Source organism: Pelmatolapia mariae, linkage group LG22 (assembly GCF_036321145.2).
Source record: "Pelmatolapia mariae isolate MD_Pm_ZW linkage group LG22, Pm_UMD_F_2, whole genome shotgun sequence".
In the NCBI taxonomy this organism is placed as follows: Eukaryota; Metazoa; Chordata; class Actinopteri; order Cichliformes; family Cichlidae; genus Pelmatolapia; species Pelmatolapia mariae.
The window spans coordinates 714,444-773,486 of NC_086245.2; the positions used below are offsets into that span (position 1 = coordinate 714,444).

The window sequence follows — 59,043 nt, forward strand, 5'->3', positions numbered from 1 at the left end:
ATGTGAGGGTGGTTGCTTGGATCATAATGATTTGGTCCCCGGGCAGATCTGGCCCCTAAAATGATTATTTATAACAGATCATTTTCATTTATTTATTTATTTTAAGTAATGTATTCACTCATTTTCAGGAACGTGAGCACATCTGAAGGATTAAGAATTTCTTGCAACCCCTGCTGTTCAGCTCTGATCTGACCTGATTTTCCCCATTTAGATCTGAGGCACATTTGGACACGAAAATGCCCCATCCTGTGACTTTTGACTTAAGTCACAAGAATAATTCAGTCACACCTGTTCTCTCAGCCTAAAGCCTCTATACCAGTTTCACAGAGGACACCGGAAACTAACAGCTCTGTAAAACCTCAACAAACGTTTGAAACTCCAATATGTGACAAAATGTTCCTTCACTGATTAAATCCACAAAAAAACCCCCCCAAAAAACCCATCAGCATCATTATCAAAGCTGCATTCACTACAAACACTAGTGTGTATAAAAAACAGCCAGTCCTCGCATCCTCCTTCTTTCCAACCCATCACTCTCTCTCTCTCTCTCTCTCTCTCGCTCTCTCCAATCACGGGCTTCGTCACAACCTGCACGAGCACCGCTGCAAAAAGTTGTTTTTCCAGAGGTAAGACTATAATTAATACACGTTATTATTCAAACGACAGTCTGTATACTATATGTATTACCTTGATTATATGACAACGCGTCAATCCGATCGGTGTGCGCATGCTTAGACCGTAGAAGAGCGCACCACATGCAAGCATTGTACTCTGGATAAAATCGTGCAGCCGCGATCGCACATCGTTCTGTACGCGTGTTTACAAGGAAACGTTTAAAAGAGCTTTTGCAGAATAAAGTGTCACGTTAAAGGTAAAAGTAACTAAAGGAGGGCCGAGGAACAGGACGTTTTCAAGGTAAGACAGCCACGATGAAAGCGAGGGAAGAGAAAATAGTGAATAGTGTGGAAACAAGATCAAGGATGAGATACAGCAAACTTATAGGTATGTAGAGGGAAAGGACTAAATGGTCGACTCAGTCCTTTATAAACAGTCTCTGGGTGTAAGGGTTTTATTTTCAGCAGCAGAAAATTTCACTTTTATTTAAAATAGACGCATCACAGCTTGACTGATATGTTTCTGCTGTGCTTTGTTAGAGAACAATGTGTTTTATGGCATGTGTAGGATCCGCTGTGCAGGGGGATGTACAGAGTGTGGGCTCTCTGGGCAGGAGTCTGGATTTAGATTTCTCTGTCTGAGTATCGAATATTATTCAAGGACGCCAAGTGATCGGGCTCCCCGCATACTGAGTTTCACTTTGCTCCAGCTGGACTTTTTGGTCAATATTAGAATTTGTTTATCATTTTTTATTTCTAAAAGTAAGTTGAACATCATAGTACATAACTCTCTCAAAGCATCAATTTTACTGTAACACTCCTTTAAACCAATGCCAGACTTTATGTTTATAAAATAGGAAAATTGGGAGTTTGTGTGATTGCATAAGGAATTAAGGGCAGGCAGAAAATTATGTCTACAAAGGTAAAATAGTGGCAAAGCCAGTATATCTGTTATTTGCTTGTAATAATGTGGTGGTGTGTTGTGTGAAATACAAACAAAAACAAATAAAAACAGACAAGGAGCAAGATTGGAAGAACGAATACTAATTTCTGCAAAGTGCGTCTATTAAATAAGCATTAGGCTGTAAAGACATACGTGTGTGTACAGTATAATAATAATGTAATATATACACAGTAATTGTATGCTTCTGAATTTTCCCCGAACTTGAACTTGATGGTTTGTGATGGTTGCTCCCCTCTGTTGCTGTCATAATAATGACCATTGCTCCAGCGAGCTGCTACAGTTTGTCCACGTTCTTCTTCTGTTCTGTATTCATAGCAGGATTCCCACCATTGCTTGTGTTCCTGATGCAGAGCGTGGCTGATGTGTCCTTGAACTTTCCTCCTCTGTGTTTGTGCTGCCGCCGGCGAGCCCTTTCAACATGTGTTTATCCATGTTGTGCTGCTGCTGGAGGAGGCTGCCTCCTAATGCACGCTGTCAGTCTGGAAAAAGCAGGTTTATATTCAGGGTTCTGAGTACAAAATAACAATGTCTGATGTTCCTGATGTTTGTGTTTTGATTGTTGTTACTGATTGCAGGCCTCCCAGGGGTCCTGCAGGGCTTTCAAAGGGGGTTAAAAAAAGAAGCAATCAAGATGAATGCTGAGTGCAGTGCACTTCTTCTAATGACCACTAGATGGGCTGTTCATAAACTCACATTGTATTACAGTTTTGATAATACTCTGTAATTGTAATTTGAAAAGAACAACAGGTTCTGTGGTCTATATACCAAATGTGTTTTTGCAGATGAATTTGATATTGACTAAAAAGGTGGCCTGCAATTTCTATCATGCTGCAATAATTCTGCAATTTACCATTAAATCAGCATGTTTACCTGATGCAGACCTAGATGCAGCTTTCTTATTTTATATGCATTAAAAAACAGGAATAATAATCACTAGTATTTTTTTTTATTTCACAGACATCCCTAATACTCCGTTGTAGGATTTAAATAGCTTTTAAAAAGCAAGGGAAAATCAAGGGCTTCGTGTACATTAGCTATGTTTCTGGTTATAGATGTTTACATTTCTTGCAATAAAAAAGCTAAACTCATACAAATATTTTCCAAGAACCTTATAATTTACAGTTTTTGCAATTATTCAAACCGTTCATCTGATTATGTCCCAAAGATCAATATTCATGCTTTTAGTGTTTGCAACAGTGACAAGAACTTATCTTCACAAAATGTTACTTCTAGCTAGATGCTTGAAAGATAAGGTGTACAGAGAGGTGCTATTTGGGAGCCTCGCATATCAGCTTGTGCTCATCTGTGAGCATGAAAGCACGATTCATGGTTCAGGTGTTCTCTTTGGGAATCCAAGAATGAGAGCATAGCATGTAGGTGCTTTTTCTTGTTCTAGGCAGAAGAGATGTTTAAACGCTGCATGATCAACATTCACACCTTGGTGTTTTTCACGAGGACTTTGACTGCGAGTTTAAAGGGTTTCGTGAGCCAAAAATTGTGAGAAGCGATACTAAATTTTTCCTTGTCATTCCCTGGTGGGGGCGGAGGTGTTGAAGAGTTTCGGCCAGCTTTAGAGTGTTCTGTATGGGCTCTTTGCGTACTTGCTGCCACAAAAAAGCTTTGATTTCTGCCGATAATCTTGACTCACTACTTTATGTTAACTTAGAAGAGCCCCTGTAAGCAGCAAAGCCCATGTAGTTTCTTTTGGCAGAGGAAGGAGATTCTTGATACCCTCAGTTTGTCATTTAGAATCTTAAATTGGCCACATTTAAATAATGAATTTATATTTTTAAAAAATCATACTTAAATGTAGTAAATGGTTGTAGTTCATCTTAAGTGTTCTGTAAAACAAAGTAAATCTCATTTAGAGGAAATAATGGTTTAATGTAATACTTTATCATTGGAGAGAGAGCTGCAACCACAGGAAATGTGTGCTGCTTAAATAGTCTCTTCATTCTTAATATCAGTCTGTGGTCTGTATAGAAATGTGTCTAATACAAAAAAAATGGTTAAATTATTCTCAAATCTCTTTTAGGAAGGTTGTGATGTAATCGGGTTGGACTCAGATTTTAGTGCATATTCATGTGGTGTCAAATCACCTGAGAAAATTATTTCTGAGTGTGAAAATTCACATGAACTTAAGTCTAAGGCCTAAGTCAGAAAAGTTGGAGCAAATTCTGGTGCTTGAGTTGCCACTTTGTTAATGTTATAAATCAAAATATGATTGAAGATTGCTTATAAGAAATTTTTGATTCATGCCGATCAACCCATCCATACATAAATCTGCATATAGATTTCATTTATGTCACTTATCCAGTTCAAGGTTGTGGGGCTGCTGCAGCCCGTCCCAGCTGACAGGGTGAGATACACCTTTGATAGGTTGCCAGTCTGTCACAGGGTTAACACATAGAGACATTCACACCTACATTTACACCTACAGCCAGTTTTGAATTACCAGTTAACCTGAAAGGCATGTCTTTATGCATTTCTTAATAAAATCTTAAATGTAAATGTAAGGTAATAGATTGTGCGAAGATTCATAGACATAGTGAAGAAGGATATGCAGAGGGTTGGTGTGACAGGGTAAAAATTCCAGGGGGTGAGATCGAGGCAGGGAAAAGCCAAAAAAAGAAGAATGTATTAGGTTGTACTACACCGGCAATGTCAATGATTAACCTTTTACCAAAACTGAATTTGTGCTTGTGTGTTTGTGTATTTTGTGTGTTTGTGTGTCAACATACTGTAGTATCTATATCCAACTATTTCTTTATTCCAGCCGGTCTAACCGCTGTTAACTAGCCTGTACTGTCTAGACCATCTTTGAGGTCAGTAGATGCAGCGACACCATCATATTGTTTGTTCCAAAGTAGCAAGCACATGCACCACATTTTTTGATGATTTTAGCACCTTAGTCACTGCAGTCAGACCAGTGGATGCAGCTTTGTACTGGTAACGTGTGTTCCCATAACAATGCCAGACAAAGTCATCTGTTTAAAAGACAGACATAGTCTTTTAATTAGCGTGTTCACCAACACGATCTTGGTGTTTTCAAAACAGATGTGACGAGCGAGAGATGGATCTGTCTATGCTGGCTAATGACTTGTTCTTAACCAATGAGCATGCCCTGGATAATCTTCTGACTTAAAGTGACCAAAATGGACTTAATGTTTTATTCACTGCGACCCAAAATGAGTGACTGAGATCGTGAACTCGTTAGGAAAGTGTTTACAGATGTCAAGTGCCTCCTCCACCCCAGTGGCCATTAAAAGAAATATAGTTACAAGACATTTCACCAGCGGAGAGACCCAGGAGCTACGTCTTTCTCTTATACTGTCTTTTGGGCAGACCTCTGACAGCACAATGTTTTCTTATATTGCAATGTTTAAGTCCCATTTATCCATGTTCTTCCGCTTAACCTTATCAGGGTTACAGGGGGGCTGGAGCCTATCCCAGCTACCATGCGGGGTACACCCTGGACAGGTTGCCAGTCTGACGCAGGGCTAACACAGATAGACAGACAACCATTCACACTCACAGTCACACCTATGAACATGTGAACCTAACCTCACTAACTGCATGCCTTTGGACTGTGAGTGGACTGGAGTACCTGGAGAAAACCCACACAAACATGCAAACTCCACACAGAAAGGCCCCAGACAGGTGGTGGAGTCGACCTCAGGACCTTCTTGATTGATTGATTGATTGATCGATTGATCATACTTTATTCATCCCGAGGGAAATTGGGTTAAGGCTGCCAGCCGTGCCAGCGCCATGCTGTGTGCAGTGCTAACTGTCACACCATCGTCCTGCCCGTGTTCTTTAAGTCAAATTTAAAAAATATCAGGAACAGAGGACAGGTTTTGGAGTTACAAATCAAATACTTTGATACTAGACTTACTAGCTTCATAAGATCATATTGTATATCACCTTTCTAGTATATGTAGATATGCGTGAGGAATGCCAGTGCTGTGTTAGAAGTTGTTTTCAGGTAAATGTTAACAACTGTTGTATCTGAACAGAGGACCAGTGTTGTCATTTTCTTGGGAGTGTTCAAATGGGGATTTTTTTTTTTGGTCAGATGTGCCTCAAGATGTGCTGTTGACTTGAAACAACTCAGCATCCCCTGCTGTGCTGCTGCAGATGTCTCTCATGTGGATTTTGGGTGCCCTGCAGTTTTTGGCAACAGCTTGCATTAAAAAAGCAAAAAAAAAGGAAGCAAAACCTGACCCAGTGTCAGTGCCGATGGGGATTTTCACTTCAGGAAGACTCTGCTTGTTGAAATCTAAGGATGTCAGTTCAAGCAGGAAAGCAGCTGCTCTGCCGAAGCGCCCTCGGGCAAGGCATCGCATCTTTCCTCGCTCAGGATCTTTCGGCTTTGAAAGATCCGCTGTATTGTGCATTTCAAAACATGACACAGTGTTAAGCGCGCGTGATTAAGCCATCGCACCAACGGGAAGAAAGTTGGATGGATGAAACATGCCGAGACACTGTGACCACTGCGCTAATGACTCACACGTCTGTCATCTCTCTTGTGAATGTTCATTCCTCTTGTACTGTATGCAGTCATGTATGACCACCGCGTACCTACACGTGTGCGTTGCGTTCGATGGTGTGTGACATCCCAGCTCCTCTGCACACCAGTGGAATTCAGGGACTTCTTTTTCTTTTTTTTTATCTCAGCAAAATCCTCTCAGCTGTTACATCCAGTCCTCTACTCCACCAACACACACATAAAACACACGCATACACACACGCACACTCGCCAGCTCCACCGTAGACTTTGGAATTCACTGTTGCCATGGCAATGGAATAGAGCACGCTCTCTCGCATTGCCTGTTCTTTTCTATTGCTTTATCTCCCCTCTCTCTCTTCCTCTCTCTCTCTATGTGGAGGCAAACCAGCTTCTCTTGTTTGACATGGGGCTTGTTTTTTGCCGCCGGCATCAGGTTTTGAATGTTTGTTTGTTTATTTGTTTGTTTGTTTTTCAATGACACATGATGCTCATATAGAAAATATGTTTGTGCGGAAGATGTTTCTGTACAGGAGCATCCCCTGCTCTCAAGACTCATGTCACGTTCGTTAATCAAATCCCCCATCTTCCCCACCCCACCTCTCATCTTCTCATCTTCTTCTTCTCTCCTTTCTCTCCCGCATCTTCTCCTGTCCTTTTACTTCCATCCTTCTCTTTCAGTCTTTTCTCTCACTCTCTCTCTCTCTCATCTGCTCTTTACCCCCCCTCCCCTCCCCTCCACCTCTTTCTTGCTTCTCTCAGTAGCTAAGATGACTGCCATGACAATTCAATGAGAAGAGAGGACGCAAAGTGAAGTATCCCCTACTTGCTGAAAAGGAGCGACAGAGCGCTCAAGGTAAAAGGAGAAGACGGGGGAAACGCACGAGAAGAAAAGGCAGAAGATTTAAAAAGAAACTATTAGAAAGAAAAGAACTGGCAGAAGAAGAGCCAGGAAAGAGGAAGGGGCGAGAAAGCGGATAAACGGTGGATGGAGGCGGCTCGGACCGGGGCTACGGAGAGCTCTTCACTGACGAAGAAGAAGAACAGCAGCAGCAGCAGGGGGGAGAGGAGATGGAGGCGAAAGGGAGAAACATGCCCTCAGGTAACACACACACACAAGAACAGGCAGATGTGCGTGTGTTCATACACACACAAACAACCATATGCACATGTGGATTCTGATGTGCGTGAACATGACACCCATGTACATGCACATTCAAGGAGTAAGACACACAAACAAGCCTGGATCAGTACAGTCATTCAGGAAACCACCCTCACACACACACACACACACACACACACACACAAGTACAGATGTGTGCAGATGTCTGGATTCAAAAGGCGAGTGGCTTCGATTAATCTGTGCTGGCATTTGTGTAACCAAGCTAAATGTTTGTTCATATTAGGATCAGCGATGACTGAGGGGATTGCTGACATATGAGAAGCTGAGAAAATCCATGCTGCTAAACACAAATTTCATGAATGAACTACACAGCATTTGAAATATTGAAATGATCCATCTGACATTTGACAGTAATTTTAATTTAACAAAGTAACCTTGCTTTGGTCTAATGCCAGAGCCAGTCAGGGTCAAGCAAAGCAAGAATACACAGGCTTGCGTCACTGGATGCACTTTTTTTTAAGTGACAAAGTTACCTGAACTGCCTTTAGCTCTGCAATCTAAATAATGTCTTTTTTATTCTTTTTATTTTTTACTACTAAAGTATTTGTAGTGAAAACTGCACGGACATAAAGCTAGAGTTTGACAAACATGTTTGATCATCCAGGTAGAAACAGTTCATTCAGTGCAACAAATGTTCCAAGCCAAACTGGTTATAATGTGAAAAAGACGTATTTATAGATCTTTATTTAATCGGAAGCTTTCAGATGTCCAGGAAAAAAATGTGTAAATGACAAGTGTGAATATAGAGGAAACCTCTTCCTGCCAGGTTGCTATGTCAGTGTGCTGCTCTCGCAATCTTTCATTGATTTTAGCATCAATCGTCTTATTTAACACAAACAAAAAGTTTAATTTTGAAAGCCAAAACATTTTCATATAAACCACAGAGGGTATCTTCTTATATATTAAAGGACTGAATGCAAGTTATAGAGACCCAAGATTGTTTTTTGATATTGATACCAAGTTTCAAAATTCAGTAAGTTTTTTTTAGGATTTTTTTTTTTTATTTAATTGATACCAATGCCTAAACTGATAATTGGTAATTGTCTTTTTTTTTTTGTTTGTTTTTTTGAATAATGATTTTAAAATGTAAATTCATTGTAAATATAAACTGTATTAAAAAGCTACTTAATTATTAGTAAATATTATCAATATTGGCTACTAATTGTTAATATTTTTTTTAATTACATGGTTATCACATTGTGTAATATGTCGTAATATCTTTTTAATGTATTTTATCTGACTCAGTAATAGACTGTAAAAATGTCATTTTGAAGACACTTGTATACAAAACATTTCATACAACATCATGAGGTAATCAATGCCAAGCTGAGAGAACGAGGACATGGACCACAGTCTCCAGGTACCTCCCACCCCACTCTCAAAAACAATTATTATATATCCATAAAATTTCAACTTTATTGTAACCATTTAAATGATGTTTACATATGAATCAGACTTTATTCTTTAGGCATTTATAAATTAGGTGTAACTTTTCAGTAACCATCCAGACAGTTCTGATGTAGCAAGACAGCCAAAGTTGATGACCAAGTGCACAAAACAGCCAAGCAATGACAAAGTCAAGAACAACTTTTTCAAATGTTTATCTTAAATACCCTTTGTGTATTTAACGTTGCGCATCACTTTCAGGGTCAAAGTAGTTTATTGAACAGCTTGATGCACAAACTACCAAAAACGATTGCACTCATTTACACCAGGTTATCATCCAGCAAACGCCTCGTCTATGAGGGGAAAACCCCCACTCAGGACAGCCACGCATGCCCGGGGCTGTGACCTGGCCAGTCACCCAGTGAAATTTGCCCCTTTAGTGATGCTGGCAATTGATCCATCTCTAGCCGTGTGGATTGTGACTAAGCAGATTTCTTGTAAATCTAGTGGAGTTTTTCTCAGAAGTTTAATGATGTACAAAGGTGCTACAAGCAAGTATATAATTGTAGTAATTCAAAGAGCAGACATAGTTTGACATCTTCAGGTAATTCAATTCAAGTCAATATTGTTTTTATACAGTACCAAATCACAACAGTTGCCTCAGGTTGCTTTATATCATAAGGTAAAGACTCTACAGTAATATAATATCTTGATCTAGAAGTTAAAATATTTTAGAAAATATGAAAAAGTAATGACAATTTTGAACATTAGCCTTGTTTTTACATACTGCTTCACAATTTCTTACAAACTAATTACTAAATAATATTTTATTGTTTAAGAGTAAAGTTTTATTAATTGTTTGTAATTTCTTGTTTGTTTATTTGTTCCAAAGAAACATTGAAATCCTCCCTTTAGCCGATTCACTTAACTCTTTACTCTCTATTACACTATCTTTGAAAATGTAAATAAAATGTTTTCAGTTTATGACTATCATTCAGCAAAGGCAATATGGGCAGATAACAATATTGGGCCTGTTTATAAATACACGTGTACTGAATAATTATTCTGATTTTTACTGATTTCTTTAAGTAAAATGAAACAGGAAACACTGCGATGCTGGATATTAGCATCACGTAAGTTTATAATGTATTTTTGAACAATTCCTTTCAACTAATCATTAAAAACATGTGACACAATTTAAAAATCAGTGTTAGGCTTTAAACTTATAATGCAAATAAAAAATAAAACAATGCCTAATGAGTGTGGCATCCAGTGAATAAAAATTTGACAATTTAGTGCAAATTAAAAATTTGTTGGTTTTTGTTGGATTGTTATTGCCGCCCCAGTGCCGTGATGTCTTTATGACACTTACCTTATGCATATTCAAGCGGACGGGTCACTTTCAGGGTCAAAATATCAGCGATCTCTGTTATTTTTGGGACGTTTGTTGCCATGGAAACCCCCCCGCAGGACAGCTGAATTAGTCAACTAGTTCAAAAGCCCTCAGCGGATTTCGTATTCTCCGTGTGATCGATTGTTTACATTAACCTCTTGTTTGAGATGAATAGAAGCCAAACCTGAAGCGTTGCAGAATCCCAGCACTTTCTCCGTTTCAGCTGAAATGGTTAAAATCTGACAGGGGAGTCCCACAGAGGCAGGAACCCTGCTCCCATCCACTTTCATTTATGTTTCCTGAAGCACAACAGATGTGTTGTATCTCAATTTTCCTCTTGTCATCCCTCTCACTGTCCACCTCTCAGCTCAGATTTGTGTCTCTTCTCTCCTCTCCACTTGTCTACTTCTCATCTCCTCAGCCACTCTTGTTGTCGCTTATTATAAAAAAAAGTGCACAAAGACTTCTATCTTGCTCTTCGTCTGCATTTGCCCTTTTGTTCTGCACATATTTTCCTCAGATGATCTTCTCATTAACCTAAAAAGACAATTCCTTTCCTCAGGCCTCCTCCAAACCTTGCTCATATTAATACCTTTTATTGTGATTCTCTCTGGAAGTGGTTTGTAGAAAAAGGTCAGAATTTAAATATGACTAGCTCCTGAGATCCCCCGCAGATGTATGAAATGAAGCACTGTCAAACATTATTTTAATTTCTTATCCCATGTATTTGGGTCAATTTTACCTTTCTGTGTTCAGTTTTGGAACAATATTTGTACTTTTGTATTTCCGTTGATTCAGTGAAGTTGGCATTTTGTTCTTAGCTGGTTGCCTGCTGCCAACATTTTTTAACTGCTTCAGGCTGCGTGCGTGTGTGTTGTTTTTTGATTAAAAATTGCTCCAGTGTGCTCAAACAGAATCCAACAGAAAGAGTAAACCCCGTCAGCAGCTCCCACCGGTCCCGTACAGTGGCCCATGAGGGACAGTATTTCTATTAATACATAAATATATTTGACAGTTCAGTATATAAATTATGAATTACCTGTTTTAGCTTCTCGTTTTAATTTTCATAGGCATTGAGGGTATATTTGAACCACTGAATTGTGATGGAATTAAATGGCTCATACAAGACTGCAGCCATTTGAACATTTAAACACTTAACAGTCTGAAAAAAATGCGATTGAACTTTGTATTTTTGGTATAATTTTGTAATGTTTTTTATGATGACTTTCGAACATACGCTTAGCTGTTTCTTAGTTGTTTCTCTCTCAAATAAGAATAAAAACAAAATCCAAAAACAAATACAATAAGAAATAGTCATTGCAGCCTAAGACCTTACATCATAAAAGTTATGGATATTAAAAGTCATCAGTTTGAATGTCTAAATCAGCTACAGTAAGGTGAAAGATCAGGAAGTCATTAAAACAGAGAACTGTATAAAAGGTAGAGACTGTATATAAACAATGACTGTAACCACCATGACATCACCCACTGGTTTGGATTGTATTTTTAACTCGAGTATTTTAACTGTTGCCATGTTGGTTTTAGAGCCAGGAGTTACCATATTTGGACAAGAGCATATATGCTATCAGGTAACACTAGTAAATTTATTAGAAACTTGTATCCATAAGCTGTATGGGTGAACAGAGATACACTTATCTGCTAATTAGAACATACTGAAGTATCAGACTACTAAATCACTAAATCACCAAAACTGAAACATACTGAACGTCTACACTGCACAATAGGCCACATTATTAAACAGATAATTCCACATAAAAATACTCCAAAAGGCACCAACAACACAAACAAGAGGGAAGGGTTCAGTTCAGTGACACTTAGCAGAGGTGAGGCCAGCAGACTCCAATCATTTGTATCCGTCTTTGTCGGCCTCTGACTCCAGTGAGTGAAAATTATCCATAGGAGCCAGGCTTTTTTGTCTCAGGCTGTAAACGTGCTGATTTCTGTTGGGAGTCATTGGTTTCATTTTTCAGCCCCAGAGGACAACTCCGGATAGAAATGCTAGAAGTATTGGACAAATGCATGGCGTTAGAGTAGTAGTATTACTAAATTTATAGTTGCAATCCTTTATTTTAGTACTGTTGGGTAACTTATCCTACAAGCAAGGCATTTACATTAACAGGAAAATATTCATGGCTCCGTCAGCATCCCAATAATGTCATTGTTTAAACTTGATTAGTATTATGTGTCAGCCCTACCTTCTCCAGACGGCTGATTTTATTTTCTGTGTTCTTGTCAGACATCAGTTTCCTTCCCCGCCCAGCCATGGTGTGGTGTGAGCGAGGGATCCAGGTGCTGTTGACCACCATGGGAGCTTTTGCAGCTTTTGCACTGATGACAGTGGCTATTGGAACTGACTACTGGCTGTACGCCCGGGCCTTCATCTGCAACAGCACAGCCAACTCATCACAGGAGGACTCCAACAATAAGGACAAGAAGGATCCTGGGGCGCTCACCCACTCCGGCCTCTGGAGGATTTGCTGCCTGGAAGGTACAGTTGGTTGTGTGTCTGTGTGCATATTTGAGACCGTGCGATGCTTTCAGTGCGCTGTGGGATGAATTTTGGTGTGTTTCTCATGTGTTTGTCACCAGAGAGCCTTGGCGAGGTCAGTGTGCTCATGAGACATAAATAGGTGTCTTGTTCACTAACCCAGCCATATCCACACACAGTGCACACACACACTTTTCTCTATTTTATTCATCAGTACATTAGCGTTTTGTAATTTGTATCAAGCCAGCCATAGTAGCATATGACTGGTAAGGTGCAAGGTGCAAGAATTCGAAGTTGGTGCCACATGATGGTGGCTTCACTTTTCCAGCCTGCTTGGCTTGATTATAATGACATTTATACTATAAATAATATAGCCACATTTTATTGCATTACATCTTTTGAACAAATTACATCTATAGACCCTAACTGCAGTTTGGTTTCTGCTCGAGTGAATAAAGCTCCACAGTTTGGTACTGGATCACAGGCAAAACAATTTGGTCCGGGGTGTGCAGGCCGTGTAGGACATGCTATTAACCTGCTTCAGCCACACATGTTGTACACCTCCACCCCACCTCTTCCTTTATGCTCTGTCTGACTCGATCAATATATCTGTTTTACTGGTGCTGTTCTACTCTCTTCTGAATGGGCTCTCACTGCTGCTCTAACTGTCTTCAGCTTTTCATATAGGCTCATGGAAGTGCAACAAAGTCCCAGAACAAAACTGCCAAATATAATCGCCTTCTGATGGAAATAGCAATCTTCTATTGACTAAAGTATTAAATTTGTAATTAATAAAAAAACGATTAGGATTAAATTTTTTGTTTTGATTTAGGCATAAAAAGCACCCTCGTCACAGTTCAGGGAAGACTGTTGTTTTGATAATAAACTCTGCATTTTAAGTCAAAGCTGGCTATTCCCATATTAAAGCAGAGCATGACGCCAGTGCCTGAACATAATTATAACAACATTTTAAATATAGTAATCTAGATTGTGTGTTAAACTGCAGTTGCAAGGCTATAAAGTTCTCACTCATTTACATTGTGTGAATAGAGTGGATGTAGAAGCTATTACTGTATGCTACAGGATGCTCATGAATGTAACCAGAGACCACAGTGCATCCTGTTGTCACCTGTTCACAGTGCAGAACACCGATATCACCAATGTCAGATTATCTGAGATGTTAAGAGATGTGCAGCTGTTGCTGTACCTACAATGGAAAATATTTTATTTAAATATGATAGCAATGAAAATAAAAAGTATTTGTGTTTTTCACATGTTTCAGATTCCACACATCCTAAACCTTCAATATAAAAGTCATTACATTATCAAGTCAGTAAATGTCTTCTTTCATTTTCAGGTTTAAGTGTAATGTTCAAAAAGCAACAGACAACAATTAAAAGGCCAAACCGTCTCAGAGCATCTTTGTAGCAGGAACTCACATCTGACGTGGAAGTTTAGGAGCTGTTTTAACTATTTTGTCTTGTCAGATGCGTCAGAGGAACTGCTTTTGTTGCTGCCTCGCATATTCTTTTTCTTTTTTCTTTGAAGATAGCGAGCAGATTTCTACCAGTGTATTGACAGCTGGGTTCATTTGTGTATTTTCTTCTCTTTTTAACCAAGTTCCTGATACTTTGCATGTTAATAATTTAATATGGTCTGTCCTGAAAAGGTATAAATTTGCTTCAGGCTTTTTATGACTTCTTTCTGTTTTTGTGTGTTTGAAATGAGCTTTTTACTGCTTTTACCCTCCAGGATACACAGGTATCTCTTTTTCTCTCCTGATGTTAATTTTGTCCATGCAATGCACAAATAGCTGTCAAGGTAAACAAACGTTGTGTGTCAAGAAGAAACACAAGCTTATAAAACAGTTTGTACACCAGGAGGGGTGCTGTCTTTAGTAATAACATGGAGGAATATTTTTAGCATCTTAGCCTGGCACAGAATTAACACCAAGGCCCCAGAACAATGTGCCGTATAGGGAGGAGGAGAAAGATACATAGTGCTCGTGTTTCAGAGAAAATTACAGCTTACAACTGTTGATTTTCTTTTTTTCTTGGTTGAACCCAGACAATAAATCATATAAATGCAAATAGCTGCCCCACCCCCGATCATTATTATTTTCTGGCCAGTAACGGGTGATATGTTAAAATTACCCAACCAGCCAATGTCAATCCAAAAACAGCAACTGTGCTGCCCAAACTTTTTGCTGTTATTTTGGCTTCTGTCAGCCTGCATTCAGGTTAACTACCAATAGCTTTTTAGCGCTGACATTTTGTCAGACACCCAACTGAGGACTTTATCCATACAAAGCCAGGTCTCCACTGATCAGACAATAGCAGAACCTGCTCCTGTGTGGCTGTTCGGTTTTGAGCTTTGTAAGTTAATTATTTATTGAGCTAGAAATTATTTAGAAAGAAGACGACAGAATTAGCAAACAAAATGAGAAATTTTTCAATAATGTAGACAGCTAAATTCTAAAAGACAAAGAAATTTCATCTGAAAAACTGAATCCAAATCAAATATGTTTGTGAAATCGAGTAGTAGAGTCTAATAAAACCACCAGCTTGATACTATTCATCAGGTCTGACAAACTCAGCAGTTATCCTTGGAACTTTTTTTTTTTTCCTTTGTTTGTTGTTTTTTTTGTTTCAAACATTTAGGGCATAAGTCTTTTGCTGTGTCATTTGGCCATTTGTCTTAATATCTCTCACCTTACTGGCCTTTGTGATCTTCTTGATTTTCATCGCGTATATATGTATATATATATATATATATATATATATATATACATATATATATATATATATATATATATATATATACATATATATATATATATATATATATATATATGTATATATATATATATATATATATATATATATACATATATATATATATATGTACACCTCTTTCTCCGTGGTTTGTCCCCATTTTTTAAAATTTCTTCTTTCTTCTTCTTTTTTGTTCCCATGTCTGTCTTCCCCTTTTCTGGCTTTTACCTTTGTTATTTACTGTTTTGGTGCATTCTGTCTTTTATCTATCTTTGTGTCTTTGTGGGATTTCTTCTTTGACCTTCATCATCTTCTCCCCCTCTTCTTCTTCTCTGTCTTATTTCAGGTTTGAAGAGGGGTGTGTGTTCCCAGATCAATCATTTCCCAGACGACGCAGACTATGACCAAGATGCTGCAGAGTATCTGCTGCGTGAGTGACACACACACACACACACACACACACACACACACACACACACACACACACACACACACACACACATATACACACACTCTTTTACAAATACACAATGCACACAAACATGAAGAGAGACATTAGATAACCATACACTGGCAAACAGAACTGCACACACTACAGTCTCCATCACATGCGGATAGAAAGGACAGAAGGGGATGGTGGGCGGATATCAATGTACGGATGTCAGATTCAAGCAAAGCGTTCCTGAAGGTGTGTGTAAGTGTCTGTACAGAGTGTGCATGTGTGTATAAATGCCCAGGTGCATGGGGTTGGGAGTCTGGGGGTGTGCAGAAAGCTGCTGTTTTTTTCACAGAGGAATTGAAAGAACAGCCTTCACTAATGGATTATTTTCAGCTCAGGATTCTGGTTTCACATCCTGCCTCCATTGTGATAGCAGATTCTGCTTCTTACAGCCCTGAACCTTTTTGGTTTACAACGTATATGTTCCAGCTTTATACGTTATGTAAAGACATCTATTTCTGTGACAGGTGCAGTGATACTATCTTAAATTCTCCTGTCTGCTTTCGTGCACATTATAGAATGAACCAGAATGCTTCTACCTCCCCAAACATTTCAGTCCTTTTGATTTGTTTTTTAATAATTGAAACTATTTTGAATTTAGGGTGAATGACAGTCCTGAGAGATATTAGATGGGTTTGTTTTGTTTACTTTCATTTAAGTTTCAATAACAACCCTATTTAATGAGAAAGGCCTGAGATGCTGCCCTGCCACAGGCTGGCGACCTATCCAGGGTGTACACTGCCTCTCGCCCTGTGGTAGCTGGCATAGAGATTGATGGATAGCCATTTGAGTGCAGTGAAGTCATTGTCATGTTGAAGATGATTGAGCTTTGTGACCTTGTGCATTATTGTGCTGGAAGCAGCAGTCAGAAGATGGGTACAGTGTGGTCCTAAAGGAGTGGACATGGTTAGCAATCATCCTCAGATAGATGGTGGTGCTGAAATTAGGCTTAGTTGGTACTAAGGAGCCCAAAGTGTCCATTTCCTGTTTGTAGCTGACAGCAGTGGCACCCAGTGTGGCCTTCTGCTGCTGTTCCAAGGTTGTGTGTCAGAGATGCTCTGCTGCATACCTGGGTTTTAACGAGTGGTTATTTGAATTACTCAGCTCACCTTTTCATCCAGAGATCTGCTGCTCACTGCTCATTTTATTTAAATCTTTGAGATTGACGTGTGGGAAAATCCCAAATGACCAGCAGTTTCTCAAAAGTTCAAACCAGCCCATCTGGAGCCAATAATTATGAAATATTCTTGTGGTATGTGTGTGACTGATTAGGTTTTTTGTATTAACAAGCAGCTGAAACACAAAGTGGTCAGTGAGTTTCATTTATTTTACCCAGAAAACACAGCTGAACCAGTGAAATTGTGTCTGTGGCCAAAAAAAGAGGTTATATCATGCTTATGTAGCAGATGGTGAGCTGATGGTGTTGTTTCCTTACAAAATATCAGTCTACACAGATTCTCTTAGAAATATTGGACTTATTATTGCAATGAAACCATCAACCACCAAATGTGGCTATACTGGCTCCTAAGAAATGATCTCGTTTTAAAAACATATGTCTGGAGTTGAAGGTTTAAGGGATTTAACTGTGTAATGTTGTGGTATGGCGATTTCAGTTTTGCAGTTGTTTCACATCTGTTACTCACTGATTCTATTTCTTTTTACTGGCTTTTTAGTTTCATTCGCTGATTTGGAACAATTACTTATTAGGTTTAGGAAAAGAGTGTGATTGGAATTAAATGGGTTAAGCACCAACTCTTTAATGAGCTGAAAAAACCAAAGCCATATATCTGTTTGTTTGTTTTTAGACAATATTTGATTGGTTGTGTGTTTAGTTTTGAAATGGTTGTAATCAGAGAGCCACACATTAACTCCATGCACGCAGACAACCACCAGTGTTTTCAAAGTAAAACACAATTTATATTCTTACTTGCGTTTCTCTTTTCATATCATCCTAGTGTATCTGTTGTTTCCCTGTCTCCACCTGTCTTTGTCTTTCTTTATCCCCTTTTATTTAGTTTTGCCTGTTTTTGTTTCCTTTTGTTGAGTCCTCTCACCACCATTACTGCAGGTACATTTTTGTCTTGTCTCATTGTGTGTTGCATGATGATTTTATTTATTTATTTATTTATTTATTTATTTATTTTATTTTAGCCTCTTGAATGTCACGACGAACAACAATCATCCCTTTGCCCTTTTAATGTCAGCCATTTCAGCATGGAAAGTATTCACTGTTAGTTTTTAGAATCGTTAGAGATTCAGTTTACAGTTATCCTGTAAGTATCATTAACACTAATTTTCATGCGAAAGAAAATATCTATAGTTTACATTCATTTCTAACAAATAGAACTATATGCATGAGCTGTTATGCAATTGCAGGTTTGCAAAAATTGCACCAACAATTTATCACATAATCCATGGTTTTTTTCCCAAAGAGGTGAACGTTACTCACATGTGCATTTAACTTGTTAAAAAAAATTAGACATGTGAAATTTAACCTGCATGTCTGACAGAAGCTTCTGTGAATGAATGGTTATCACAGCATTTTTCTTTTACCTTCAGCTTCAGAGGCAAAGCTTTAGAAGTCACCTTGAAAATCTGAAAGCTCTGCTTTTCCACATATTCCTGCCTGAGATGGAGCTTTTCATCTTCTATAACGTCTCTCTGTTATCACTTCTGTTTATAGCTATGAAGCATCTGCAGAAGGATATACTGAAAAGGATTTTTATATAATTCAGCCTTTTCCAGCAAAATGGCGATTGTGCACTCTTGCTGAGGAGCTGTGGCTCTGTATTTGTAACAAGGAATTATTCATTTAGTTTCATTTTACAGTGTAAAAATCATCATATTCCCCATAATCTTTATTATCTCACATTTTGAAAAGAAAAAAATTGCTTTCTTCTCTAGTTTTAAGAAGACATGCCATCTAACTATTTGTATTTAGTCTTGAAAAAACTCGGGGACTCGAAAGACATTATGTGCCATATAAAATATAATGTAGGGAACATATAAAAAGACATCTGCTGTTCCACAGCCAATTTGTAGTGTCAGCTGTGCCAAGCCTTGGTAACACTTTTATTCCTCAGAAGTGTCACAAGGCTGTTAACTTTGCACCTTCAAATGGTGTTGAATCACAAGAAGAAAATGCATTAATGAACCACTATTAGAAAAGTACAGACTCAGTCGTATATCAGATTCAGGGTGCACAGACTGTAAACAACAGCACTGCAGCTAAAACGATGATGCTCTCATCTGCTGTCTCCTGCAGGTGTGGTGAGAGCTTCCAGCATCTTCCCCATCCTCAGTGCCATATTGCTTCTTCTGGGTGGAGTGTGTGTTGCTTCCAGCGGATTCTATAAAAGCAAAAGGAACATTATTCTCGGTGGAGGGATTCTCTTTGTAGCTGCAGGTAAGACTGCAGCTTTACTGTGGTTTGGGAAAAGAAATCTATATTTCCAGTCAGAGTTTGAAAAGAAGATTTTGTTTGAAGGTATGTTTGGTACATTTTTTATTAACACTAAAATGGGCAGTTTGTATTTTACCCCGGCTGACTTTGCAATCCCTAACAGATACCCGTGTCCTTAAAATCTCCGTATTCTGTTACTAAAAAGAATTTCTGAACATTTAGATGCTTCTTTTTTTATTATATTCATGTAGCATGAGCCATGAAACACGACCTAGCATATATATTATACAGCTTAAGATAATCTGCAGTGCCCATACCAGGATGAACCTATAGCTATCAGTCGTATAGTTAGATTAATCTCCTTATGTATGATATGCAAATTGACTGTCATACTGTGCTTGCCTCCTCTCAGTGTAATTGAAAGGAAGCACTTCCAGAAAGCCTGCCTGCAAAACAATTTAATGAACCAGCAGGTTAATTTGACTCAGAGGAGCACTTAGAAGTCTTGTATCTTTCTTTAGGCCTCAGCAACATCATTGGAGTGATCGTGTACATCTCAGCAGCACTGAGCGACATCTCCCCCAAGAAGGATGAGGATAAGAAGTGGCATTATTCCTACGGCTGGTCATTCTACTTCGGCGGTCTGTCCTTCATCCTGGCCGAGATGGTCGGCGTGCTCGCTGTCAATATCTACATCGAGAAGAACAAGGAGCTCCGTTGCCGCTCTCGCACTGACCTCTTCAAGAGCACAACGCACGCCATGCTTCGTCTGCCCAGCTACCGTTTCAGACGGCGCTCGCGCTCCAGCTCACGCTCCACTGACCCGCCACGTTCGCAGGAGACCTCGCCCGTTGGAGCTTCCAAGACCTTCAGCTTGCCACCATCTGCACCGCCATTCTCTGTGGCCACTCTGCCCAACCCCCACCACACCAGCAGCAGTGGGAGTGGAGGAGGTGGTGACATCTCCATGTACACCCTCTCAAGGGACTCCAAGCTAGGCAGCCTTGGAGGAGGTGCCCCACCTCTCTACGGCACGGTGGACCGCGCCACGCTCTACCAGCTCCACAACTACTTCCCAAAAGATTCCAGCGGCAGTGGCAGTGGTGGAGGAGGAGCGGGAGGAGGAGGAGGAGGAGGAGGAGCAGTGATAAGCAGCAGTACGCTCCCTTCCCACTCAAAGTCCAACTTGGCAGCGGCGGCAGCTGTAGCCCAGAACGCAGCACCGCTGAATACCTCCACATCAGCTGCTCCGACCACCCAGCCAGCCCCGATATCTACAGCCACCATGGAGCGGGATAGGGGCAACGTGGGAACCCTGGACCGACTGACAGCCAAAAGGGACCGGGATAGCAACTCAGATACACTAAACAGGAAAACGACACCAGTTTAAACTCAGAGAGAGAGGAGAGGAGAAATAGAGATGGAATTTAGAGAGGAAGAGTAGGGCTGTAAATGTGTGGGTGGCACGTCAACAATAAGGTTTCTGTCCTTGAGCCTGAGGTATCTAGCTGCCATAAATATTACTAATGTTATAAACAGTCATCAAACATCTGATGCTAAGAGCAAATTCATGACAGCCGCCTTAAAAATTGTCATGACTTTGAAACCTGTTTTGTTAATTGCACAGCAGGGGTACAGTGGAGGATTCAGGAAATGTTTCTTTTCTCTGTTTTTGATTTCTGAATTACTCACTAAATCATAGAGATATAAAACTCCCAGATGTGTAATAAAACAGCCTCCCAATGCAGCAGTTAGGTGCCTTGCCGAGGAGGCAGGGGAACTCTTTCGTTATTTATTTCCCTTAACTCAGTTTTGTCAGTTTCTGCAAGGACATCTTTTTAAATCCTGAAAGAAACAGTACAGGAAGCTTTGATGATAATAAACCCCGCTTACAAATCACTAATTTGTACACATCTTAGGTCGGATTGGCCTGCTTAAATCTGCATTTTCAAGCCTCTTTTCACAAAGCAAGACACAGAGTCCTTGCTTTTTGGTATTCTAAACTTTGCAACACTTTTTAACATAATAATTAAATTATAAAGTGGCCAGATGGTACAAGTCACAATTCTTTCTTCCATTTCTGTTTTAAAAGGACGAGAGCGTCACAGACGGGTACATTCTGCCAAGTAACAAGCTGCTCAGTGACAAGTTGACTGCCAATTGAAGGTCAACAGTAGCTCCTTAACCTCTGGACCCGAGAGAGAGCGACCTCAGCCATATCTAACGTAGATCAGAGGAGGCTGCCGCACTGTGAGCCTGATTATTTTTCACTGTGTGTCAAAGGTATTTACAGTGACAGATGGGCATTCACCACAGTTCTAAGGAAAGGAACAGCCATGGACTTAAAGCTTTAGTCTTAACGCCTCCATTACTCCACTGCCAGTTGTCGCAGTAAGATACGGCAACATGACCGTTTGAGCAAGTAACTTATTTTGACATCAAATCTTTCTAGTTTTTGTTTAAACAGAAAGATTTGCGTTTCCCACAGTGTTGCCCACAATTCTTAAACCATTGGAAAACTTTATAAAATGTAAATAAAAAACAGGAAGGAGACAAGGCAAATCTCATAAATAGATATTTTACTCACACATATTAAATGTTTAAACTGAGAAAAATAAGTCATTTTGAAATTGATGGAAGCAGCATGTCTCAAAAAAGCTGGGTCATTCCCATGTCTGTGTGCATCATCCTCTCTTACAATATTAGATGTAGGAATGCTGTTCTACATCTAATGTAGGATCCAAATGACTCAACAGTCCTGGGTCTCTTTTGTTGTGATGTCATGATGCGTCAGTTTTTTGTTTTGTTTTCCAGTTGGGGAAAAGCCAGTTCAAGACATGAACTCCTCTGTGGTTTAGCATCTGGTTGGAAGCTTATGTTGCTCTAAAATCTGCATTAGTGCCAGTCTTTTTGCACTCCCTTTTTAACTGAACACTAACAGCAAGCCAGATGGTTACTTTCCCCTTTAGTCTGGAGGATGCCATGTCCTTGTTTTCCAAAAAGAAATTTTACACTTCAATTTATCTGACCGCTCAGTTTTCCACTTGGTCCCTTTTAAATGAGCATTGGCCAAGAGAAGTTGACATGATCTAAGCTTGCTTGACAGAGATTTAACCTGTGTTTGTGGACGGCACAGTGATCTGTGTTTGCGCACAATGATTCCTAGATGTGTTCCTGAGCACATCCAAGGATTTTCATGACAAATTCATGCTTGTTTTTAAAACAGTGCTCTCCGAGGGCCCAGAGATCACAGGCGCCCACTATTGATTTTTTGCCTTGTTGTGCACAGATTTCCCAAGAGTATCTGAAAGTTTTGATGATATTATGTACCGCAGACGATGAGTCATCAAAGTCTTTGCAGTTTTGTGCTGAGGAACATTAGTCGGATATTGTAACCCTACATGTCTAAGCTTTTTATTTTCACTCAGGTTACTGACCTGATGTGAATTAACCTAATTAGTTTCTCCACCTGTTTCTTTTTAATAATGCTCACTTTCCCAGGTATTTGTTGCTCCCATCCCAGTTTTTTTGAGACATGTTGTTGCCACTAAATTCCAAATCTATTTTCCAGGAAATAGTAAAATGTCACTTTTTAACAGTTGATATATTTCCTGTGTTCTATTATGAATAAGATATAGTTTTATGAGATTTGAGTATTACTATATTCTATTTTTACTTACACAATGCATATTTGGCACATCTTTTTTTAAACTTAAAAAAAAAATGTGTCCAATTTACTATTTTGAAAGTTAATTTGCACAGACAGCGCTTCCCTTCTCATGCTTCCCCAACAGCAGACTCAGTATATCTTTCAGCGGCCTCTCCAGAGAACTTCTCATTGTTACATTGTTACAATCTTAGATTGACATTAGTCTGCTCTGGAGACCAACAGAGAAAATGCTGGAGAGACACCATAATACAATGGACTTTAATTTATTTGCCATAATTGCCAGTTAATAAGGGAACAGCCAAAAATAACTTTACTTTTAAAAATAAGGCAACAATAAGAAAGTGATAACCATGGTTAAAGTTGGAACATAATCTCCATCACTCACTCACTTACATCTTCCTGCTCATGATTCATGGTCATTTTGTCATCTGGCAGTGGAAACATTGTTGGATGCCATTTGAAATTTGAAAGCGCTCGTACAGCTGGACGTTTATGCACTTTATGTGTGTTTTTAATTGAGTAAAACTGATTCCAGGGTTTGTATGACTGCTTATGATAACGATTTGATACCGAAGGCTCCAAGGCAGTATCTGTTGAATGTCCCGCAAAGGGCTGCAAAAACCAAGGACATGGTGGGGTTCAGTTCAGTTTACACTCAGGGGATGGAGATTTAGTTAGAATCAGAAGCTACAAATTACTCTAATGTAAGAGATCAGCCATTTTACTCAATATTTAAAAGTGAGCAAAGCAAAAAACAAAAACGTTCTAACCATTCAATCAGATTTGAAGTAAAAGTCTATTTTTGAGGGGGTTTATAAAATGTTGCCTGAGATTTCTAAGAAGAAAATTCTACAGCGAGACATGTACAGCATAACATGTGCTCTAAATCTGATTACTGGACTGATATGTAAAAGTCAGATTGCACTTCTGAATCAGCTGCGTTTGAAAATTCAACCCAACCCTGGGTGACAGAAAGTCGGAGGAAGAGGGAAAGAGAAACGAGCGCGCACTCCAGCTTCCGTTCCTCTTCCCTCGGTCTCTTTATTAGCTATAACTATATACTATTTCTGAAACTAGAATAATAAATGTATTATTGAGTATATTATCAACCCATTCACTAAAACAAAAGCACATAATGTCTGTAAATGGTAATCTTTGGGTTGTCTTTTCATTCTGAGTGATTATCATCTCTAGGTTACATGAGATTGTAACTCCTTGAATATTATTATCATGTTGCTGGTGTTTCTATGATCGTAATGGTTATTGCAGGGTATACATTTTTTTGTAATATTTTTATATTCGTTTCAATGACTTTTTATTTTTCTTTCTCTTGCTTATGTACACTAACAGTCAGTGGTGTCACGTGGAAAGCATGTGAACAAAAGTGAGAGGGTGTGTAAATTCATTTATATATCATCTTATTCATTTTATCAGCTTTGATTTGTTCGGGGAAAGTTGACTGAGCATGCATGCTGTGTTTCAGCAACACCCTGCTTCACCCTCACATCGCTGGAACTGGAAGCTGGCCGATAAAAGCCTCCATGTTGGGTCAGTTTAGGAGTGGCTCCCCTGGGACAATTGGGTGTTATGTGCCTTGCTCAGGGGCACGTCAGTATTTGAAAGAAAGTAATTTTTTCTTTTCTAACCATTCTACATATAACTAGAAAACTTTCTGGACCACAGTTTGTTTGTTATTTTTGCTGTTGTTGTTGTTTTTTACCCAGTTGTCACTTTGAATGTGCATAATCTTTTTAGTGTAAATGTTTTTTTCTATTCTGTTTTTATTCTGTTTACATGTAATTAATTCTTCCGTTGTCTTTTAGAGAAATATTTTTGAAACGTTTGTGTTATTTGCGAATAAGGTTGGGCAACTGGATCAATAGGCCCATATAACCTGTCAGCTGTTTATTATTTATGTCATTTTGTTTTTCTAATTTAGTGGTCTGCCTCTATGAAAATTCAGTTTGGCAAGACATCGAGGTGTAAATCACAGTTACAATTAGCAGCGTTAGGATGTTCGCCTTTATTTTCTTGAGAGTGAGTTGTCATGGAGATCTGACATTATATGGTACTGATGGTGCTGCAGAATGTCGAGTTCCTGTGAAAGTCTTTATTGTCCGACAACTTTCCAAGCTAACAAGTGATTCCAGAGCTATGCTATGTAAGCTAGCTGCATGTTGCACATCAGTACATTATAGTTTTCTGCACCTGATCACTTAAAAACCCTTTCAGAATCTGAAAGGTATCCTTCTACTAACTGCTTCATTTGGGTCTAACAGCTTGCAAATTTAGTCCAGTTTAAAATAATTCTCATAACTATTTTGTTTGGGTTTTTTTGGCAGTGAACAAGAGTGTGTGCAGCTAGGGGGAGAAGTGGCTGCTGCATACACAGCCTGTATAATATAAAGGCAACTGCTGATTGTTGGACTGACAATGGCCAGCTGGCAGATTTTACCACATCGCCCGGCCCTGTTTCCTAATGTTAGATTTTTCTTTGGTGTTTTCTCTTTCTCTAAACTATTTTACTCTCCTTCCATTTTATTCTTCTATAACCCTGATCCTCATTTCTCTCCGTCATCATTTTGTCTTCATTTCGTTGTAGGAAATGAATTGATGTTTTACTTTCTAAACATTACCAACGTAGCCTAATAATCAGTGTTTTTAATGTTCTGACTAGTGTATAACTGTAAGCGATAGACTTTATATTAATCTATTTATTTTGGTGGTGGTATGTATAGATATTCTTAATGTTATATTGTTTCAGAGTTCCTACACCTGTAACTTTGGGCTATAAAAGGCTTTATGCCTGCCTGTGACACATGCTCAGTAGCCTAAGTGCTGGCAAAGTAAATGTGGTCTGTGTTGGTGCTGTCTATGGTTTTTACACAATAACCTTTGAGTACAACAAATTACATCTTTGTTACAGAATCACTAAATCGACTCTAGAGCACGTCCTAATCTTGTAGTTTTGCTTTCTGCAAAATGTTTATGAAAACATGCTCAAAAGCAGAGATCTCGTTCTTTCGTTTTCAATTCATGTCCTGATGTGAAAGCCATTTTAAAGCCAGCGTGAGTCACCAGGTTCTTTTCCCAACACCTAGGCTGCTGACACAAGTCAAACATGAAACTCTTCAGATGGAAAACTAGTAAATTTCCACTCAGCAGACTGATACACGGAAGGAACAATATGGAAAAGGGGAAGCAATACAATACAATATACTGATCCTCATTGATAAAGACAAAAAATATAAGGTATATATACATATATACATATATAAATATATAGATATATTCAATAAAGTTCTCTATGAAAAATGGTAGCGTCTTGTGCATTCTTGAGTGCAAATAAAATTCAAGGTATTATTGTTGAACTTGGTTAAACTGATTATCTGTTCCAGTACATGTGCATCATTGTCCTTTTTTTCACCACAGCCAATATGACTGTGGAACTATAGTACAGTATTTAATTTATTATTTCATGTTATTTATTATTGTTTAATTTGGCTTTCAAACACCCAGGCAATCTAATAGCGTGCAAAAATACAAAATCAGAGTAAAAACCAAAGCAAAAAAATTGTAAAACCATGGGAGTCAAATGCTTGAGTAAACATTTTTGCTTCTTTTATGCTTGGAAATGTATTAGACTTAATTAATATCTTGTTTACTAACTAAACGTGTTGAAGCATTGTAACATTTTGTCCCATTTGTTTATCACAGACTGAAAAAATAGGCTCATTTACAGCATCTACCTTTTCAGTCTGTAATGCAAATGTGGTAATTCTTTGTGCTAAATGATATAATGCTACTGCATGACACAGAAGGTGTCCACACCAAATCCAACGTGATGAAAAGCAAAGTTTAAGCAGCGATTTGCAAGTAATTCTCAAGCACTGTGGGATAATACCTGAAGCACAGCTAAGGGATTCATGGGAAAGGTGATCAGCTAGGATTGCCTTCAGTAAAGGTGAAATAATGTCGGTAGATGAGAAGGCCCTTGTCATATTTTTCTAAGATCTCGCTTTTGTGTCTTTCTTGCCTCCAAGGTTACAAAAAACAAAGTCATGTAAATTATTCAAGAAAGTCTGCGTGTTAGCATTCTCATAGCGACAACAGACAAGTGTTGGAGGTGGTGTCAGCCGAGACGGTTGAATCTAGGACATCGCTGGTAGTCCGCAGAGTATACACTATATTTAAAATAAAATGAAAACCTTTTTTTTCCATTTCAGCTTGGAACAGTACACACCCAGGGTACTTCTTCTGTCATACTGGTGTTTCTGGTGTGATTTGAGTGTGAAATGAAGCAATGCTACATGATGCAGAGGTGTAGCAGTCATTATTCACTTTTGGATCTTCACTGGATGATGCAAAAGTAAGCTTTTATTCTAAGGATAGATGGATGGACAGATCGATCGATTACTGCAGAAGAGAATAATTTTCCAAGCGAGGAAACAGTAGAGACCATGAAAGCCAGTAATTAAGACGGTGCGGTCCCTTAATAATGCCGAGCTGACGTCCTCTCTAGAGAATAACACAGGGAGGGCCTGTCTGCCCAGGGGAAATGTGGCTGTTTTTAATCCATCCCGCTGACAATAGATCTGCTGGCAGAGCACACAGGAGCCTGAGATGTGTTTGGTCGAAGGAGCGAGGAATGTGATTTGGTGTCAAAGTTTTAATTAGTTGGTGTTTCTGTCTGCAATCATCCTGAATCGTCCTTTATGTCTTTTTGTGGCAGGAACAGGCACAGCAGCTCTGCACTAGCAGCTTCTATAATGTGAACTGTATCCTCAGTTTGCATTCTTCCCATATCTTTGTAACTACAGACATAAGAAACCGTGTACTTTTTGTGGCTCGCTGCCCTCATTCATTTTGCAGAGAAGAGAAGGTTGGTTGAGCTCCGCTGGTTTTTCTGCTCAGTCAGTGCAACGATTCTGTTTCAGCACAGAACAATGACAACTGCACAACTGCAGGAAACTAGGAGTTTTCAGTCTCGCTTACAGACTCTAAGAATAATATTATGTAATGGCTGCTCCACTTGCTTTCATATCAGATTTACTTCGATAGATAGATAGATAGATAGATAGATAGATAGATAGATAGATAGATAGATAGATAGATAGATAGACAGACAGACAGAGCATGGTAGCACGGTGGCTAGCACTGTTGTCTCGAGAGGTCCTGGGTTTGAATCCACCGTCCTTCCTATGTGGACTTTACATGATACCCCTCTGTCTGCGTGGGTTCTTTCTGGGGACTCCAGGTTCCTCCCACAGTTTAACAACACGCAGTTAGTGGGGTTCAGTTAGTTGTATTCAGAGATGGGCAGTAACGTGTTGCAAGTATAATCCAATTACTTTTTTCAAGTAACAAGTAAAGTAAGTGATTACTATCACAAAAAGTAATTAGATTACTGTTACTTTCCTGTAAGCATGCCGCATTACTGCATTTGTGAGAGTATCTCATTACAATGACGTAAGCGCGTTCGATGCCCATGGTAACAGACACGTGCAGATTAACAGTGGATAATATAGAGTGCATGGAAGTACTGACCTTACTTTGAGTTTGATTCCGTAAAAAGTGACAAAAACATTAGCGTCCGCTGTTTACTCTGCGTGGGAAGAAAACTTTTTTCTACAGCGAAAAATTAAACTTCAAATCTGAGCAAGAACTGAGCACGCTGCCACGGGAATGTGAAATTCACAGAGAAACCCCCGGATCCCCCCACTGACAGGACCACTGCAGCACCGGGCAAACCTCCGCTTGCTCCACTCCTGCTAAACAGGTGAAAATAGATGTAAGAGCGACAGGACTTAGTGAATCTTTGATTTTATTTATTTTTTGCTGTGTTTTACTTGCATTTATTTGAAAGAATGAGTGTAAACACATTTTTTTTATTATTATTTTATACGCTGGAATATGCAGAAAATAGGTTTAAATGTTAAATAAATTTCTTCAAGTCAAAGATTGTTGCATACAATTTAATTTGTGCTTATAATTATATTTTTGCTTGATGCTATGTGCATAAAGTTAAAAGATTAAAACTAATAAAACAAGTTTGAAAAAGATTTGATTAAATTTTATATGATGGATTATGCAGAAAAATAGAATTGGTCTGAAAGGTCTGTTGCTTTATTACATATTCAGATTGTGTATCATGTTTTTAAAAATTAACTAAGTAATAAAGTAACTAATTACTTTTGAAAATAAGACCTCATCTCTTGCCCAATGGCAGCTGATTTATTTCTAACAATTGTCCCCTACATTTTATCTTGACACATGCAAACAAAACTGTCTGCTGTTTTTTTGTTATGTTTTGTAAAGTTGTTGTCATTATTGCTATAATGTCTTTATAGGAAGATGTGTAAGTGTTATATAGGCACATTCGGGTATAAACACTAATGAAAGAGAAAAACAAATATTTGACACGAGTGGCAGGTGAGTACCTTTGATGGATTAATGGCCACATAATTGCATTTTCCCTATAAAGACAGTTTTTCTGAAGCTTTAATAAGGTAGGAGCTTCCACTATTGTATATCACACTGTGTGGGCAGTGTTCAGCATTTAATAAAAGCCCAGTGCACCACATCCTATCACAGCAGACTTATGTCCACTGTGGGGTTTCCCACGGTGCTCCTGGCTAGCCTGTATTATTATTATGTCTGCAGCAAGCAGCAGCGTGGCCATACATACATTAAGTAACGATAATAGCTACCGCCTTGTGTCAGTTTTCATGAGTCAACAGGAGTCTGCCACCTGTGAAGACACTCTGCATTTTAATTTCCTCCCTTCACTCAGTCTGAAGCTCGCTGTCCGGCTGTCTCTTCTTCCAGGGCACTTTGGTGTTAAAGAGTGCACGCCTGCAGTCACTGATAACGGCTTCAGGCTTGACGACAGACATCCACATGCTGGTGGGGAGGTCTGTCACTCAAGATTACACTCTCATTTCCTCTTGTCCTCAAATCCTTCTTCTTTCCAGGAAACCTGGGCTGTCTGAGTAACACTGAAAACTCAAACAAAGACCAAACTTCAGAGATATGTTTGTTTTGTTAGTCATGATATAGGCACACATATGTTCATTATGATTTTCTTTTCTAATGTGTAAAAAAACTATTAAAATGTATATCTGTAAATATTTTTTAAAGACTGTAAATTTAAAGGTACATATTTCAGCTAAGATATGACATGTAATTAACAAGAATTTCATTATGCACTGAAACCTAATTATAGGTTATATTCATTCATGTGGGGAATCTCTTTGAACCTGGCAGCCCTTACCCTTAATATTCAACACATCACTTAACAAGCCCATGCAAAATGAAATCTACACAACCTCGGGGGCGCAAAGAAGTAAACTCTTCCAGAAATAAATATTATCCCAGACACTCACACCCCAAATATTACACTACAAGTCAAGGTGGAATCTAACAAGTATGATTAACCAGTTAACATATAAAAAAACAAACAAACAACCAAAATAAACAAAAGAAAGGCAGCAAAAATACTTCCCAGGCTGCAAGAAGGCAAGAGAGGAGTTTAGTTAAGCTTATAAAATTAGCCAGAGGTCACAAAAGCCGGTACATCTTAACGTAAAGTGTTCTTCAAACTGTGTGACCTTTACTTATGCAAATGTCTAACATCAGCACAAATACATTAATGGTACTGGTCAAACTAAAGAGCCACAAAAACTATATATTTCCAAGAAAGTAAAAAGGTTTCAGCATGGTTTGATTGATTCGTTCATTGTTTTAGGAAGAGCAAGCTAACTCCACACAGAAAGGCCTCAACCTGCAGGTGGATCCAAACTTCCTGATGGTGAGGTGACTGTCCTAACTACACTATAATGCCAAAAGTATTCACTCACCCATCCAAAACATTGAATTCAGGTCTACCAGTCCCTTCCATAGCTGCAGTTGCATACAATCAAGCACCTGGAGATGCTTCTGCAAACACTGGTGAAAGAATGGGTCACTCTCAGAGCTCAGCAAATTCCAGTGTGGTACTATGATAGGAAAGCACCTGTGCAACATGTGAAATTTGTTAAAAATTTGCTGCAGATTAAGAAGAAGAAGAAGAACCCTTAAATGATGTCATGGGTCTGGGTCCTTTGACCCAGCATTTTGAGTTTCTTGTGTTCTAGTAATATTTTGTATTATGCTTTATTTTCATTTATAGTTTTAGTTATTCTATTGTGAGTTTCTGTTATTCCCTGTTTAGATTCTTGATTATTAGATTCCCTCTAGTGTCTTTGACCTCTGTGTCTCTCGTTTTGTGTCGGTGTTTATGTATCCTGTGTGAGCCCTTGTGTCTTGTTTCCTTCCTTGTCTTCCATTCTGTTTCCCCAGCCCATCATGTCTCCTCTCGCTCCCCAGTGTTCCCTTGCTCCCTCTCGTCTGCCTTTCCTCCACTTCTCTGTCAAACTCAGTCTTGTGTTCCTCCATTTCCTGTTTTATTGTGAAGGTCTCGTGTTTCCATGTTCAGTGTGTCTTGTTCTGCTTTCCCTGTGGAGTCATGTTAATTCATGTCAGCCGTGTTCCCCATGTGTTCTCACTTCCTCGTTATCCTTCTGTGTATTTATGTCCGGGTCTCCCTCTGTCCTGTGTCACGATCGCCCTCATTCCTCACTGTGTGTTTCTGTCTACCAGCTTGCCTGCCCGTCTAGTTTATTTTGTATTCTCAGTTTAGTTAATGTTGGTTTTCCTTGTGTTCAACAATAAAGCTGTTTTTTTTTACTTTACCTTTTGTGTCCTGGAGTCTGCATTTGGGTCCTCCCTTCCTTCCTTTTGTTTAAAGGCCCACTGGGCTGCATGTTCATGTGTAATTGTAGAGACACCAGAGAGGAATGTCCAACTAACTTCTCCCACACACTTCTGGTCTGGATTCAAGCCAATAAAGGTTCAGATATTTGAGAGCCTAATATCAGTTTTCACTGAGTGCACTCTTCACTTATGGAGATTTCAGTTTATTAGAGCACTATATTTTCTTTCTGGTAGATTCCATGACACGGCATGTGAATCGCTTTTGGAGGTTGTGGCTTAAATCTGATTCCTGTGTTGCCACTTCTGAAATGCAGTTTCTATTTACCATTTTATTTACTTTTTAATAACCAGTGTTGGCCAAGTTATTTGAAAAAAGTAATTAGTAACTAATTACTGATTACTTCTCCAAAAAAGTAATACTGTTACTTTACTTATTTTCAGAAGTAATTCGTTAGTTACTTACTTACTTTTTAAAAACATGATACCTGAATACGTAATAAAGCAACTGACCTTTCAGCCCAATTCTACTACTTTTAACTGCATAATCCATCATATGAATCAAATGAAAAAGTTTCTTTTTAAAATTGTTTTATTAGTTTTAATCTTTTAACTTTATGCACATAGCATCTAGCAAAAATTAAATTATATGCAACAGTCTTTGAATTGAAGAAATGTTTTAAGATTTAAACCTATTTTCTGCATATTCCAGCGTATAAAATAAAATAATGTTTTGTTTTAACACTCACTCTTTCAAATAGATGCAAGTAAAACACAACAAATAATAAATAATAATAAAATCAAAGATTCAGCAGCACTGAGTCCTGTTGCTCTTAAATCTATTTTCACCTGTTTAGCAGGAGTGGGACTGGTGGAGGTTTGCCCATTTGCACAGCGGTCATGTCAGTGGGAGGATCCGGGGGTTTCTCTGTGAATGTCACATTCCTGCGGCAGCGTTCTCGGTGCTTGCTCAGAAGTTTAGGGGGGTTTGCTGTAAAAAGATGTTTTCTTCCCACGCAGTCTACAGCGGACGCCAATGTTTTTGTCACTTTTTCGGATTCAAACTCAAAGTAATGTGAGTACGTCCACGCTTTAAACGCTGCACAGTCGTACTCTCTCCCATACTCGATACATTATCCATTGCTGATCTGCACACGTCTGTTACCACGAATGTCGCATGTGCTTATCTCATTGTCATGAGACACTCTCACAAACTAAATCACGGTTTAGTGACGCAGTAACGCAGCATGCTTACGGGGAAGTAACGGTAATCTAATTACTTTTTGGCGATAGTAATCCCTTACTTTACTCATTACTTGAAAAAGCAATTGGATTACAGTAACACGTTACTGCCCATCTCTGTTAATAACCGATTCCTTGTATCTCGGTTTATTTTCCGAGCCTCCTCTAAGTGTTTCTTTGTGTCAAGCTTCATTTGTTACTTCCTGTTTTACCTGTCTTATGTGTAGTTTTATTTCTTGTGTATGATTACGTTGATTGTGCCACATCTTGTTTTCCCCGATTTCCATTTCCCTGATTACCCTCATGCGTGTTTCGATAGTCCAATCCTTTCCCTCAGTCACACCCTGGGTGCTTCCTAATTAGATTGGTGAACTTTAAGACTTAAATTGGTTTTCCTTATGGAGCTTTGAGGAAACAGGAAACTAACACTGACACAGAGACTAAGACACATGAGCTTGATAAGCCCAAGTAAAGACAAAGAAAAAACTCCGATTTGGCATGCGGAACATAGGATGGAAAGGAAAAAGTTAATAACTAACAAGATCAGAATGAAAACATCACCTAGGCAAAGGTAATATCAAAAACGGAAAACTACAACAAACTACATCAAGCTGAAAACTGAGTCCTGTTTGTTAATGACAGGGACATTGGCCAATTTGGATGGTTTTCTACTGAGCAAGCTAGTGGGGCCTGATTATCTCCAGGGTTCCTCAGACATTGACTGAACATGAGTGGCAGGTGTTTAAATGTAAAACACTATGTACTGTAAATCAGGGGAGGATGAAAATGTGCAGGGCCTGGTGCAGACTGCCGACGCAATGAGAAAAGTTGTAGCTCTAAAAGTTTAGGCTATCTGTGCTCGCTTCACTTTATAGCTTCTCCTATTAAACTCAGGATGATAATTTGATTCTCTGTGGTGCAGTAAAGTGGATTGGATGATGTCAGGAATGCACGATGCCAGGGGTTCAGTTTAAACCCGGTTCACACTATGCTCACCCAGTGAGTACCACGTGTATCATCAAATCTGTGCACCACGCAGAGAAGAGATCCAGTGTGTGAATGTGTCTCAGAACAAATAAACCTGAGTGTGTTTGCATGCACAGCTCGTCTCCAGGTTTGTGTTTCTCCTGCTACGTCAGTCCTATTGGCCACGGTTTATTTTTAGCCAGGAGGTCGCAGCCAAACAGCGTGGGAGACCATTCAGAGAGACTCGAGCCTGGAAGGAGGTCAACATGGTGACAGAGTTGTGCCGTGAGCATGATAACAAGAACTGAACCAGTGATGAAGGCAGTGCGGGGTTCTGAAAATCCAGATCTGAGCAATTTGTACATGCTGCATGAAAATGCATTCAAAAACCATTCTTATCCCTCCACGTTTTAATGATATCCCTCAGTGATTCAGAGTGTTGTTCCATAACCATCTGCCATTAGCCAAAGAGCACAGGATAACTGTTTGATTTGAAAGTAATAACACCAGATTATTTTACACTTACAGATTCAATAAAATGTAAAAGGATAATATTGGATATGTTAGTAGTTGCTGATGTGAAGAAGGCGATTTAGACGGTGTTCTGGCCGTCTAAATGTGTACTGTATCATATAACAGCATGTAACATGCAACTGAAATGTTCAGAGTTCAAATTTAGCCGGGGACCTTTGTTATCTGTCATTGCACTCTTTCTCTTGTCTCATTTTCTGCAGTTCTTTACAGTTTGCTGTCTTAATATGTCAAATTTGTTCAAATATCAAGATTAAAAAATATTCATGTGCAATAAGTAGGGATATCCTTTGAAGAGACGTTTTGAGTTTTCCTTTTCCTTATTACAAAGAAAGCAGGTGTAGTGAAGACTGAGTGTACTCCAAAACCCAGCTGATAACAGTGCTAATATTATTCACAATTCTCTGGTTTCCACTGAATTTAAGATCAGGCTCTGTGTGGCATACATCTAAAGATTACAGGACACATTAGGAAAATTCATATTTTATGGATTAACCTGACAGTCAGTTTACTTGTGCTCAATTCACATGAGGTTAAATAACATTTGAGTAGTATAGTTGAATCTATGAATTAGTATCTTTGAATGTATGAAATTGTGAATCACTGTGAGTTACAGTTTAAAGTACTTTCTGTGCTAACTAATATTAAATCGTGCTATATAAATTCCAGACTTTTACTTCCTGTTGTTCTTTTCCAAAATGCCAGGAAGAAGAAATCTTAATGAAGACTCAGAACTGGATCTTCACCTGCTAACTTTGTGCCTTTACTGACTAATAAGATTCAGCTGATGATTTTGTGATTTTTATTTCACATGTACAGTATATATATGTCTCTTTGTGAACTCAGCAGCAGGATAAATATAGACTTTAAGGCAACTTTATTACCTTACTCATAGTGTCATCTAGTTGACACTTGAACTACCTTTACAACTTACGTTTGTCACACACCTGCGTATGCGAGGTGGTGGAATCGAAAAGTATTGACTGTGCCTATAAAAAGAAAACACATGCCTTATTAGGTAGCAATGATACACTGCTCTAAGTGCTCCTGTCACTTGCAAAATGCTTGCTTGAAGTCCTGTTCTGAATGCATGTCATGCACTGTCCAGAGGACATGCTGGGACGCCAGCTGAGGACTATCAAGACACTGGCCCTTCAACTTGAATTTTACCTTGGAGAGGAGGACATAGCTGCAGGGGGTACAATGTGATATGTAAGAATAGTTGGGAGTTTAACCCCGGGCCACGAATTCACAACCCCATGAATGATGAAAAATAACAGTTGAACCATCTTCAGTCTTTGTAGCCTGCAGGTTGCTGTTTGGTCTCTGGATCGGAGACCTGTGGATCACACAGTGGTTTCTGCTCCACTGTGCAATGCCTGCACATATAAAGTAGTCACAAAAATGCATGTCCTACTGTTGATGATGCAAAATAATGTCAAAGTATATGTGTATGTTATACAAACATCACTGGCATCATACCTATACCAAAGCACCATGAAGCTAACACAGAGCAAAAAGTGTATCATCACGTCCACAAAGTGTAGACACACCTGCAAGTGTGTGTGAGGTGCAGGGCAGAGTAGCATCATTTAATGTAGCAGCTAGGGTTAGCTTAAACACTCAGAGCTGAGATAGGAACAGGAGTGGTAATTTAATCTGTAAATAAATTAGGAATTTAGTCCTCAGCAGTTTGCCCGTCTCCTCAGCAACATCATAACAGCCAAACTGCACCTGTGTGAGTAACTCAGTCCAGCTAAGGATGTTTGCTGTGAGAACTGAATCTCCAGGTGTGTGAGAGAAGCTGCCGGCCAAATTTTAGCCAGCCATAAAATGTGTAAATAAGCTGAGGCTACATCGTAGCGCTTAGTGACAGGCTTCCATGACAAATGGTGGTTTGAGGGAATCCAGTAGTGCTCCTGTTGTTTAGCTCTACCTAGCAATGGATCGCCCAGAATATAATCATATGCGTTAAAATGCCATAAATATTTCATTTTTACATACACAAATATCATTAGTACCCATATATCATCACAGCCCTACTGTGAACCAAACATACTGGTAAAAAAAAACTCACTGTAAGTGAAACTGCTATCTTTGTTGTGTTGTGCCAAGCAGAGCCAATTTTGTAAAAAAAAAAACAAAAAAAACCCAAATTGTGACCCACCAAACATTTACACACCTGATCATTTAGATGCAGTGAGATGGACAAGAACAGGTCTGATCTACTCAAACATCCTGGTGTACAGTATATACCAGACTTCAGGTTTTAATCTCAAAGCATGTTTTTTTTTTGTTTGTTTTTTATTCAAAATACAGAATAATACTTCTGCAATATTACACAGCATTTTAACCTGATGAGATTCCAATGAACAGAACCCAAAGATAAAGTATGAAATAGAGCATGTAGTTAGTTAACACAGTCAGTTCAGTCATGAGGTGTAAAGTGGGACAGTTCATAAAAGCAGCGATTGTGGAGGCAGCGACTGTAAGCCACGAACGTGTTGAGAGTGCAGAATAGGAGAGAAATGGAACCTGATAGAGGATGACATTAAATATTCATGTGATGTTTAATAATAAAATGAACTCATTCATACTCAGTCGATTCAGTTCAAAAAAGTTGCAGCGACAGTTCACCCTCCATTCAGGCAGAGAAGCACTTTGTTTTAACAGAAATCATCCGAGAAAAACCTTGAAGGTAAAAACCTGGCAGCTGATTTAACACAGTGCAGCTTCTGCAGGTTCTCAGACTGTGTAGTCCCCTCTGTACTTACATTTAAAATGTCAAACCAATACTGTTCTTACAGTGTTGTTGTATCTACATGTGATGAAGATGACAAGACAGGAGTGTTACGCTACATTTATAACAGCCAAATATATATAAATACATGTATATGTACTGGTACAACATTACAACAGGATGGACCTGTCTCCTTGAAGTTATATTAATACGTTGAATACAGTGAATGGTGATCATTTATTTTATCAGCCATATATATGGAAAGTTATGTAAGCTCATATATGACCTTGAAAATATTCTCAAACAAGCTTTGATCTTATTATAATTTCCGTTTCTGATTACTGCAGAAATTGTAATGTTTTCCAGTGAACCAAGTAGCAATAATGATATTGAATCATATCAGCATTATTTAGTGCTGCAGAAGCTTCATGGCTAACCCGCAACATGACCCCTTTTTGGCATTTAAAAAATGACTGAAAACTGAAAACCATTTTTAAAAGCATGTACCATCTATTTTCTTCTGCTTATCCAATTCAGAGGGATACAGCCTGTCCCAGTACCAATTATATTTTACTGACAAGTTTGGAATTAGTAAATACATAATTTAGCAGCTTTTTCTTTTTAAATTTACAAAAGTGTTTTTGTTTTGAATTAAATGCATATAATTGTAATTTCAAGGAGACGGGCTTTTACATGGTTATGCAGGTAATTCGAAATATTCTCAATATACACAAAGGATCAACAAAAAAAAGCAAAGAGCAATCATAAAGCAGCTCTGCAGGAGGAAAGGCAATCAGGTTTTTTTTTCACACACCACTAAAAATAAACTTTATGACTTTCTCAAATTGGCAGTCAGCACACAGTTCTGATGATGGTGTGGTCATATCGTTACCTGAACAGAAAGGCAGCTTTTTAAAACAAAATGAGAAAGCTATCAAAGCGTAGCCACAGTAAATGTATTTGGGGTAAAACAAGAGTGACATTAACACAACATTTAACTGCTGAATGCTCTCGGCTTGTGCAATTGTGCATCTATGAGCAGAACCTTTCTCAGAGTAAACACACAGAACAAAAGTCATTTTAAAAGCTTATTAGCTAATGGGTGAATTAGCTGTGTGAATAATAAATAAAGAGAGAAATTAACTGGAAAGCATTTTAATATGTGTCGTGCATCATAAAAATGTTAGCACTGAAGGTGGCAGATATTTTAACTGGCATTTCAGCAAATTCTTAAAGAACTAGTGAGTTTAAGTATAGGGATGAAAATCATGAATATTAAAAAAAAAAAGTTGGAAGGAACAAAATTTTTCTTTTCTTTTTTTTGAATCATTTTTTAATTATTAACAACAATAGCCTCTAAACCCTGCAAGATCATTAGTAAGACAATACAGAAGTGTTTCCTACACACATCTGAGCAATAAGATCACCGCATTCTTTGTAAATGAATGGCTTGTTGTGCAACAGAAAGAAATTAAAGCTATTTTTTACTAAATTAGGATACAATAATGGGATATTTTGGTAAATGCAGTAACTAAAGCACTAGTAAAACCAGCGACTCTTTTAACAAAATTGCTCTAAGTCAACAGAAAAAGCTATCTCTTTGGTAAGACATCTCTAGGAAACCTCCTCACTTCTCTGCACCCTCCCCCTTACAAGAGGGGCAGATAAAATGCACCATCACCTCCAGTCCACTAGCTACTGCTGTCCTTGTGAGGGAGGCACTTCTGCCAGGGGCTGTAGGGCAACGCCAACAGCAGGAAGAGGATCCCACCCACGATGAGGACAGCCCCCGCACAGCCAATACACGATACTGACCAGGAGAGCTCATGGTGGAGAGGAACTGTGTGATTGCTGGCAAGAAAAGCCAAAACAGACTGGTGGAAAACCAAGAGGGACAGGAGCACCAGAACACCTGTGACGGAAGAACCAGAAAGAGCTGTGAGAGGTATAGTTTTGGATAAATTTGCCTTTGTGAGGGTAACTTTGCTGCCACCTTTACTGACCTGACAGAATGAAGCATACAGATGCTGGTTTAAGGAAAAACAGGATCTCCTTACTGAGAGCCATAGTGATACAGATGGCACCCATCACCATCAGAAACAGGCTGAATAGGGCCAACATTGCTGCTGCCACATTCAGATCTACATAGGGAATAATGACAGTGTTAATTTAAGTGGATTTTGGACAAAAGGTGGTTCATTTATTTCTGTGTTCAACAGGGAAAAATGTATCGTATCTAAAAGACAGAGCGGACAAGTTTGTAACCAGCTGCCTTTTAAATGCCGCCATTGTTTTTGTCTCACTGTAATGTTGCTGTAGCATAGCGTTAGGGGGTGTCAGCACAGAAGGAGACTACCAGAGAGGATACCACTGACTGAAATGATGAAGTGGTAAAAACATTAGAGGGTTACATACACAACTGGCGCCTTGTTCTGTAGCAATCAACTGTCAGCTACAAAGCGATGCATGATGAGTAAATCGCTTTAAATGCGGACAGGGCTTTCGTGTGTAACAGCTAGTAGCAAGGTTGCGTAATCCATGAACAAATGATACGTAAACCATTTTAAATTTGTGTTAGTAGAAACCAGGAGCCTATTTCATGGAAAAAATATACACAATTAGCCAGTTCACTAATGATGGGGGTGACACAGTTGATAACAAATTGCAAATGATTTCCAGTAGGAATGATAAAGCAGCTTTGTACGCAGTTTGGTTTGACTAATGAAACAGGTCAAAATTAGCAATGGGAATGATCCCATGTTGCAAATCACAGCTTCCATGTTAAGGCATGAGGTTTCAGGAGCTTGCTCAAATAAAAGCTGATTAACATTCCAGTTTGTGAATCACTCTGTTGTAATAAATGCTCAACTAACATTGTGACTGTATACCCAAACTAAATCTGAAAATACTGAAACTACAGTGAATTCATGTTTTGGGGCATGCTCAATCATCCAGGTAAGTAAACGCTAAAAGGTTGATTCTGTTCCTCTGGACGTAACGTTTTCAGTGGGAGAAACATTTCGTCACTCATCCAAGTGACCTCACAGCCCATTGTTCATTCAGTGGGCTGGTTTCAGTCAATGTGCAAATGTACTGTTTTTAAGGTTGGGGAAACCTGCAGTCAGCTGAGACTGAAGAAGTCAATTGGATGAGTGATGAAACGTTTCTCCCACTGAAAACGCTACGTCCAGATGAACAGTGACACAAATCGTGTGACACAAGTTAGGTTGAACACAAAATCGGAAAACCCCTGGCTAGCATACACTCACTTAGACTCTGGAGATAAAAGTTAGTATTTTGACCTTTCCCGTAAAACCAGCTGATATCCAGGCCAAGACTTCCTCTTCCATGTGCCAGTCATTGTTTATGAATGCTAAAATTTCATTGGACAGTTTAGATTTTGGCAAATTTATTTCCTCAGTTGCGCTCCTCATGGACTCATTTACATGAACACAACCAGAGCTTTCTAAATTTGATTTTGATTGATTCTACTTATTTGCAGAAATTGTTTTGCATAGATTACACTGAAGACACATTTGAGTTGAAAATGTGTTAACACAAGTAATATTTTTTTAACTATAAGACAGCGGTCCATAACCTTTTTTGTGCCATAGACCGGTTTATGTCCAACAATATTTTCATGGACTGGCTTTCAAGGTGTTGCAGATAAATACAACAAAATTAAACCAGTACCGGTACCAAAAAAAAAGAACATCTATTCATAACACACGGAAAAAGACCCAGGGAAAGCGAGTTAACGAAAAAAAAAAATAACGATAAAAATCGATAAAAACCCTGAAAACTATAAATTTCAAACCCAAGCCTCAACTCATGACTCACGGACCGGTACCGGTCCGTGGTCCATTGGTTGGAGACCACTGCTATAAGAGACAGAATATAAAGTAGTGCGATAAAGTTGGGAAAAGACAGAAATTTTAGGGTCATCTTATTTCTTGGATTCCGACAATATATATCCTGCTAGCTACAGAGCTACAGATAATGTAACAGAAAATTTTTGTGTTGAACAATTTTCAGCACAAGGGACTACAGATGGTAGTCCCTCCAAAACCACCGATGCTACAGATGTAAATGGCATGTTGGATTTCTTGGAAAGTGCTTTTATTCCAATAACACAATCATCTTCAGATGTAAAAGGTTTGGATAGGTGTATGGATTTTGAATTAGACTCCAAATGAATAATTTTTCATACTCGTAGATTGAGGCTTATAGCGTGACAATGATGTGGCACCAGTGAACAATGAGATTTTAATGTACGTCTGTCTTTCTTCATTCAGTGTACGGCGCTGTGTGATCTTAATACATTATGAAACTGCCAGTGAAATGGGAGGTTAGACAGCAGCTCGGAGGCACTTGAACGCAGCGTAGGCGGAATGCATTTCAAACACTCAGGGAGCAGACAATGGCCAACCTGAAAGAGCGTAGCAAGGAGGTGAAGGGAGACACAGAGAAAACGATGGGACAGAGAAATACAGGGATAGATCATGCGAAAGGTGATGGCAGGATAAGAGAGGATAAAGATGAAAGGGCAGAGAGGGCACAGGTGAAAGGGGGAGGGGGTGGAGTCAGTGAGAGGTACATGTGGAGAAAAAAGAAAAGAGAGGAGTGGGCAGCTGAAAGAGCCTAAGTGACTCACTTTTCTTTGTCGTCTTCTGAAACATCACAGCATTTTCCCCTGTAGTAAAAAACTTGAAGTACGTGCAGTTTGATTCTGCAGGAGACGAAAGGAGAGCGAAAGACAAATCGCTATAAGTGACATGAACACTGACAGGTAATCTCCTGTAGTTGCAAATTATCTTGATCATCTTTTTGAAATTCAAGAAGCCACATCCCCACATCCTCTTCCTCGTCCCACCCCTGGATGCTTTGGTTTCAATTATTCTCCATCAAACATAACCAGCCGTGAACGTCAATGACAAGCTCAAGGTGACAACCCAATGCTTCCTGCACAATTTGTATTCTGCCTTCTTGATGATGTGTTACAGTAATTAGAAATTGGCCGTCAAATAGATTGTGACACCTCTATCTGTTCCCTTGTGCATTGGCAAACACAAGCATGCACAACACGCGCACACATCACTCTTAATTAGTGTGATCAAAGCCGCATCCTCAGTGTTCTGGCTTGGTCTCTTTTTTTTCTGCTGCTGCAGCTATAAGAGTTTCAGCGAACACTGCAGCACTCTAAAATCCCAATTGACAGAATTCAAATCCCATCAACAAATAAAGGCTCGCTGTAGCTGGCCAGTCAGGCAATAATTGGACTTTCCTTTCATTGACCACAGAACATGTGTACACTTTAATCCCCAAAGGAATTTGTGGGCCAGCATTTCCATCATCAGTGTCTGGCTAAAAAGAAAACCCCTAAAATAACATCTCACATTTAAACTGGATAAAGGAACTTAATAAAGCAGGAAAGTCAGAACAGTCAGTAATGTAGCAGTTCATCTGACTCATGATCCATCAGTTCCCAGGTTATTGCATGTAAATTCAACAAATGTGACCTTGAACACAGAATGGGTGAAGACAATATTATAGGCGGAGTAGCAGGTCTCCTGAACTGTGGACAGACAGATGGATAGACACATTGTTGTGGTATATACTGATCAGTCCTTTGACTGGATGAGCTAAAATCTGAAAATTCAATGATGATCCTTTTTAAATTCTGAGGTTTGGGTTCAGCAACTTGCTGTTTTTCACGTTCTTCAAATAAATAAATCTGTGAATGAATACATATTTGAGTTTTTATTGAAAATTGTAGTATAGACTAAAAGCTAAACTTTATATACATCCATATTATATTAAGAGGAGATTTTATCTCAAATTATATTCCATACATTCATAAATGGAATCACTGAGCTTTTTCAGAATGCATGTGCATCACTATTAGTGCTATGTGACATCTCAATATGGCTACATAATATCTTTGTTTAAGCAGAATTAAACCTTGGTAATTCTAACCATATAAAATGTAACCATATAAAAAGAAAAAAATGATCAAAATGAGAGTATATTATATTAGTGATGGGTGGTCCAGCTCTTTTCAAAGATTTGGCTCTTTTGACTCAGCTCTCTTAGAAAAGCCTGGCTAAATGGCTCTTAATTCAGAGCATTGTATTTTAGCCTAATTTAGCAGTTACGAATTATGTTACTTTTGCATTTTGCTAATTTCTTAAGCCTTGAATTCAAATCCATCTCCTTGTCTCTCTGTCTCTAGCCTGTACCGCTACACTCGTTGTCTCCTGAACCTCTGCCTTCTTGCTTCTTTTACATAATGTTATGATCCTAGCCTGTCTTTGCATGTGATTGGTCTGCTTGGTGTGCCCAGCAAAATAAAGAAGATTCTCAGCAGAGCTGAGCAGGAGCGGTTAAAAAGTTGTTTCGCTTTTGTTGTTTGCTACAAAGAATCGGCTAGTTTGCAAATGACACATATTGCATTTATTGTTGTACTGCCCATAATGTTCTGCAGGGTGTTTGACTTTGTAACACTGTCTCGTTCATGTACTGCACTTACTATGTTTTAACACTGTAGTTTAGCAATTTAAAGGAGTCTATAACATAAAAGGAGGTTTGTTTTGTTCTTTGACAGTGATTCTTCTTCCTGATGATGAGGGTGCAGGCCTAGAATTTTACTTGTTTCAGCTCCATATTCATTCCTTCCACATGTTCAAAAAATCTTACTGCACCCCCATTACCCAGCAAGCAGGTAGCCTGTAAAGCTTTCTCACTTATTTTGATGATAATCAAAGAGATCTCTTCTCTGATAAGATGCAGAGATGTCTCTGTGGACTCCTCAGTCCAAAATCTCAATTTTGTTTTTTTATACGAATCATTTAGCAAAAAGAGGAGTTCATACAGGTGAGTCATGGAAAATAGGAGCGATACTGCAAATATGTCCTGGTCCTGGGTCTGGTCATTCAGTGTTTCTGATTTTTGAGTTAAGTTATACTTTTTTATAATTTTTTATAAAAAAAATAAATTAAAAAAAAAAAGTATACTTTTTGTATTATGGCTTTCTGGTTGTATGGTAATTATAGTTCTGGTTTTTAGGTTTTCTGTTCTGTTTCTGTGTTTTTACTGTGTTCCATGTCTAGTCAGTTTCGCCTCTGTGCCTCATGTTTCCTCTGTTCCCAGGTCTGTCATGTTTCCACGTCTTAGTGTCAAGTGTCTGTGTGAATTGTCTCATGTTTCCTGTTTTATTTTCATAGTCCCTGTCCTGCGTGCAGTGTTTCTAGTTTTGCTAGAAACACTGCATTGTCTTGTTACGTTTGATTACTCCCAGCTGTGCTCTCCTCCTGTGTCTCATTCCCTCGTTTTCCCTCACTGTATTTAAGCCCTGTGTTTCTCTCTGTCAGTGTTGCTTTGTACCTTTACCATGCTGTGTGCTTTTCCCTCCTCCGTGTTCTTGGTAGGGTTCTACCTCTATTCCCAGTGTCTTAGTTCCTTGTCATTAGTTTCTAGTATTCTGTTTTTGGATTTTTGGTTCCTAGTATGTTTTTGCTACAGTGCAATAAAGCTGCCTTTTTTAGTTCACCCTTGTGTCCTGTGAGTGCTGCATTTGGGTCCTTCATCCTATCTGCCACACAGCACACCTTGACAAAATAGCTTTAACAATGTTTCCAAAGTTTTCCAACCCACAGTCTCATTTTGTTCTGCTGCCCCTGCATCTGAAACTGTAAGTTGTGAGATCAGTAGAAGCTGATTAGGCTTGAGAACTGGTAGGGTATATGACAGCATAGAGTTAGAGCATTGGGTAGTATTTTAGTCTATTGGTGTTGAGGTGCTGTTTTGGACATTTTGAAGCCTCAGCTGTGGGCTGTTTGAGCAAGAAGAGACCATATTTGTATTAGAGGTTTTCATTATCAGCTAATGATAGCAAGCTTGATTAGCAGGCTGCATCCATAAATTCTATAGGTGCAACACACAGACACCTGCTAATTGGCGATAGACTAGAATTTTACTCACCAAAACTAAAGCACAAAATTCTTGAGTGGTCTAATTATTAGTTAATGGACCAACAGCACAAGTATGAAGGGAGGGTCAAACTAAGTATATATGAGCCAAAGCTGTTTTCATACCAGGATTTAAACATGACTTTTATTGCTGTAAAGTCTGGCATTTTAAAATGGGATTCTGAGATCTGAAGTTTTTTGCAGTTCAATGTGGCAGTTGTTTTGCTGCTTCGGTATACACTAGACAAGTCAGTCTATCACAAGGATTACATATACCACCACATACTCTTGCATCAAAACATATGATCAGTTTAGAATGACCTGTTTATCTAATGTGCATGCCTTTGGACTATAGGAAGAAACCCCCACAAGTACAGCGAGAACATGCAGACTCCACGCAGACAGGCCCCAGCCAACCACTGCTGAACACTGCACCACTCTCTCATCAATGGCAGAACAGCATTTGAAATAATTAAAACAGATATATTAAAACCCATACAGTATGAACACAAGTTAAAATTCAAGTGTTTAGACACTCAAACCAGAAGCCGGATATTGTTGTCCTTGTTCTGTTGTATCCCTTCACTTGACCCAAAAACAAAATGTGTACCATTTCACTCTGTAACAATGACTCAGTCAGTTACTCAGCCAGACTATTCAGCCTGCCAGCCATCAAACACTGAGCCAAGCATCATTTGTCTAGCCAAAAAGTCAGGTAGACCACTCTTTCATGCTAACTCTCTCCCTCAAACTGAACTGTCCAACAAGCTCGACAGTTTGACAAACGTCCAGTCAGCTCATTGCTCCATCAATCATCTGTTCAAACCTCTTTTCATCAGACAGACTAGTCATCCATCATCCAAAAGTTAGACACACATCCACCCAACCAGTCAGTAATTTCACAAGTCACCTCCAGCCAGTTCAGCAGGTCCGCAGCTCTCTCTCTCTGGGTCAATATCAGACACCCACAGGGTCTTGGTGCAGCCCTTCCACAGGCCATAGTGGGCTGTCAGACAAGTCTGCAAAACAAAGACCACAGATCTGTTGATTTAAAATCAGGGGTAATATTTTTTGCCATCGATCACAGGGTTTTGCCCTTTGGACCAAACAGCCTTTCATTTCTAAAAGGAAATGACTGTTTAGTTGGTACTTTACCCCATACTACTTCTACCCTGGACAGATAATATCTAAGACACTCTGACACATCTGTTTATCAGTGAAAACAGCAACATAGCTCATGAACAGAAAAAAGTCTGACTTTCACCTGATTGTTATAGAAACTCTTCGGTGGTGCCAGCTCCACCCAGAACTCAGTCCCGACCCCGAGGACTGTCAGCACTACACCAACAATGGCGACAAAGAATGCTAATTTGATCTGGTGACAAAACAAGAACAATTTAAGTTAACATAAGGATTTTTTTTTTCATAAATGTACGGTCACTGGCGTGTGCTCAAGTCGTGAGGTGTAGTCAGTTACAGTGTCCCTTACACGCTGCCCTTTAGTCTCTAATTGTTAGCGTTCATTCCCAGATTATACAGTCTATTCCTATTTGGTAGGGACCCACACCTGCCAAATTCTAATACAAAACAAAAGATAAATTGCAGACTAACTAATGTGCCCCATTTATATAATATTTTATTCACAGCATTGTGCAAAAGTCTTGAAGTACCATTTCTTTATATTTTAGTTGGAAAATTGGGACTAGTTGCAATGATTATTAAAGCAATGTGGTATATAAGCTAAAACCAGACAGCTTGTACTCTCTTAGGCAACCTTTCTTTTAATTTCTTTTAGTAGTCTTCAGGAATATCCCTAGCCCCACTGGCTAAAATATAGGCCCAAACTATGACAGAGCCTTTACCAGCTATTTCTTTTTCTTTGACATTATGCAAATGACCAGATGTTCATTCAAAGAATAGTGTAACTGCCACTGCCTCCAGTAAGAACACCATTAGATAAATTTCCAGGTTATTGTTTATAAATAACTTTTGAATACCGTCAAATTCAATGTAGTGACAAAACGGGATGTAAACATCTTAAATAAATATGTTTAGATAAAACTAAATATACTGCACATATATGAGAGAATGAGTATTTAATAGAAAGTTAAACAAGCAAGTTAATGAAATGAAATGAAGACATCACTTTTAGTTTGTCACTTTATTTATTTCTAAATGTATTTTTAACAGTAGTTTTTAGGGCATTTTACTGAGGATGTATTGATGAATTTGTTGATTTATTTCTGTAATTTTAATTTTGTCAGTTTTGATCCTCCATACCATCCAAACAATAAACGGCAGCATAGAAATAGGCCTCCTACCCATCACTCCTACACACAGCACTACACAGAATCAAAATGGTGCTTTCAGAGGTGTCTGGCTGAGCTCAGTTACATAAAATTACATAGATTATTTAGACTAACTAAGCACATAATGCTGACTTTTTTACTCATAAATCATAGTGACCAAATAAAGATATGTCCCATTCCCATTTTTTCTCACTGCCTTACGTCGTCAGATGAATGACGGACAGCAAGGCCAGAAAATTGTTCTAATAGTAAAATAATATAATTTTGAAATAGGAAAATTCATAGCTTTTCATAGTCACATACCTACTTGACACCTATAGATTGCATTTCAGTTTAATCTTTACCACCTTATTGTCAGAAAACTGAAATTAATCTTTTCAAAATATGTATTTTCTAATATTCAGAGCCATTTTCTGATCCTGTGGTGTGTTCCCTGTACCTTGACTTCACTTAAGGCAGCTATATGATTGATTGGTTCTATTACCTCCAGACTACGATCATGCATCCAGAAAGTAAACATACATCCACACGATATAAAACCAGTTACCTTTCCCTCCTGGGCCTCACTCATGGCATGTCCTGTTGATGTTGTCCTGCGGCGCTTGTTCCCACCAAATGTACTGCGTCCACTCATCAGACTGGCCAGACCCCCTGCACCCTGGGCTGGTCCTCCTGGTACAGGCCCACCAGCCACTCCGGGGGTCCCTGGGCCTACAGTGCGGCCCTCCTCGTCAGTCACAAAAAATGTTGACCACATTGTGAGAAAATATAAAACTACCAAGGAAGCCGAGCAGGGTCCAGTCTGTGGTCTAACTTGATTTGGGCTTTTCTTCAATTCAAGATTAAGAGTAGAGCAAAAACAGATGAAATGGCTAGTTAGAAATTGAAAGAAAAACAATTAAAATGTCCAGAATGAGACCAGAAACTAGACATACAACGTCTTTAGCAGGAAAAGGTGCCAATTATCCTTCTCTTGAAATAAATGCTGAGGAAAAATGGTGGCTTGGATGAAAGATACAAAACCGCTAAGTGAATCATCATGGAAAAAATAAACGATTACAGATTACAGATTACAGAAGATGTACTGAGAAGAGTGTCTTCTGAACATCAGTAGAGGTAGGTCAGGAGAGTAAGAAAGGACATTTCCTAGAATGAAAAGAGGGAACAAAGGATCAAAAAGTAAGAGCCATTAAATATGTTTATATCATCATAAAAGAGGCTTCACATACAGAATGTGCACAACATGTAAGAGTCACAGAAATATTCAAAAGTGTCAGCTAGTGATTATACAAAAGGCTTTATTATATATAATTTTATTTTAGTAACAGAAAATCTGAATTCTCAAATATACATATACAAAGTCAAAATAAACTAATTCTTATCTTTTTGGACATAAAAACCAAAAAGCATTAAATATGCAGAATTTAAAAAATTTTATTACAGGAAATGCAAATGTGTAATATCATGATCTGGCTCTTTGATTCATAAAAAAACCCAGCAATTTAAATCAAATGATTACATCTAAAACCATTGTGAACTTCATCAGAGGTCCTAACTCATACAAAGACATATTACTCAGTTCTGTAACAAAAAAACTCCATAGGATTTTTTGACTGTTTCTTATAGATGTTTACTACGGAACAGGAGGGGGGGGGGGGGAGTGGGTACATCTTTTTTTTTTTTTTTTTCCAGAATTCTGAAAACAAAAGTCAGAATTCTGAGAATTCTGACTTTAATCTCAAAATTCTGACTTTAATCTTAGAATTCAGGCTTTTTTCTCTGAATTCTTTTTTCTCAGAATTCAGACTTTTTTCTCAGAATTCAGACTTTTTTTATTCAGAATTCAGACTTTTTTTATCCAGAATTCAGACTTTTTATTCAGAATTCTGACTTTTTTTATTCAGAATTCTGACTTTTTTTATTCAGAATTCTGACTTTTTTCTCAGAAATCTGACTTTAATCTCAGAATTCGGGGGGTGGTAACATAAAATTTACCAAAAATATCCCATGCAGCTGAATTTTTTTTTCTTGAAGACCTGTGTTATTTATGAGAAAATATTGTATTATAAAAGTAAATCCAGCTTTGCCATTTCATTGTGACTGACCCATGGCTCAAGCAAGATGGTTATTTATGTCAGTGAACAATATAAAAGTCCATTATGAAGTCTCATTATCCGTATATTATCAATTCACCCAGGTGTAAATAAGGTCAAACTCTCAAAAAAAAGAAACTTTCATGAATGTCATTTGTTAAATCTTAAAAGTAAAAGAACAGTTCACAAGACTCTAATTGGGCCATAAAAATGTTAACAAAAGACACTGGTTCTTCTATTCCTGTGTGATCTGAGCCCACATGAAGCAGCTGTTCTGTAACAAAAGTCCACTGTAATTTGAGCCAAAAAATGACTGCATTAAATAACCAGGATTCAGTGCTTTCATCAGTGCACTTAAAAAACAGGAAGAACACAATACTGGAGAGAACTCGCAAATACTAGAAATCAGAAATAATTATCTGTGCCCTGTTCTCCATTTTTCATAAGGACACTAAGCCAATATAAAAGCACTTAGCATGGTGGTGTCAAAATCAATTATCTATTTTGAGATGTTGACAGCAAGCACATAGAGAAATAGTCAGCATAGTGAAATCTTAACCTGCTATCTATTCTGAGATACTTTGTGGTACCTCAGCGACACTCATCATGTTCAAGACACGACCAATTACCTATTCTGAGAAACTCTGTGATACGAAGTCACACAGGCACATCGCCGGTGAACTGAGTCTTAAACCCTTTGTTTCTGGAGGGGGAATGACGAGGCTGCCCCGCTGAGTTCCACCCAGATGTGGTGACAACAGACACAACATGCAACCCTGTGTCTTGTTAGCAAAAATGGAAGATGTTCCCTGGGGAGAAGACGCAATTTTACTTTCATATCAGCATCTACCTTGTGAACAAGATAACAAGTCACAGAGTGCAGGCTTAGAGACATTTTCAGTCAGGTTTGTGAAACAGGGATAATAAGCCACAACAACACAGTAGAATATAAACATATGATCACATTAACAGACAAAATCCTCCACTTAATGCACATCTTCAAACTCTAAACCCTTACATATAATAATCCACTTCATTATAGTGATTTATCTCTGTTGATTGTGAAAGCTTCTTGCACAGTAAGTGGAGTTTTTTTAAACCTCTTATCGCAGGGCACAGAGGATTGAGCCTATCCCAACTGACATCGAGCACCCTGGACAGGGCGCCAACCATACATATTTTCACCTTTGGCCAATTTAGTACCACTAATTAAACAGACGCATGCAAACTCCACAGCAAAAGCTGATCAGCAGGTTATGAACCAGAACCTTTTTGAGTGTCTTAGTGACATCATGAATGACACCGGCATTTATACATTTTGATGCAGTATTGTTCAATCAACACATTAGCTTAATCTAGTTTTATTATATGACGTATTGTGAACACCATACTAGGGCCACCACAATATCAAATTTTCACCTAGTTAACTATACCAATAATATTGTGAAATGTGTAGACATTTTTAGGGGAATATGATGATAAAGATCATCAGTTTATTCTTTATTTTTATTATTTTACAAATCTAATAACAATTTTACAGTGATTTGACAGTGCAAATGTATTAACTGCAAAGCAATTTGTTCTAATAGTCAAATTAGGTTGTAAACATTAGGGGCTCTCCACATAGTGTGGCCTAGATTAGTAACACAAAGCCACAAGTCATAAAAAGTAATTATATACTTGAAATAGCTCTGGTTAGCACACACATTTATCCAATGACAAACATGTTCAAACACTGTTAGCAGTTAAATTCAACAAATGTGTTATCTGCACATTTTGACTCAGATGACATTTGAATACACTAAAGTGGAAAAGAAAATGCAAAAATAGTTTATAGTTTTTCTCAAATGGTTATCTTTCATTAATAGGTAACATTACTCTGGTGTTAAAATATTTTCTAACAAGATCAAATTTTTGTGTAAAAGCACTTTTGTGCCTGATTTATTCATGTTGCTGAACTGCAACTTTTCCCCCTAATTAATTAAACCTAAGTTAACTCTGCTCCTGAGAGGGCAAAGGACAGCAGCACTCTTTATAAAAAAAAACAAACATTTATTGCATTTTGTGGTATCATTTATCTTTGTGCTGACACTCCTATAATAACGCCTACATAACACTGTAAAAATGATGTAACAATACACTGCAGGCAATTTGTCAAAAAGACAGTGATGCAAAGTGGTCACTATGAGCTTCCATATCTAAAGCAACAGCAAAACATCACTGACATCTTTAACTGCTCGTAGCTGATTTAAAATATGTGTTATATAAAGCGTCTGGGCACCTGTTTAAAAAAATAATTAAAGTCTGCTGTCCTTACTCATCAAAACCGATCAGGTCTCACCTTATAAGGCATCCAATATAACAAGCTGGAAAAGCAGCATTGAAGCACGAGCAGGAAAGTCCAGCGTCAACCTTTAACAAGTTCACTCACTTTCTCAGTGAATCCAAAAATAAGCCAACATGGAACCCACACAAACACGCACACACACCAAACACCATAAACACTCTGTAAAGGCAACGTTTGAAGAAGAAGCCAGTTCAGCTTTATTCCCCCACCAGCCCAGCCCCCTTCACACAGTTCAGCAGCCAGAAATTATCATGCTGAAATTAGACACATTAGTTTCACTTTTTCACTCTTTAACACGTGCTGCACGCCTGCTTCACTGCGCTCGCCGCCATCTCACAAATATCACAACAATGACATTAACAAGTTGCTGACCTGGTTTTTGTGTGTGTGGTTCTGCTCGGAGTGACGGAGGGCGAGCTGAGGCCGGGAGAGGGAGTGATTGAGGGAGGGGAAAGTGAAAGGGTGAGGGGGGGAGGGGAGGGGGAGTGTAGGTCAAAGTAGCTCAGTATTACGTCTGAGGGGGGGTAGATGGGGTAACATGTGCTCATGCTTGAAGGAGGAGGTGAAAGAGAGATGGCGCGTGCGTGCGTGTTTGTGTGTGTATGTGTGTGTGTCTGTGGTATTCAGTCACACTGTAGCTTCTGTAAGCGAATCTGTTTGTTTACGCTAACGTGGACAGTTGCGTTGGACGGCTGTCTCAGCTTCAAAGTGTACTTGTGCGAAAATGAGCACACACATTCAGACCCATCCCCTTCACTGCATGTGTGTGCCTGTGTGTGTGTGCCTCCTCTTTCTATTTTTGCTTCCCACCTGTTAATGACACTAAATCCTACCCAGGGGAAAGGGCTACAGCAGGGGGCTTGTGTCAGCTCCGCCCTGGCTGTGAGGTTCATGTCTGCGGCCACAGCTACGATCCCGCTGATTGAAGAGGGAATTGTAGATTCAACACCTCAAGTAACACTGCCGGTTAGCTGCCGGTTGGCTCGCATGATCGGATGTTAGACTGGTGAGACCAATTCCACCAGACAGTGAAAACTTGATAGCCTACTGCCAGCTGACAGCAGCAATGAGACACCTTATCCAGTTTGTTTGCTATAACCAATTTAAAGCATTTCCGTTAGTCTTTAAGGACTATTATGAAACTTAAAATGAACCCAGCAAACATTTGGACACTCAGAAACACTGGTAGACCAACAACCACTTAATATTATCATTTTATGAATTAAAACAAAAAAGAAAAACAAAGAAAACATTCTGATTTCTGTGGAAGTAATGGAAAGTCTGCAGCCAGGGACATATTGCTTTGGATTCCATTTTATTCTCTTGAACGTCTGGATGGAAATACTGAGCAGAGAAGAAAGCAATTAAGTTTACCATGCAACAAATATACATTAATGTTATAAACCTATTGTTTACATCATTAAAAATCTGAATCCAGTAATACTTGGTCTATGGATCTTGTGCTTGTTCCTGTGCTGACATGATTAGTGCCTCTGTTTTGTCCTTCAGTACAGCTTTGTCCAGCCACTGGTAGGATTTCCGGATGCAAGCCACTTTCTCTATTTGCCGGTGGTACATACTGTGCAGGGGTCCTTCCATGATGGTTCATCCTCTCAGAAAGGAATTGGCAAGAATACCAGAGGAGCAAAGCAACAGCTACTGGTAGACAGAGCAGTCACCCAAGACTGCAAGACCCGGCTCCCCAACCTGTGCACTGCCTGGATTGATTACAAGAAGGCCTACAACTCGATGGCCCACACCTGGATCCTGGAATGCCTAGAACTATACAAGATCAACAGGACCCTAAGAGCCTTCATCAGGAACTCAGTGGGGATGTGCTGAACAATACTAGAGGCCAACTTCAAGCCCATAGCACAAGTCACCATCAAGTACGGGATCTACCAAGGAGATGAGCTGTCCCCACTGTTGTTCTGCATAGGCCTGAACCCCCTCAGTGAGATCATCAACAAGACTGGCTACAAATACTGACTACGGAACGGAGCAGTTGTCAGCCACCTCCTCTACATAGATGACATCAAGCTGTATGCCAAAAGTGAACGAGACATCAATTCACTGATCCACACCACCAGGATCTACAGCAGGGACATGGAATGTCGTTCAGATTGGAGAAGTGTAGTCAGATTGTAACGAAGAGAGGGTAGGTAGTCAGAACTGAGAGGATTGAACTACCAGAATGCAACATTGAGACACTGAGGACAGCTACAAGTACCTGGAGATCCCACAGCAAATGGGAACCACGTAGAGGCCGCTAGGAAAGCTGCAACCACCAAGTACTTGCAGAGGGTCAGGCAAATCCTGAGGAGTCAGCTGAACGATAAGAACAAGATCCGGGCTATCGACACCTACACCCTGCCCGTGATCAGGTAGCCTGCTGGGGTAATAGGCTGGCCAAAGGAGGAGACAGAAGCCACTAACATCAAAACAAGGAAGCTCCTGACCATGCATGGTGGTTTCACCCCAAGTCCAGCACCCTGAGGCTGTATGTTAAGAGGATGGAAGGAGGCCAGGGACTAGTGAGTCTCAGCACCACAGTCCAGGATGGGACAATGAACATCCACGAATACATCAGAAAGATGGCCCCAACTGACCGTGTGCTCAGTGAATTTGTCTGGTTGTCTGGTTTCTGGACATGTTTCCTTTCCATATGAAACATTGTCTTACTGCTATTGGATTCATATGCTTTATTTGGTGTTGGTGTGAGTATTAGCATAGTTGTGTTGAAAAGCTTGACTAAAGCATTATTGCTCCTGACAGTCATCAAATCAAACAATCAAATTGATTGTTATTATTCACATTTCACTTACATGAGCTCTAAGTAGGATTCACAGAAACAGTGGTCAAACAAACCCTCCCTCCAAAAAACAATCCAGTAAGAAGGCCTCTCCACAAACAAAGCAGTCTCTAAAACTAAGGTGATGTTGATATTGTAACAAATACATGTTTGTGGGCTCTAGCTCACTGTGTCGCAGTGGTACAAGCAGTTTGTTTTCCAACTGTCTAATCAGAGGGTCAGTGAATGCCTGGTCCTCCAGCTGCCAGAGGGAGAGAATACTGCAGTCAGATGTGCCTGGCATTGTGATAAACTGTGTGTGAACAAGCAAGAAGGTTAGACACAGAGGCTGACAAAGATGGATGACTGAGTGTGAGGGAGAAAAAGAGAAGATCAAGTAAAAGAGGTGAGGAACTTGGAAGAAAAAGAAGAATCGTAGAAAGATAAACAGAGACATGACATGCCCAGACAGTTCACCTCACTGCTTAGGCAGAGCAGCCAAATTAAAATGCAAAGCATCCAAAGGTGGCTGATGGAGGCTCAGAGTTATGAACTGATCAGGTTTTAGCCACTAGAAAAAGAAAGGTAAATGCTGGTTTAAAAATCATGTTTCACTTGAAATGTGTTTTTCTAACTGAAGACGTTACACATAAACATTGAATGCACAATGTAGATTCAATGGTTGAATCTATCTATTTATTTATCTATCTATCTATAGAGTATAGAAGAAAAAGTTAGGAAGACAACAAAAGGGAACAGATTTTTTTTAGGTAGCTCACTAAAGTCAAAGTCAAATTTATTTATATTTCACATTTCATACAAAAGCTGTTCAATGTGGTTTACGAAGACAAAAATAGAAAATATAATACTTACAATAGAATGTATTTTTCATGTAAAAGCTACAAAAAAGAAAAACATTTTTTCAGCCTGATTTAAAATAACTAATTAATTCTACACACCACAGGTGTGAGGGGAGTTTATTCAACAACTGAGACACATGAAAACACTAAATGCTGCCTCACTTTGTTTGGTTCTAGTCCTAGGAATATTAAGTATACCTGTTCCTGAGGACCTAAGTGGCCTAGATGCCTTATAGCTCTCAAGTAGGTCAGTAATATATTTAGGCCCAAGACCACTGAATGCTTTATAAACCATTAGCAGAATTTTAAAATCAATCCTTTTACATACATGTAGTTAATGCAACGATTTCAAAATTGGTGTAATATGATCCATTTTCCTGGTGCTGGTCAGGACCCTAGTAGCAGCATTTTGAATAAGCTGCAGCTAATAAATTGATTTTTTTAGTAAGACCAGTAAAAACTACATTACAATAATCTGGACTACTGAAAATAAGTGCATGATTAAGCTTTTCAGTATCTTGGCCACAAGACCCTTTATTTTTGGAATATTTTTAAAGCAGTAATAGGCTGATTTAGTAATGCTCTTTATATAGCTATTTCAATTCAGATCTGTGTCCATAAGATTTTTAGCTAGCTCACTGGGATGAGCAGGTCACCACATGCTGCTTGTCGGAGAGCAGCAGGCCCAGGTTTGAATCCGACCAGTGGTACTTTGTCGCATGTCTTCCCCTCTCTCTCTCTCCCCACTATAGCTGAAAAAAATTCTGGCTCATTCATACACTAATTTATTGAATACATTTACCTAGTAAGTATAAAGGACTAGAGTTATAAGGTAACACTGAAATATAAAGCTGAGTATCATCAGCATAACTACAATACAACATATTATAATGCTTCATAATCTGAGCTAAAGGAAGGATATAAATATGAAACAGAAGCGGTCTGTAATGTAGTTTGTATTTAGTGGTTGAGAGGAGGCGGCAGAAACACTTAGCAGGACGGTCAAAAACTCACGACCACTCTGGTACGGGGAATTCCACAGTGCTTGTCCTTTAATAAACACACTCTTTACCAACCTTACAAGGCCCGGTTGAACGGCTGCTGTCTTATCATACATGAAGCGAGCAGAGTTTATACAACCCGTAACATTACTTTGAGTTAGGGAGGTAAAGATATGAGATCCATCTCATTCCATGCGTCCATGTGCATGCATGTTTCTCCCACACACTACAGAGGGCAGTGACTTGTGACATCACTAAACATTATCTTGGGTTGTCTTAAAGGGACACCACACAATTGTAACTGTTACAGGTCCCAGAACAGAACCCTGAGGGACGCCACACATAACCTTTATTCGGTCAGAATTATAGAATGATACAAAAATAATCTAAATGTGTCACATAAGATTTAAACCAATTAAGCACAGTTCCTGAGAGTCCCACCCATTTCTCTAACCTATCAAACAGTGTGTTATGATCAGCCATATCCAATGCACCAGTGAGGTCAAGCAATACGAAGACTGTAACTTTTGCTGCATCACTATTGAGCTGAATATCATTTAAGACTTTGATAAGAGCAGTCTCAGTGCTGTTATATGGTCAAAATCCAGATTGAAAAGCACTGAGAAGATTGTTTTCAAGGAAATTCTTTTTATTCTCACTCAGAACAAAGTTCCTAAATATCTATGCCAAAAATGTTAAATTAGATATGGGTCAATAATTACTAATTACTGAGGCATCGAAGTTGGATTTTTTTTAAAAAATAAATAAATAAAATAGGTTCAATTACTGCAGTTTTCAGGGCCCTAGGAAAGAAATATGCCCTGTTTGAAGAAATATATTAACTATCTGCAATAGTTCTGCAGATAGTTAGCTACACAATTAAAAAGGTTTTGTTTTTTTAAACTGGTGGACAATATATCTAAAGTTGTGGACTCTGTTGAACTATTTGTGTCAAAGATACAAAGTCTAAATGTGTTAAATTTCTTAAATTGTTAATACAATAAAGGGGCACAGGTGTTATTACTATATCGCCGGAAATTGAGACACCAACACGGACGTTGTTAATATAGTTATCGATGATCTTTGAAAAAAAGGTCTTTCTTGCCCATTTCAACTTTTGATTATATATCTGAAGACTTTGTTCATAATTATTGTAATGAACCTGCAATTTAATTTTCCTCCACCTACATTCACCGTGTCTGCACTCCCTTTTCTGAGTTCTAACCATTAAATCATTCCTCCAAGGTGACCTTTCCCTCCACAGATAATTTTGGTCTTAATCGGAGTAATAGCATCCATAACAGTCAAAGCATGAAGGTTAAAGCCATTTAACCAAGGTCATCAAGAGAATCCAAAAGCAAAGATGATGGTGGTGTATAAGCCTAAATAAGCTGTGGACAGGTATTATCATTGATACAGCATTTTTTAATCATTTTAAATTCACCTTTACCAGTAGTAATACAGACTGTGATTTTAAATGAGACACAGTAATGATCTGAAAAAGCTGTGTCACTGAGCACAACATCTAATACATTTAAACCTTTACAGACAACTAGGTCCAATATATGACCCTTATTATGCTCTGGATATGTCACATGTTGAGAGCATGTGACATATCCAGAATATGTCACATGCTCTCCAAAATATGTAACAATTCTCAAAAATATTCTCCAAAATATTTAACAATTCATTAACAAATCTGTTTTTTGCATAATCTAAATGAATATTAAATATTAAAATCTCACATCAAAACAACACAATCAAAATTAATACAAATAGAAGGTTAGAGAACTCACTAAATAATACTGCTTTGTTTCCTCACTTGACTTTTTTATTCTACCATTTCTTTAAATTGGAAAAGGTGACTGCACAGCAAACTTTAGAGAGTTCAGCTGGAATGACAGAAGACTCGGAGCTTTGTTCAAGGACAGTGGATACTCAGCATTAAGGGAAAGGAGATATTACTTATTCATTTTCTTCTCCCAGTTCACCCAGCCAATCATGAGATATGTTTCCGTGACCTTCTGGTGCAGTGCTACCAGCTTATTAGCATAATATTAGTTTTAAATAACAGTACTTGGTGAAATAAATGTAGTCATGTATTATTAAAGGAAACCTGCATGCGTATATGTCCCATGTGCAGTAGTGACCTCAACCAAAAGGTGGCAGTACCTGGCAGAGAGGTATATAGGGAGAGAAGGGTGAAGGGTGTGAAACTAAGCTGCTCTGATCCTTAAGGCATGCAGAGAGTTAGGACCCTGAACTGTGAACTTGTGTACTGCAGTGAGGTCTAATGAGATTACACCAACACGATGGGAGAAGAGGATACATCAGGGTGCGTGAACCACTGAGGGTGAGCCTGTCCAAGTTCATGTTTACTGATCGAGTATCTCGAACACTGTTATTCTGGTTCATTTACTGGTTCCTGGGTCATTTAACCCTGCGTCTTGAGTTTTAATATATTTTGATGTTTATGGTTTATGTTTAAGTTCATTAGCTTATCTAAGTTCATTACTATTTTTCCTATGTTGACTTGTTAT

General features: G+C 38.8%; 2 protein-coding genes across 6 annotated transcripts; one reads left to right on the forward strand and one right to left on the reverse strand.

Annotated features, from left to right (window-relative positions):
* Nucleotides 1-543: 543 nt before the first annotated feature.
* On the forward strand, nt 544-26,159 carry LOC134619780 (voltage-dependent calcium channel gamma-4 subunit-like). Of its 5 annotated transcripts, XR_010092046.1 has the most exons (7): nt 790-915; nt 6,770-7,190; nt 12,308-12,559; nt 15,680-15,763; nt 19,098-19,238; nt 19,757-24,297; nt 24,389-26,159. XR_010092046.1 is itself a non-coding variant. In XM_063465613.1 (6 exons), the coding sequence occupies exons 2-6, from the start codon at nt 7,160-7,162 to the stop codon at nt 20,623-20,625; spliced, it is 1,377 nt and encodes a 458-aa protein (XP_063321683.1). In that variant the 5' UTR covers nt 544-626; nt 6,851-7,159; the 3' UTR covers nt 20,626-26,159. The 5 variants fall into 5 exon arrangements, 4 of the variants coding, with proteins under 4 accessions (XP_063321683.1, XP_063321684.1, XP_063321681.1 ...); XM_063465613.1 differs by lacking the exon at nt 790-915 and adding an exon at nt 544-626 and having other exon boundaries at nt 6,851-7,190; nt 19,757-26,159; XM_063465614.1 differs by lacking the exon at nt 790-915 and adding an exon at nt 593-626 and having other exon boundaries at nt 6,854-7,190; nt 19,757-26,159.
* A 12,539-nt stretch (nt 26,160-38,698) lies between these two features.
* Nucleotides 38,699-48,168, reverse strand: LOC134619809 (voltage-dependent calcium channel gamma-6 subunit-like). The gene is made up of 6 exons (XM_065471340.1): nt 47,959-48,168; nt 46,367-46,477; nt 46,013-46,121; nt 41,790-41,864; nt 39,139-39,276; nt 38,699-39,047 (listed from the first exon to the last, which is right to left on the reverse strand). Exons 1-6 carry the CDS (start codon nt 48,166-48,168, stop codon nt 38,827-38,829), a joined length of 864 nt encoding a protein of 287 aa, XP_065327412.1. The 3' UTR covers nt 38,699-38,826.
* Between the last annotated feature and the right edge of the window lie 10,875 nt (nt 48,169-59,043).

Coding starts and splice junctions, on each gene's coding strand:
- LOC134619809 (XM_065471340.1), bottom strand. CDS start 48,168: ATGTGGTCAACATTTTTTGTGACTGACGAGGAGGGCCGCACTGTAGGC. Junction 46,122..46,366: donor AGAGTTTCTATAACAATCAG/GTGAAAGTCAGA, acceptor TTTGTTTTGCAG/ACTTGTCTGACAGCCCACTA. Junction 41,865..46,012: donor ACCTGCTGAACTGGCTGGAG/GTGACTTGTGAA, acceptor CGTCTCCTGCAG/AATCAAACTGCACGTACTTC.
- LOC134619780 (XM_063465613.1), top strand. CDS start 7,160: ATGGAGGCGAAAGGGAGAAACATGCCCTCAG. Junction 12,560..15,679: donor GAGGATTTGCTGCCTGGAAG/GTACAGTTGGTT, acceptor GTCTTATTTCAG/GTTTGAAGAGGGGTGTGTGT. Junction 15,764..19,097: donor TGCTGCAGAGTATCTGCTGC/GTGAGTGACACA, acceptor TGTCTCCTGCAG/GTGTGGTGAGAGCTTCCAGC.